The sequence below is a fragment of the Coffea arabica genome, chromosome 9e (genome assembly GCF_036785885.1).
Source record: "Coffea arabica cultivar ET-39 chromosome 9e, Coffea Arabica ET-39 HiFi, whole genome shotgun sequence".
Lineage (NCBI taxonomy): Eukaryota > Viridiplantae > Streptophyta > Magnoliopsida > Gentianales > Rubiaceae > Coffea > Coffea arabica.
The window spans coordinates 30,582,955-30,655,043 of record NC_092327.1 but is presented as its reverse complement, the minus strand read 5'-3'; the positions used below and the strand labels follow the sequence as shown (position 1 = coordinate 30,655,043).

General features: G+C 37.9%; 3 protein-coding genes, 1 long non-coding RNA gene and 1 other non-coding gene across 7 annotated transcripts; 3 read left to right on the top strand and 2 right to left on the bottom strand.

The window, feature by feature from the left end:
* Window positions 1-7,513: 7,513 nt before the first annotated feature.
* LOC113713133 (small nucleolar RNA R71) lies at window positions 7,514-7,620 on the top strand. The gene has a single exon (XR_003453461.2). It is a non-coding gene; the product is annotated as a small nucleolar RNA R71 (small nucleolar RNA).
* Window positions 7,621-30,337: 22,717 nt separating this feature from the next.
* LOC140014837 (uncharacterized) lies at window positions 30,338-34,722 on the top strand. The gene is made up of 4 exons (XR_011821542.1): window positions 30,338-30,642; window positions 32,217-32,305; window positions 32,440-32,759; window positions 33,789-34,722. It is a non-coding gene; the product is annotated as an uncharacterized lncRNA (long non-coding RNA).
* Window positions 34,723-44,776: 10,054 nt separating this feature from the next.
* LOC140014665 (uncharacterized) lies at window positions 44,777-49,157 on the bottom strand. The gene is made up of 8 exons (XM_072065749.1): window positions 48,751-49,157; window positions 48,605-48,671; window positions 48,225-48,335; window positions 47,858-48,053; window positions 46,435-46,520; window positions 46,141-46,336; window positions 45,821-45,981; window positions 44,777-45,065 (listed from the first exon to the last, which is right to left on the bottom strand). Exons 1-8 carry the CDS (start codon window positions 48,842-48,844, stop codon window positions 44,777-44,779), a joined length of 1,200 nt encoding a protein of 399 aa, XP_071921850.1. The 5' UTR covers window positions 48,845-49,157.
* A 1,731-nt stretch (window positions 49,158-50,888) lies between these two features.
* LOC113708845 (uncharacterized) lies at window positions 50,889-59,653 on the top strand. 2 transcript variants are annotated; one of them, XM_072066443.1, is made up of 14 exons: window positions 50,889-51,257; window positions 52,440-52,748; window positions 52,828-52,894; window positions 53,164-53,274; window positions 53,446-53,641; window positions 54,980-55,065; window positions 55,164-55,359; window positions 55,519-55,630; window positions 56,544-56,671; window positions 56,817-57,023; window positions 57,138-57,247; window positions 57,537-57,666; window positions 57,845-57,994; window positions 59,156-59,653. In XM_072066443.1, exons 2-14 carry the CDS (start codon window positions 52,655-52,657, stop codon window positions 59,372-59,374), a joined length of 1,806 nt encoding a protein of 601 aa, XP_071922544.1. In that variant the 5' UTR covers window positions 50,889-51,257; window positions 52,440-52,654; the 3' UTR covers window positions 59,375-59,653. The 2 variants fall into 2 exon arrangements, with proteins under 2 accessions (XP_071922544.1, XP_071922545.1); XM_072066444.1 differs by having other exon boundaries at window positions 52,431-52,748.
* An 82-nt stretch (window positions 59,654-59,735) lies between these two features.
* Window positions 59,736-63,599, bottom strand: LOC113720139 (uncharacterized). 2 transcript variants are annotated; one of them, XM_027245101.2, is made up of 3 exons: window positions 63,284-63,598; window positions 62,512-62,638; window positions 59,736-62,163 (listed from the first exon to the last, which is right to left on the bottom strand). In XM_027245101.2, the coding sequence occupies exon 3, from the start codon at window positions 62,118-62,120 to the stop codon at window positions 59,988-59,990; it is 2,133 nt and encodes a 710-aa protein (XP_027100902.2). In that variant the 5' UTR covers window positions 62,121-62,163; window positions 62,512-62,638; window positions 63,284-63,598; the 3' UTR covers window positions 59,736-59,987. The 2 variants fall into 2 exon arrangements, with proteins under 2 accessions (XP_027100902.2, XP_027100905.2); XM_027245104.2 differs by lacking the exon at window positions 62,512-62,638 and having other exon boundaries at window positions 63,284-63,599.
* Window positions 63,600-72,089: the final 8,490 nt, after the last annotated feature.

Sequence of the window (72,089 nt, the reverse complement as noted above, 5' to 3'; positions counted from 1 at the left end):
AGAGGACGGCCCGGGGGCATCCGTGGAAGGACCAGCAGCCTCCGGGGCAGTGGATTTGGAAGCGCTGCGCTTCGGAGGAACAGATATTGGCCCCGGGGGAGCAAACTGGAAAGCGCCATTCACCTGTCGCACAAGATCCATTTTCTCCAAACAAACCAAATCGAGGGGTTCCATAGTACAAGCGCGATGCAAATTATGATTATTCAAGTCCAAAACCCCAAGATTTACAGCCAATTGAATGATAAATGAGCCTAAAATTAATGGCTTATTTTTCTTACTTAGCACAGTGCGGAGGTGGAGGGCAAACCAACTACCTAAATTGACCTTAGTCCGAGTAACCATGCACCAAATGAAAAAGAACTCGGGTTTGGTCAAAGTACCCGAACTATCCTTCCTACCTGAGAAATTGTAGGCCATAAATCTATGTAAATAACGGTAGGCGGCGCTCTTAAGATAAGATGCCTTAGATTGGCTGGGGTCATAGTTGTGTCGGTCAACCGACAAATCTCTCCAATAACCAATGTAATGAGAGAAAAATGGCTCCGAGTACTCGCACACACTGTGCATATATTCCTCACTCTGGGAGTAGGGAATATCAATAAACCCAAGAGCCAAATTAAACTCAGTGATAGATTGGTTGAACTCTCCACCCATTAATCGAAATCTCACTACCCCAGGAGTGGTAACGGAGAATTCATCGGGAATATTAAATTCAAAAGTAGCATAGAGTTCCCACGTGAGTTCAGTAAAAGCAGGTAGATTGATAGAAGCATAGCGAGTCCAGCCTACGTTAGTCAAGTGCTGCGCGACCTCATCCCTCAGGTTTAGCATATCAAGTGTAGGGCCATGGATGTATTTACAAGGAATTATCTTTCTTGTACAAGTTGAGACATACCGCTCCTTGTCGGCAGCCCGGGTGAAGGTCAAATTACCGCCAAAGTGGGCGGGAGAGGAGATATGAACCTCCCTATTCCGTCCAAGGCGGGTACGAGGCCCTCCCGGACCAATCGATGGGGCAGGTCCACTCAAGGGGACTGTAGGCTGTGAGGTGGATGTGGATGGCTTGTTCTTGCCTTTAGTTTTTGGTTTGGTCATTTGGTCTATTGGATAGGGCAGAGGCAAGGCAAATGTGCACAAAAGAAGTCAACAGGCAGCTGATTCAGTAAAGGGTCCCAATCACAGCTTCCAATCACAGACAAGTGCACAACCAAACAATAAAATTACCCCAAAAGCTAAGTAGTACTGTGAGCAACAAAATTTCCCAAACACTACCAATTTGACCCAAAAAGTAATTAATCAAATAAACAGAGCAAAAACCCCCTCAAAAACTAAATAAACAGGCAACTAGAGCAAAATTTTCTCCAAATATCACTGGTTGAGCACAAAATTTACCAAACAATCAACAATCCATCACAGATATATCACAGCACCCAAACAAGCACAAAATATCTGTCCTCAGCTAGCAAATCAAAAATCTGGCCTCAGCTACGAAACATCAACTAATAAAGAAGTAATAATCTGGCCTCAGCTAATTAATGGTAGTAAATTAAAGAGAAATATCATTGGAGAAAAATTTCCAGGGTGAGGAGGAACGCGCACTGTGGGCGCTGCTGCGGCTGAGTTGCTGCTCTCTGTTGCTATTCTGGGCTGCAAGCGAGGCGCGCGGATGGATCGCGCCTAGGATTTCTTGCGCGCTGCTAGCGCACGCCGTGGAGGATAGGGCGTCACGCACTGGTGGATGACTGCGCGCCGTGCGTAGCTACTGTTGGACTGCTGCGGCTGAGTGCGAGCTTCTAGCTCGCGCGAGGAGGATCGCCTCCGGGCTTGACCACGCGGAGAAGGAGGCCGCGCCTGGTGGGTGCTGGAGCCCTGGTCGCACGCAAGGGTGCGCGCGAGGAGGGTCACGCCTGAGGTCGGGCGTCGGGCGCTGGTCGCACGTCTGACGTGGCGCGGTGCGAGCTGCCTCGAGCTCGCGCTGCCTTCTGGTCTTGCGCGGAGGAGGCGCACTGCGAGAGGAGGCGTGCCTGGCTGCTGCTGAGTTGAAACGCGCGAGGGATCGCTGCTGCCGCGTGGAGAAGGCGTGCGCGAAGACTCGCGCGCGGTGGGCTCGAAAAAAAACGCTCGGCTGCCGCTGGTTGCGGCTGGGCTTTCGCGAGCAGGAGCTGGTGGTCTGCGCGGCTGTGAGCTCAGCTGGGGGTGCGCAGGCTGGCGGCGTGCAAAGTGACGGCGGCGGATAAGGAGAAAGGAAGGAAGAAAAAGGAGAAAAAGAAAGAAAAGGAAGAGGAAAGAAAAGAAAGAAGAAAAAAAAGAGAGAAAGAGGGGAAGTAGGGCTACGGGTCCTTGAAAATTCTTTCCTTTCTTCCTTTTGTCGTTCAGGGGCAATTTGGTCTTTTCAAAAAAAAAAAAATTTTCCAAAGAATCTCTAGCTTAGGCGTGGGCATGCCTAACCGCTTCCTAGTCTTTTGACCATCCGGCGAAAATTCTCGATCCGTTAGCGTAACCACCTAGCGTGGGCACGTCTAACTGCTATAGAGTCCGCAGATCCTGAACGAAAATTTCTTTCCCTTAAGCGTGACCACCTGGCGTGGGCACGTCTAACTACTAATTTCCTGTCACCAAACATCAAACTATTAATTGACACTAACACTTAACTAAAACTTCAAAAATACATGAAAACTGAAACAATAGTCTTGGGTTGCCTCCCAAGTAGCGCCTTTCTTTAATGTCTTTGGCTAGACATGGCCAAAACCCTCAAGCATGGTAAAGTGGATCTTGGAGGTGTTCAACTTCTACTTCTTCAACAGAGAACCCCTCATAATAAGGTTTGAGACGATGGCCATTCACCACGAACTTTTTCTCTGTTTTTAAACTTTGGATCTCCACTGCACCATAATGAAACACATTAGAAACGACAAATGGACCAATCCAACGAGAACGCAACTTACCGGGAAAAAGTTTAAGCCTCGAGTGATACAAGAGGACTTTTGTCCCCACTACAAAAAATTTTCTGGAAACCTATTGATCATGAAAGATTTTACTCTTTTCCTTATAGATCGTGGCATTTTCATACGCTTCATTTCTTATCTCCTCTAACTCTTGTAGCTGCAATTTCCTTTGGACCCCTGCTTCGTCTAATCCCATGTTACACTGCTTCACTGCCCAAAACGCATTGTGTTCGAACTCCACGGGAAGGTGGCAAGCCTTACCGAAGACAAGTATATCCCGAGACATCCCAATCGGCGTCTTATACGCGGTTCTGTACGCCCATAATGCGTCTTCTAGTTTTAAACTCCAATCCTTCCTATCCGGACGCACCATCTTCTCCAAGATCGACTTGATTTCCCTGTTTGACACTTCGGCTTGACCGTTTGCCTGAGGGTGATACGGTGTGGATACCTTGTGGAGCACGCCATATTTTCGGAACAGGGCAGTGATAGTCTTATTACAAAAATGTGTCCCCCTATCACTTACCACAGCTCTTGGCATTCCAAAGCGGACAAAAATATTAGACTTTAAAAACTCTGTAACCACTCTAGAATCATTAGTACGGGTGGCCTTGGCCTCCACCCATTTAGAAACATAATCAACCGCAAGTAAAATGTATAGGAAACCAAAAGATGAGGGGAAAGGACCCATAAAATCTATCCTCCAAACATAAAAAATTTCAACAAACAACATGGGAGTTTGAAGCATTTGGTCCCTACGAAAAGTATTTCCTACTCTTTGACACCTATCACAGGATTTGCAAAATAAATAAGCATCTTTGAAAAGGGTGGGCCAGTAAAAACCACTCTCCAAAACCTTGCGAGCTGTTCGTTTGGGCCCAAAATGCCCTCCTCATGCAAACGAATGACAGAAATTTAAAATGGAGTGAAATTCACCTGCACTTACACACCTCCTGAGCACTTGATCCGAACATTGTCCCCAAAGGTACGGGTCGTCCCAAATGTAATATTTATCATCACTCTTCAACTTGTCTCTCTTAGCCTTTGGCCACCCTGCAGGCAGTTGATTAGTCACTAAGAAATTTACTAAATCGGCATACCAGGGTACAGACGAGTTAATAGCAAGTAGTTGTTCCTCTGGAAATGCCTCCCTCAATGGTGGCTCCTCCTTATGAGCAAGCAGGCGGCTCAAGTGATCAGCGACTAAGTTTTCTGCCCCATTTTTATCCTTAATCTCCAAGTTGAACTCTTGAAGAAGCAGGATCCATCTGATGAGCCTTGGTTTAGCATCTTTTTTTGTCATCAAATATCTCAAAGCTGCATGATCAGAAAAAACTATTACTTTTGCACCTAACAAGTAAGGTCTAAATTTTTCTAGTGCAAAAACAACAGCTAGCAATTCTTTCTCTGTTGTAGAGTAGTTGAGTTGAGTTCCATTCAACGCTTTAGATGCATAGTAGATTGCATGAGCAGCTCTGCCAATCCGTTGCCCCAACACCGCCCCCACTGCATAGTCACTCGCGTCACACATTATCTCAAACGGGATGCTCCAGTCTGGAGGTTGGATAACAAGTGGTGATGTCAATGACTCCCTCAATCTGTCAAATGCCACCTTGCACTCCTCGGTGAAGTCATATGCTACATCTTTTTGCAACAGTTTGAACAGGGGCGCTCCAATTTTGGAGAAATCTTTGATGAATCTCCAGTAGAACCCTGCATGACCCAAAAAGGAGCGCACCTCCCGCACACTTGCGAGGTAAGGTAAAGCAGAAATAATATCGACTTTTGCCTTGTCTACCTCTATACTTCTGGCCGACACTACATGCCCTAAAACAATGCCATGATCCACCATAAAATGACACTTTTCCCAATTTAAAACTAAATTTGCCTCAATGCACCTCTTCAAAATTAAAGCTAAATTATCCAGGCATTCATCAAAACTATCTCCATAAACACTAAAATCATCCATAAACACCTCAATAATCTTTTCTACATACTCAGAAAATATACTTACCATACACCTCTGAAAAGTAGCTGGAGCATTGTAGAGGCCGAAAGGCATCCTCCGATAGGCAAAAGTACCAAAGGGGCAGGTGAATGTAGTTTTCTCCTGGTCCTCTGGTGCTATCGCGATCTGGAAATAACCTGAGAAACCATCAAGAAAACAGTAGTAGACACGACTAACTAACCTCTCTATCATCTGATCAATAAAAGGTAGAGGGAAGTGGTCCTTCTTCGTCACAGCATTCAGACGCCGATAGTCAATGCACTGGCGCCATCCTGTGGGTTTCCTCACCGGGACCATCTTACCCTCTTGGTTCTCTTCAACTGTTACTCCCGCCTTTTTCGGGACTACTTGCACTGGGCTCACCCAAGGACTATCTGAGATGGCGAAGATGATCCCCACTTCTAGGAGTTTAAGTATCTCCTTCTTCACCACTTCCATCATCAGTGGGTTCAATCTCCGTTGCGCTTGCCACACTGGTTTTGCATCCTCCTCAAGTCGGATCCGATACATGCATAAAGAGGGGCTAATTCCCTTGATATCTGCTACGCTCCACCCAATCGCTTCCTTATGGTCTCGAAGAAGACGAATAAGGTCATCTTCTTGTCTTGGTGACAGGTGAGCAGATATGATGACTGGTAACGTCTCATTATCTCCGAGAAATGCATACTTCAAGTGCTTCGGGAGAGGCTTGAGCTCCAACTCAGGTGCCTGCACAATAGAAGGCAACAATTTTGGCTGAGTTTCTGATACAAAGAGAGAAGTAAACTCATACCTTGGGGAGAGTGGTGGGAGCGAATGCAGTGCTTCAATTGCACGGTATAGCTCATCACTTATTTCTACATCAAGAGTTGCTTCCAACTCGAGATGTTTGGCCAATGCCACTTCCAGTGCATCGCCCCTATTCAATTCAAATGTGTCCTGTACAAGAGGTTCAATAATGCACAAAGCAAAAACAGAGTTAGCCTCATCCGGGTATTTCATCGCATCAAAGATATTGAAATTTACAATTTCACCATCAAACTCCATCGACAAAATACCCTCATTCACATCTATTTTCGTCCTAACAGTGCTTAAAAATGGTCTACCTAGCAAAATAGGTGACGGATTTAATGCTTTTTCATCTCCCATATCTAAGACATAGAAGTCTGCAGGAAAAACTAACTCATTGACCTATAACAAAACATCTTCAACTAACCGCTCTGGATAAGCATTGGTACGGTCTGCAAGTTGGATTATAATGCCTGTGCCTTTTAATGGGCCAAGATTAAGAGAAGCATAGATTGTCTTAGGCATAACATTAATTGACGCCCCCAAATCTAACATTGTTTTCCTAATTGGGGTACCTCCTATCTTGCAGGGGATGGTGAACATACCTGGGTCTCCACATTTTGGTGGGAGTTTCCTTTGAAGTATAGCTGATACGTTCTCTCCCACCGCCACTCGTTCTTCTCCCCTTAGCTTCCTCTTGTGGGTGCACAAGTCCTTCAAAAATTTAGCATATTTCGGTATCTGCTTGATTGCATCCAACAGGGGAATGTTGATCTCCACTTTCCGAAACACATCCAAGAGCTCTTTTTCCTTCTCTACCTTCTTTGTCTTTTCCAACCTGCAAGGAAAAGGGGGTAAGTTAGAGTTAGTAGTGAGTGGAGAGGTGGAGGTTATCTTAGGATCCTCACGAACACGTCCTTCCTCCTCAATTTCCTTTTCTATCTCCTCCTCACTTTTGCTTTTTGAGTTTCCCACTTTAGGCCCTTCCAGTTCCTTGCCACTCCTCAGCGTCATGGCACTTACATTCCTGAGATTTACCTCAGGTTGCGATGGCAGTTTTCCATAAACGTGGGACTCCAAACGGTTAATGGCAGTTGCCAGTTGGCTTATTCGAGCTTCTTGGTCTTTCTTGTCCGCTTTGGTGTCCTGCTGGAGCTGCGCGGTATTTGCTGCCAAGGATCTGATCTCCTGATGAAACTGAGTAGTAGTCGTGGCCAGGCTTTTGACTAGGTCCTCCAAGGAGCTTCCTGAATTGGAGGATGAGGGTTGAGATTTTGATTGCCAAGGCTGGTGGAATCCTGGTGGACGATTCGGGAATGAACTTTGTTGCATGTTCCCATAACTGAGATTGGGATGGTCTCTCCAACCGGGGTTGTATGTGTTGGAGTACGGGTCATACTGCCTGCGGGGTGCGGGCACGCCTCCGGCCATATTTACCTGTTCCGCCCAGTCCTCTTGCAGAATGGGGCACGTATCCGTACAGTGGTCCATACTCGTGCAGATTCCACATACTTTCGCTTGCGGCGTGTCTCTCATGGCCAATTGCCTGACAACAGACGTCAATTCTGACAGCTGCTGCTGGATGAATGACGTCTCTACCTCATTGACTCTACGGGTAGGATTGCTCTCACGGAAGTCGAACTGCTGAGAGTTCTCTGCCATGGCTTCAATGAGCTCCCACGCTTCCCTCAGTGTCTTGTTTGCCAGGGCTCCTCCACTCGCAGCGTCAATAATACTCCTGTCAGTTGACTGGAGCCCTTCATAGAAGTACTGGATCAACAGTTGTTCACTAATCTGATGCTGTGGGCATCCGTTGCACAACTTGTTGAACCTTTCCCAATAATCGTACAATGATTCTCCAGAGTACTGCTTGATGCTACATATTTCCTTTCTCAAACTCGTAGCCCGGGATACGGGGAAGAATTTTTCCAGAAATTTCTTTTTCAATTGTGCCCACGTGGTGATACTACCTGCAGGTAGGTAGTATAGCCAATCCTTCGCTGCATCCTTGAGAGAGAAGGGGAAAGCTCTAAGTCTTATTTGCTCCTCAGTGACCCCAGGAGATTTCATGCTAGAGCAAGCTATTTCGAATTCCTTGACATGTTTGTGGGGTTCTTCACCAAAAATACCATGGAACGAGGGTAGGAGGTGAATCAACCCCGATTTCAGCTCGAAGGAGGTATTCTCAGCCAGAGTTGGGAACGTGATGCACAAGGGCTGATGAGTCAGCTCTGGGGTAGCCAGCTCCTTTAATGTCTGGGTGTTGGTCATGCTAAATTCGTCTTCTACTGACTCGTTTGCAAAAGATAAATGCCCTTCTTTTCGTCTTTTGATTTCTTGCCTTCGCCTACGCGCTGCCGTCTCAACCTCAGGATTGTATACCAATTCACCTGTGCGAGAAGAACGGGGCATAAACTAGCAAAAGTACCAAGAAAAATAAAATAAAACAAAATAAAAACTAAATTAAAAAAGAAACAAATAAATCAGATGCCAGTCCCCGGCAACGGTGCCAAAAATTGACAGGTGCCGAACCTGTGCAATAATAATAAATAAAACCTAACTACCACTTAAAGCAGTCAATAATCAATTCGAGTACTGGAGCAGGGACTCAAGGTGTGCAATGGGTTACTTGATTCACCCTGTTCCCGAAGAGTTTGCTTAATCCGATATATCTGAATTAATTATTTAACTGAGTTCCCTAACTAGTAGACAGTGGTAAGTAGGGTCGTCTCCTCAGGGACTAGCAAGATATTTTGTTTCTTTTCAAATCAAGATTAATGGGGGGGTTTTGGTATCAAATGCCAACTAGACAAATTAAATGCAGAAAATAATTAATTTAAAGAAATAATTGGAGAAACTCTAGCCAAGGGTACACTTCAGAAATGGTTCATGCAACTGATCATTGATTCAGAGATAATTCCAACATTTATTAATAGAGTGGTTATAGTTGTCATGCACGCGATAAACAACCAACCCTTCCTTAATTTATCGATAGCTAAGGTACGACCGTTAGCTATTTCCCTAACCCAAGAACAACCCTAGGTACGACCGTAGGATTTAATTTCTAGATTGCTTTATTAATTAGAAAGGCCCAGTCCTAACTAACAAACACGCTAAGAGGGTTTGTTTAAGTTAGATCGTATGTTTCTCTGACATAAACCCAATTACGCCAGTTGCTACTGAGATAGAGATAACGAACAATTACGGATTCAATTACCCCTATTTAGCAAAATAACCTATATGAATAATTAATTATTGCGCACTAATCAATCATACACAAGAGTTATAACAATTAAAAGTAGGAAACATATAAATACCAATAAATGAGAAAAATAATTAAAAGCGGTTTAGATATCACAGTAATTGCCGAACCAATTCATCAGTTGTCCCCTTGACTAGAATTAAGAGGCTAGTTCCCCATTAATGGAGAACCAACCTATTCGAAGCTTACAATTGCCGTCTCCCAAATTCCGTCCCAGGAAAAAGTAAAAAAAAAACCAGAATAAAAACCAAAGCAATTCTCCTTTTCAAAGTCGGCCAAAGGAGACAAAAGTGGAGACCAAGTCTAGTGCCCTCACGTCTCTTATTGTTTCCTCCTTGAAGTCAAACAGGAGCCCTGGCCAAGTAGCAATCCCGCGGGATCCGGCTTTCTTTTTTTTTTTATTTGCTTTGTTTCCTATCAAGTACTAATACCTTGGCCTCCACTAACCAAAGGCTCGCAAAAGAATAGAACTCCAATTCTAATTGAAAAAGGGAAACCTTCTAAAACATAATACTAATTATTCCCTAATAAAACATCTAATAAAAGGTGGCAGTTTCCTAATTTTCAACCAATGCTCCACGTAGACTCCATCTTGAATTGGAACACTTGCGCTTGACAATCAACTCCAAGAAAATTACCTCTTTTTAGCACTTTTTACTCCAATGCCCTGCAATTAATATAAAACACCAAATATAAGTAGAATCCGACAATTAAAGTAATATTTGGCTAAAATCAAGGGAAAAATAATTATAAATTTATTAACAAATTATGACCTATCAATTTCCCCCACACCTAAACTATGCTTGCCCTCAAGCATAATTAACTCAAAAGCGCAATCAAGATATTAAGCAATTCATAGCAGTTCATACCAAGAATGGCATTCCAAATTTCCCAATAACCTCACCGAAATCAGAATATACCAAATCAACAATGCTCACAGTTCAAAGTGCACTCCTTCACTCCAAAGTGTATAGGGTATGTATATAAGATGGCTCTCAAATCAACACAATAGAATGACACTACCATAAGCTTGCTCATATATCATATCTCCACCACTTACTTATGAATTTAAGTGCAACAATCAAGGGACTTTGCAAGGTTGTAACGGGGCTAGGGTGAGAAGGTAGGATAAAAGGAATCAAAAGGGTGTAAAAGTGTAAAGAAAGTGCTCAGAAATTCATTACACAGATGCTTTGCACATTTGAATCTTCAAGGCATCTCAACCATCATATAAGTGAAGTGAATTGGCACTTGCCACGACCTTCGACCTTCTTTCTCCCCTTTTTTTTTTTTTGATTGGAAAAATCAATTCTGCACAACATAAAATCAACTTTACTTGCTGATTTCCTGCACTTTGTCTCCTTTTTCACATTTCCCTCTTTTTCTTTTTTCTTTCTTTTTTTTTGTTTTTCTCTTTTTTCTCATAGATAGGTGTAATACCTCTCAAATAATACTCCAAAATTCTGTATAATGAAATCAAAGCACTTCTTCAGACGAGGTTCAAAAAGAAAGTCTAAAAAGAGGTTTTTCGGCTAAAAACTAGGATCTCAAGTGAAGAATAGGAGTTAAGGCTCAACTTGGCTCCCTAATGGTAAATAATCCAAGGGTTGGTTTTAAGAAAGTCCAAAAATGGCTCATTCCTAGGTGCCCTATCATTTCGATGCATTAAACTCATTTAAATGCAGCCTTGACATGCATAACCGAGCAAGTTCTAGAAAGACAAACCATGTGCAATAACCACTCAAACAAACGAAAAATTAGGCCCAAAAATCACACAAGTGGTCAAATTTATGTCAAGTTCAGCATATTCATCAATCAATTCGTCATCGAGGAAAATAGAACACCCCATGGCATGAACTTGCTTCGTCTACTCATATCTCAATTTCATTCATCACAGTTTAAAGAAAGACAACTACTAAGGCAAGGAAAAATTTAATCAGGCAACTGAAAACACAACCAAAGCATAGTTAACCCTCCCCCACACCTAAACCTTACATTGCCCTCAATGCAAGCAAAGAAAGACCAAATCAGAGGTATTGGGGCAACGACACTTCCCTTAAAACGGAGGAGGGCAGAAATGAATCACGGCTGCGGAGGGAAAGGCGGGCAGAAACCCACGTGGTGGAGATACGCGCAATAATTAATTATTCATATAGGTTATTTTGCTAAATAGGGGTAATTGAATCCGTAATTGTTCGTTATCTCTATTTCAGTAGCAACTGGCGTAATTGGGTTTATGTCAGAGAAACATACGATCTAACTTAAACAAACCCTTTTAGCGTGTTTGTTAGTTAGGACTGGGCCTTTCTAATTAATAAAGCAATCTAGAAATTAAATCCTACGGTCGTACCTAGGGTTGTTCTTGGGTTAGGGAAATAGCTAACGGTCGTACCTTAGCTATCGATAAATTAAGGAAGGGTTGGTTGTTTATCGCGTGCATGACAACTATAACCACTCTATTAATAAATGTTGGAATTATCTCTGAATCAATGATCAGTTGCATGAACCATTTCTGAAGTGTACCCTTGGCTAGAGTTTCTCCAATTATTTCTTTAAATTAATTATTTTCTGCATTTAATTTGTCTAGTTGGCATTTGATACCAAAACCCCCCCATTAATCTTGATTTGAAAAGAAACAAAATATCTTGCTAGTTCCTGAGGAGACGACCCTGCTTACCACTGTCTACTAGTTAGGGAACTCAGTTAAATAATTAATTCAGGTATATCGGATACTTTGACCAAACCCGAGTTCTTTTTCATTTGGTGTATGGTTACTCGGACTAAGGTCAATTTAGGTAGCTGGTTTGCCCTCCACCTCCGCACTGTGCTAAGTAAGAAAAATAAGCCATTAATTTTAGGCTCATTTATCACTCAATTAGCTGTAAATCTTGGGGTTTTGGACTTGAATAATCATAATTTGCATCGCGCTTGTACTATGGAACCCCTCGATTTGGTTTGTTTGGAGAAAATGGGTCTTGTGCGACAGGTGAATGGCGCTTTCCAGTTTGCTCCCCCGGGGCCAATCTCTGTTCCTCCGAAGCGCAGCGCTTCCAAATTCACTGCCCCGGAGGCTGCTGGTCCTTCCACGGATGCCCCCGGGCCGTCCTCTTCGGCGCCTCCACCATCTTCCTCCGCTGATAGCCAGCTTGCAGCCCTTCGGTTCCAGATGCAAAGCAATTCTCCTTTTCAAAGTCGGCCAAAGGAGACAAAAGTGGAGACCAAGTCTAGTGCCCTCACGTCTCTTATTGTTTCCTCCTTGAAGTCAAACAGGAGCCCTGGCCAAGTAGCAATCCCGCGGGATCTGGCTTTCTTTTTTTTTTATTTGCTTTGTTTCCTATCAAGTACTAATACCTTTTGCCTCCACTAACTAAAGGCTCGCAAAAGAATAGAACTCCAATTCTAATTGAAAAAGGGAAACCTTCTAAAACATAATACTAATTATTCCCTAATAAAACATCTAATAAAAGGTGGCAGTTTCCTAATTTTCAACCAATGCTCCACGTAGACTCCATCTTGAATTGGAACACTTGCGCTTGACAATCAACTCCAAGAAAATTACCTCTTTTTAGCACTTTTTACTCCAATGCCCTGCAATTAATATAAAACACCAAATATAAGTAGAATCCGACAATTAAAGTAATATTTGGCTAAAATCAAGGAAAAAATAATTATAAATTTATTAACAAATTATGACCTATCATGCAGGATAGGACATTCGCTCTTGATAAGATGCCCTCCCCTTTTGACTTGAAAATTGAAAGAGGAGGGAATCGATCATTATCCTTTCTAAAGGTAAATGATGTTTGCAGTACTTAAAAAAAAGCCCCCCCATTCCTTTTTTGAGAGAAATTGGTGCCCTTTTGTAGTAAAAAACTAGAGGTGGCAAAATGGGCGGGATGGGCGGGATTTGCTTGGGTTTGAGATGGAACCGAATCATATGGGTTTGGGCCCAACCTTACCCATATGTGTTTTGGGACTAACTTGGGCGGGATCACTTTGGGATGGGTTTAGATTGATCCCGCCCAATACCCAAATCTATTTTCTACATGTTTTTTTTCCCTTTAATTCATTTTTTATTTTTTATATAATTTTAATATTTTTGATTTATTAAATTTCTTTTAGTTTTATTAAATAAACATGTAAGTGCTTTATACTCAGGATTCCCACCAAAAATTGGATTAACAAATAAAGGAAAAGATAGATATGCAGCTATATTCCAACATATATCAAGATGGCCAAGGTACTTAGGGTGTTGAATATTTATCCTTATCATTGTCCAAAGATGACGGTCTAAATTGATTGAAATGTTGAAAATTCTTGTGGATAATGATTAGGAAGACTACTAGATTATATTCGCTGGTATGACAATAAAATTTGTTAAAGATAATTTTTGAATCTAAGACTCCGTTTGGATTGGCTATTTTTTCAAAAAATAAGTTTTTCAAATACAATGTTACAGTAATATATAATAACTCAAAAAACATCCCATCCATATTAGTATATCAAATATTTCAAAAAAATTTTATAGTAAAAATTTTTTATATATACTGCTACAATAAAATATTTCAAAAACACCCTCAAAAAATAGCTAATCCAAACGGAGCCCTTGCTATTTGAACCCAATGGGTACCCAAGTATTTCCCAAAATTTCCCATCAATTAATGGGTACAATTGGGATTTGTCCCATTTTAAACCCAATACTAAATTTCAGTACCCATCCCGCCCAAAGTCCCCATGGGCATGGGTAGCCCATTGGGACTTGGGACAAATTGCCACCTCTATAAAAAACTCATCCATCTCCTATTTCTCTCAAACCATAACCAGTAATGGGTTTGAATCTTTGATGGTTTCTATGTTTGAGTCAGTAGTCATGGCACCATGACAGGTTGTCGGCCTATGCAATAATAAAACATGCTCAAACTAAAAGTAATTTCTGTAGATAGCGGTGAGCAGGGTCGAATTCACAGGGATTAGGAGTAATTATTCCTTTTCAAATTCATAGTGACAAGGGGGTGTTTTTATAGCAGGGATGACAATTTAAGCAATTCAACTAAAAGGTAAAATAATTAAAATAAAATAGCCAACTAAAAATTAAATAACAATTTACTAAAATCAAATGAGTGATAATTAAGGATCTAGCCAAGGAATAACTTCAGCAATGGTTAACCTAATTGATCATCGATGCACTAGCAATTCCAATTAATTATTGATAAATAGGTTATAACTGTCAAACAAGCGATGACAGTCAACCCCTCCTTACTGTATCGGTGATTAAGGTACGCCCGTTAATCACTACTCTAATTGAGAAATAATCCTAGGTGCACCCATAAGATTTAATTCCCCAATTGCCTTACATATTAGAGGAGCCCTATTCTAATACAATAACGCATTACCAGGGTTATTTCATGTTAGCCCGCGTATCCCCCTGATACAAATCTAATCATGCCAGTTGTCACTAATTCAAGACAATTAAACAATTACGGATTTAATGCCCTAATTGACAATAGATTATCAAGTTAACTAATTATCCGGATTCAAGACAATCAATTAATTAAATAATCATAAGTACTGCAATCGAGGAATATGCGAATACTAACAAATAAAAGGAAAAGATAAAATTAAATAGATCTCACAATTTTTAGGCGAACCAGAGCCTCCGTTGTCCTTTGACTAGAATGGAAAAATTAGTTCATATTTAATGAACAAAACCCACCGGAAATTGGAGAGAAAACCGCAGCCATCAATTGAAAAATGGGTAAACTTAATTCGATGGAATACCGAATAAAAGAAAAGCTACAGATAGTACTTGATTGTTTTTGCTTCTCCTAACATACGGAAGAAAAGAAACTACTCAAAGCTCCAAGGAAAGAAAAGTCAAAGTTCTAAGCTAAACTAGAAAAACGGAAAACTAAGAAGAAAGCAAGACAGTGCTTCACCTCTGCAATCACCATTTTTTTGTCTAAGTACTAACTCAGAGCCTCCTTTGTGCGGCGGCTCACACTTTTTGAGAGTAAGACTTCGGCCAAATGACCAAAAAGGGCTCGTGTCTCTTTTTCCAAAGTTGCCCCTGCATGTCTTCTATTTGAGTTCTTTTCCGATGACTGTCAAATTAACATTGGTTGTGGTATTTTCGATCTACTCCCTGAAATAACTGCAAATTATGAAACATGAATAGAATCTAATAATAAATCCACATCAGGTCAAGTAATAGGGGAAATTAATAATAAAATAAATGATAAGATCGCACCCTATCACACCAAGGCGCAAATAACAGGCATCGAGTGTTCATTATATTGTTTTAGAGCTAACTTAAACTGAGAAGGACCCAAATATTTTAGGATGCATCTAACATCATAGTATTACAAAATCATAGTTAATTTTTTTTCCTTACCCTCCCACCCTTCTCATCTCTACCTGTTAGTTGCAGAATTTGAATTATAAATTTCACGGTTAAGTTGTCATGCTGGCCTTTTCTTGGTACGAAAAAAGTTTGTGTGAGTTCGATTTTGATCATCTCCACGGGTTCCAACATGTTCTCATAACCATAAGTCGTTTACAGAGTTTTTATAAATCGTCTACCAATATAGTCTTCACATTAATAGCGAGATTCAAACATATAATTTTTGTTAAAAATGTGATCTGACCTTACCAATTGAGCCGATTTGTATTAACCCATGCTGTCCTTGTTAAGTCTTTTTTTCTGTGTCCCTATTCAAGTTAGTCATATTAGACGGGATACAACTTATTTTTACAGTTCCCGTACAACCAAAATGTTCAAGTCAAGTAGGAGATAATGCTGAAAGTATTTTTAGATACTCATCGTATTGATAAAGGATATACAAAAATTACTCATGATACAAATGAGGATATTATTTTGTCATACTTTTTGTGGTTCCTTGTCTATTATGCACAAATAAAGTGTAGTGTATATAAAAGATAATCAACACAAAAAGGCACCAAGGCAACCAACTATCCAACCAGACAACTTGTTGCAAGTTCTACAATGGTATCTTTGTTCATTTGATAAAAGTTATAAAAACATGTAGTTAGCGCTAAAGATTAATTAAGGTCGTGAGGGATGGACCGGAATCGAAGCTATGAGCAATGCTGTGAACATGAAGAATCAAAGAATATTTTCCTTTTTTGAGTGCTCTGAGTTGGAATATGTCGTTGTGTTAGAATATATAGTTGCCTACATGACTACATGTTATATTTATCTACGAAAAACAACAAAAAATCACGTTATTTTTAAATAATAGATACAAAAATAAGAATTTCTAAAATTAAGGAGGTGTGTCATATTTGAGTTTGTTTATATCCTTAATAGATTTTAACCCGTGCATTTGCACGGTTGACATAATCTATAGCGATTATGAAAATATTTAATACTTATCTAGTATAAGGTGTTTAAAACTTTTAATAAATTGAAAATATATAGAATTATTAAATAGGATTAAAAGAAGGAGTAGTGAAATATAAATTGGGTAATACTCCATTTGGAAACAATATTCCAATATATATATATATACACACACACATATATATGTATATATGAGTCAACTAATTTCTGAAAACATACATCTTGCTTCTCTCAAAAAAATACATCTTGCTTAGCATGCAAATCCATCTTGCTTCCATTGCCATGCCATAATCAATTAACTAAAACAGAATTAAAAAATAAATAAATAAATAAGACAGAGCAAAGAACGAACTAATTAATTGAACTAATATAAATTAGAAGAACTTGCACATGCATTGTACATTCCCATGATTGAAAGGTTAGATGTTCAAATGCTATCTTCTTGGTGCAAAATTAAACCTATTAAAAAAAGGATCCGATAAATAAAGCAATTAAGAGGTACAAAAAAAGTAGGAACTTACCATACATTCATATAGTCAACAAAAACATTGCGCAAAAGCATTGTGTTCTTAAAAATCATCTTATATACCTGAAAAACCTAAAAAGGTGGGCAAATATTTTTAAAACATATAGTACTTTCGAAGTTATAAACTTAATGTATCAAAAGAACTACTACTAAATCATCATAAATTTTCTCAAATTAGATGAACCAAATAGTTGTTGAAATGATTGAAATCATCACTAACTAATACATTTTATAAGTATGGTATAGAATTTCAAATTTGAGGTTAATCTGAAATGAGAATAAGATTTTCAATTTTGGTAATAAGGATTATTTTATATCTGAATGAATTTTGACAATAGAAAATAGGTTTATCTATTCATAATCAAAAGAAGTGGATACTGTTTGAGTGAAAAAAGGTAAATTCTCTTATAGAATAAGATAAATTCTATCTAATTACAGAAGAAGATAAAAGTTGAAGATTTTGAAGAAAAAAATTTAAAAGATGAGGTGATTTTTTTTAAGACGTATGATTTTGAAAGATATGTGATTAAGTGGATAAAATATGTGTATTTTTGAAAGATATATGATTAAGTGGATAAAATATGTCTATTTTAAAAGTTTGGAAAGAAACAATATTATTAACACTAACCAATTAATTGGGTCAACCCAAAAGAAAACTTGACCCCTCAATAGTGCTCAATTGAGCATGCCAAATAGGAGTGAAAAAGAGTCTAATTAAAATATCTACTTTCATATATATATATATGTATATATATATATATATATATCATATGTTGGGCTTAGTATAGGATTTTCCTACTTTTAATATGCTGAATTGAAGTTTCTCTCATTAATAAAACATAAAACCACATGTCACATTTCAATATTCTGAACTAAAATCCTTTAGCTAATAGAAACATAGAGGACCATATAGCATAAATAGGAATTATGGAACTAAAATAAGATAATTGTTGAGCCGGAGAAAAAGAGTATAATATGATGACAAATTTTGATATTTAAAATCGATTAGATAATTTATGTATTCATTTCTAAGTCAAGAAACTTATAACAATGGGAAATTATCATAATAGAAATAAAATAGCCTATTGGTCCTTCTCTCTATCTCCGTTTTATACATATACCCATCAGACAATACAAACACATTGCTTTATCTAAGACCATAGGATACAAACATTAGACATAGTATGGGGAAAGATTAAGGTATACCATTTGATCATCTGGATAGGTGTTTGGGGGCGAGTCAATGTGGTCTTGTATTTCAATTCGTAAATTTATCATATAAAGTCTACAATAAGTGTAGTTGCCACAACTTTTACGACTATGAGCTTTGTTGTCGAATTTTGAATGAATAAAATTGTTGAGTATTTGTTTGTGAGTTTATGTATTTTCTTCTTCACACACACACACACATATATATATATTTGTATATAGTACAAAAGATTCTATCTGCGTGTATTTTTTGTCCCAACAACATTTCACAGAAATCTTTCCATCCAATAATATACGTATATAGATCAACTCAAAACACACTGCCTTTATTCATTTATTACAATAATTATTGGTGCATTGTGTAGGAAATCAGTGCACCTTGACCTCAGAGCTCTTCCTCAGTAGAGTACATTTTATCATATCCTCTCAGCCCATAGAACTCTTCCTCAGTAAAGCAGAAGAAGGCATTAATCTGATTTGACGCGATTACCATATTGGGGTGAAAGATTTGAGCTCTATATCCCCAATCAGAGATTGGAAAAGCAGTGCATCATAGAGACGGGGAGCCTTCCCGTCCATAGCGACAATAGTGAGCCCGTAGTTCGTACCGGCCACAATTTGGCTCTTGGCATCTAGCACAGCTACGAGCACCAGCTTTTTGGGTGAGTGTTGGTTGTGTATTTTAACAGCTAATTTTCCAAGCTCTATGATGCGATGACTTGCATGTCCGAAGTATGCCATCCACCCAGTAATTTGTTCTAAAAAGCGTTAAAAATTTGTATAATTGAGAAATTATACCAAACAAAGAATCGAGTGTCATACGTTATTGGTCTTTTTCATCTTGAAAGCTAGCTCAAGAGGTGAGACTTTTCCTCACACTTAATCAACTGATACTCAACCCGTTCCATAACTGATATGGGATAAAAATAACAGCAAGAACGTATCCAAGTAGAGGGAAATAGTTAACCAAACAACTTAAGAGACCAGCCACAGTAGACAAATTAGAGTTTGTTATAATAGTTTAACAAATAATTTTAAAATTAGTGCCTTAATTTGCACAGCAATTTTTTCCTCTCTCTCTTGGGTAAGTATTTAAGGAGTTCAATTGTTTATACATTGATTTGGTTGGAATTGGCTAACTTGCTTGCTGAATTTGAAAGGAAGAAGAATACAGACTTCTCTGTTTACAGGGGATTTTTGGACGCAAGTGACCTTTATGCCACATGTGGGAAATTGGGAATCAATTGTTTTTCGCGGGGAGATTTTTTTTTCGTGGGAATCAAATGTTTTACAATTTGAATTAGGAGTTTTACTATAGTGTGTTAAATTCAGCAATGCAGAAAATCAATCGTCATTACCAAGTGAGCATTTGTCATTACAGAATACCAATTTTACACTTTTGGATATTCATTCATTGAATTTTGATACTAGTCTCCTTGGCTTTTGTGCCAAAAAACCCTTTTGAGATTTAAGAATTTGCATTGAATTAGAATGTTTTTGCTTTTATCTGATGACTCAGAATGATCGAGTATAGTGTGAGAAGTCAGATATGACCTCTTTACTTATAAACAACTATAGTAATTAGACCAAAATTAATTAGACTTATACCTCTTTACTTTTTTATAATCATTAATTTGCGTAATATATATATATATGTTCACTATGACAGTGAAAAATAATATATTTTTCCCTTTGCCCAAATCATGATACCAAGTTTTGTGAAACAAAGAATAAGATGGGAGGAGAATAAGGTGGGCAAAGATTAGTATCATTTTGATTAAAATGGAATGGAGATGCTTAAATTCTTAGTTATGCACCCAATTCTCAACTAACGAATTTAAACAAAGACAGGCAATCAGGTAATCCAAACTTTTAAAAAATGAAAAGACTGGCAGGGAAATGCTTACATGTTTTTGTGGAATGCCAAAATCATCATTCTATTGTTTTGTGTGTGGACATGCATCCTCAATGTAATAGTATGATTTTCGTTTACGTATTATTCTCTCTATACTACGTGTTAATATTTCTCAATCAAACAATAGCACGGGATGCCTGAAAAAATGTATTCTGAATACTATTGAATAACCCTTTAGCCAAAAAGAATTCAGTCTCGAATATCACAGTGTAAAAACTAGTAATACTAGATCCATGTCTTATCCCGTGTCTTGCAAGAAATATATATACATATATATATGCAAACATATATATGTATATATATGTATGTATGTATGCATGTATAAAACTAGATCATAACTTAGGTTAAGTAAACACTCCCACTTAGGTTACTCACAAGATTTATACAAAAATTATTTAAATTGTAAATATATTGTATCCATAAGTATTTCATTATTTTCTTAAGACACACCATTTAGATATAACCAATTAAGTATTACTAGATCTTAACCAATGCATATATTGCATCGTATAATATTTTAATGGATGGGCATGATATTAATTTAGTTGCATTTACGATGTCGATGCATTTTAAAAGTTATTTAATTTGAAATAATAGCGATGTCAAGTTTTAATATTTATGTCTTAAAGGAGAAATTTTCTTACAAAATTAACAAAACGTGGAAATTTAGTGAATATTAATTATTATCTACCATTATATAAATTTATTATGGGTCTGTCTAACAAGTGCGCTTGTAATATTGTTAGAGCGATAATCTTCTTACCAAAGCATTTTTTATCCAGATGCCAACATTACTCTCAGTTAGCCAACCTAAAATTATTATGGTGCAATGGCTACTTAGTGGCAACCTCATGTTCTCAAGAGAAGAAGGGGTCGTTAGGCTACAGTTAGTCCTCCATACTAGAGTCTTTTTTCACATATTATAAAATTAGAATCTCCTCTCCAGGGTCTACTATATATATATATATATATATATATATATATATATATATATATATATATATATTTAATTCTTATATTTCATATTAGAGAGGATTGAAAAACTGTGTAATTGCTATTGTGAGGTCATTGGAACTTAATTCTATGGTATGTGCAACATGTTTCATTCCTTTAATTACTTCTTTATTGTGCCCATGTGCAATTGATCTCCTTACAAACTTTACAATATTTTTCACTTTTCTACTTATTATATAAAATTTGACTTCATCACATGTCCAGATTTTCTAATTAATATCTAGGTTAAAGTAATTTTAATCGACATTTTTTTAAGAAAAAGAGTATTGAAGGAAAAGTGGGTCTACATCTTGACTTCAACACGTGAATATTGGAGAAAAAGTGCATCTACATTTTTCGGATTATTTTCAATTAGATTGTTAGTTGTTTAAATTAAATCACATTATTGTGTTTGCAAAAAATAATTTTAAATACAATGTTGAAAATAAAAGTAAGAGCTCTTTAAAGCAAAAGAATTACAATATAAGATAAGATTATGGTAAAAAAGTCATAACGAAATCAGTGCATTATGAAAATAATAGATAAATAAATTAAAGAGAGAGAAGAGAGAAGGAAACTGATCAATTAATTAGAGAGAGAAGAAAAAGAATAATTAGTGGGTAATAGGTCCAACAAAATCAATGAGCATATATGAATTTGACTGGTTGAGGGTAATATTCGTATTTGAATAAAAATTGTTCTAGCAGGAAGATTATCGCTCTAAATAGTCTAAGTGCCTATTAAGATGGAATTCAGGTGTTCATAATTCGAAAAGGTACGATATTAATTATTAGTGTGTGAATTCATATGATAGGTGCACCTATTGGACGCCCATTAGCAAAACTTATTTATTATAAACATCAACACTCAATTACTCAATATATATCTATCAAATTAAGTGCATTTATATTGCTAGAGTGGAAATAATTCAAACTGAGGGATAAAAGTAGTTTGAAGAGAGAGAGTGATTTCCAAATTGGTTAGTTGGAAGAAAACTTGTCTGCTAAATGGGTCGACCCAATTAACTAATTGATCCATGAATTGACTACACACAGCAATCAAATCTTGCCATACCAGCTAAACGTCTGTTAATCTCTATCTTGTTAATTCCTTTTTCCACGCCCTAGGACTCTAGCACCATTTTGGCTCTTGAGAACATTCAGTTTTTTTTTTCATCATTTTTTTTCCTTTTTCTGTTTCTCCACGTGATGCTCCTTGTTTCCTTTTTTTTTCTCCAGATCTTTATATTCTTTTTTTTTTCCTTTTTATAAACCTTTAAGACAACACAATGGATTTTTTTTATGTTATTATGACATATGGATATCCAAATCTTGTGTTTGATTAGTTATAGGCTCATCTTGTGTTTCGTAGGAAATGGGATGAGATGGGTAATTTATAAACCAAAATACCTAGACCTACAAAGGCATACCAATCGGACTTTATATGTCGGGCTTGACAAAGCCCAAGATCGGTTCAAACAAAGCAGAACCTTGGGCAGAGTTTCAGGTTAACTCTATGAGCTCTATGAGTTCCCATACTCGGGTTACAGATATATTGGGTTTTTGGGTATTGTTCTGGCTCAAACGATACCCGCAATCAATTAATGTTATATATTATAAATAATTATATATAAATTTAAAAATTATTTATAAGTATACCCATTGTAATATACAATATACATACAGGCACGTGCACACACACACACATATATACCTCAATATTTTGCCAAGTAGGATTTGACAGTATATATACGTAACATGTATATAATGTAGAGTTGTTAAATCTAGAATAGTCTAATTTCAAGCCAAATTCGACATTATTAATAAACAAATTGAGATTGCTCCTAACTTATATGAGCTTTGTGCGGTCCGAACTTGAATTAACATGTAAAGTTTCTTTTTTGTTTTTTGGGCCGGGTTTGAGCATAGAACCCCATTCATAAGTCTCAATTGACATCCCTAACCTTTTGTCAATTAAAATTGACGAAGAAAAAAAAAACAAATTTGACTGAAAAAACATGGTTGTATAATTAACTAGTTGGAGCAAATTAGTTCAACATTTTGATTCTACTAGGTGTGAATAAGTCCAAAATGTATTCATATTATTAATAAGGACAAATTAGTCAAAAATTTTAGTTTTGCTATTACTTAGGACAACTTAAACTAAAATCTTTTGTCTTATTAGTAGAGGCAAATTATTCAGAATTTTAAATTATATTATAGTGAGATTAGTGTTATATAGCTGTCAGAATATGGTATGGATATTATGTTATTAGTAGAATCCAAAATGTTGTTATTGCACCTCCTCATCTATGGGTGACTAATATCACTTGGATTATTTTTTCTCCCCGGATTAATTCAGTTTGATAGAATGTCTAATCCCATGCATCAAAAGCAATCAAATATGGAATGACCATAGGATTAGTAACCCAATCCTGTATAATCTCATGTACCAAACAACTCCTTAAATTTTATGAAGGTCAAGGAATTTGAGACAGTATAATATAAAACTTTTTGCATGAATATGATTTCTCTCCTAGGACTTGCTAGTCGAGCGATGGTCGTTGTCAGGGAAGAGTAAAAAATTGATGGTAACATGTGTGTGTGTGTGTGTGTGTGTGAGAGAGAGAGAGAGAGAGAGAGAGGAGTACTTGAAGAAAATATTTTTTTGAAAAATGAAAAAAAAGATATTTTAGAGTAATTAGTTGATTTTTTGGCTCATGTCATATCTTTCGGTTTGATTTGCTACACAAATCATTAATATATGAGCAAATTATCTGGTTGGCCATTAAACTTTTGCGATCATCGAGTTTTGGTCACCCAACTTTTAAAGATCTGGTTTTGGCCACTAAATTATATAAAGGTAGGAAATGAGACCATTCTGTTACATTTGACCGTTAAGTTCTTTGATCTGTCCGTTAGCGCGATTTTCAAGACAAAAGGCAGGGTCTTTTTAGGAAGTTCAAAATAGCATTCAATGCTTCTCTCAAAAATTGTTGCTCTTCTTCCTCCCCCTCCTCAAATCTTCGTCAGGCCCTTTTCATCCACCGCAGACATCACTCCTCCAACGCCACCAGTAGATTTCCGAGTGTCAAATTCTTCGTTGTACCTGCAAATGCCAAGACTGCCATCCAGGCCGTGGCTATAAGCTCCAGGAGGTCAAGTTCGATGGCTAATTTGAGTACCATAGGAAGTACGGATGCACTAGCCAGGTGCATGGCGAATAAGCAAGCTTCCTCCTCTGCCATTATTTGATTTCCCTTTTTTTTTTTGGTTTGTATTCCAACTTCAGCTTCAGAAATCAGAAATGTCCTTGTGGGAGGTTTGTTTGGCTGGATAGGAATCAAAGTTGACGGAAAAGCTTCCGGGACGAATGAAAATGTGAGATTGGAATATGAACGCACCTGGCAGAGCAGAGGGGACTAGTTTATATAACTTCAAAAATCCGCGGTCTCTATGTGTGTTTTTGTTTTTTTGTTTTTTTTTACCGGAGAGCTTTTCTTCTCTCAGACCCTTGCTCGATCTCACCATCTGGTGGATGGTAGAAGTCACCATCGGACCCTACCACTGATTGCACACCCACTGCCTTGATCTGGTGTAATCTAATCGCTGCGATTTAGCGTTTTTTAGTGCGAAACCCTAAGCCCGGTTGGAATTAAACACATGATGTATCCAGGAGGGAACTCCAGGAGGGTGGGGAACGACGAAAGTAGCGGCGAGATCGCTCTGCTACTCTGACTGAACCAAGGACAGCAAGTTCCTGCAGGAAGACGACAAGGAAGACAAGGAGGGGGAAGATACAGAGGGTGACAAGTGACACGGCGAAGACGAAGGAGCAGCGACGGACGAAATCGAGATGTGAGGAATGAATTCGGGAGCACGGGCGTTGAGCTTACTCAAGGAGGCGGATTTATAGAGGCATGGATCGGAGGGAAATGAGGATAAGAAAGAAGATTTGAAGCGATAGAATGGATAGTCGTGATCGAGGAGAGAGGATGAATAGGACTTGCTTAAGGTTTCGGGAAGATAATCAGATCCAGACATCGTTCACCTTCAATGCTATTTTGAAGGCAGGGTCTTGAATCCAGCTGATGATGACGATGATGTCTTTGATCTAGAGAAGTAGTCCCTATAGCAGATGCGAACAAGTTCATGGGCCTTGAGCCCCAAATGTTATACTGCATTATGTCGATCGCCGGAGTTCCGCTCTCCAAGCTTCCATTTCCTTCTCTCTTGTGGTTTCTCGGGTGAATCTGTCTTGTTTAGGTTTATGCAAGAAGAAGAAGAAGAAGTGTTATTTTGAACTTCCTAAAAAGACCCTGCCTTTTGTTTTGAAAACCGCGCTAACGGACAAATCAAAGAACTTAACGGTTAAATGTAACAGAATGGTCTCATTTCCTACCTTTATATAATTTAGTGGCCAAAACCAGATCTTTAAAAGTTGAGTGACCAAAACTCGATGATCGCAAAAGTTTAATGGCCAACCGGATAATTTGCTCTTAATATATTAAAAACGCGAATTTGCTTGCTACAGTGCACACGGACCGGTGATCCAATAATTATGCGCAACTTTGGTGGCTTTTCTAATGAGCTTCAGGCGTGTGCTTGTTTTTGCGAGAAAAAAATCATGGACGTTAGGCTAGCTTGTGGTGAGCCGTCGGATTGTGAAATTTTATTACATTCAAATTGAGATCGTCGATGATGTTGTTTGTAATTATCATTCCTTTAGCTCCAGCACCAAGTGGGCAGTATGTGGGAACCGCATGTCTAATATTTGCTTCTGATATGACTTGTTGAGTAGATTCGCTAGGCAAGAAAGTTAGTGAAAAAGGAACTGATCGAACGATGACAATCAGGAGGTAGGCTTGAAAGCAGCTATCCTTTGAAGACAGTGTAATAGCAAGCACTAGTCTAGCTCCGTGGCACCGAAAATGTATTAGGGCTCGAGTGATTCACTGAAGTGACGAGACGTGAAGGTTGCTTTTTCAAGTGTCTGTAGCAGAACATTCTGTCAACCAGGGAAGGTTTTTGGTGACAAGACCTAGAGATATCAGAAGATTAATTCATTAGGAAAACTAGCTACATGAAGTGTGTGCTTGAGAAAATTTCAATTTATCCTATTGTGAGCATCGTTCAAAGTCGCGGTTACAGTCCGGACCACTCTACATCGGTCTCGACATATCGGTTATGGTTTCGGTGAGACACAAATTTTGAAGTATTTAATATTCTAAAAATTGTGAATAATATAAAAAATATGCTAAACAAAATAATAAAAAATTAGCAAAAGAAACAAAATATGCTAAACTCAGGATGGCTCGGGCGATTCGGTATAACTCGACCATTTCTATTTGTATCAGAGACTCCTCGACCGAGTTCTCAGTGATCCATGTATCTAGAAGTCATGTCATTCCGGTATCAGAACGGAGAGCTCCGTTCCGGCCGAGTCTTTAAATCATGATCGTAAGCCTTTTCCACGTCCACCTTCACAACCATAATCCCCTTTCTCTCTTTCAGCCTCTTAGTTATATGAATAATCTCTTGAAGAATAACAATGAGCTTGTTTGGATAGCCCTTTTTTTTTCAAATATGTATCTAGAACAAGTTTTGGAGATTTGGCTTTTGCCAACTCCTTTATAGCTCGAACCAATGCAAATTTAAATACTGCTTTGCACATGAAGTTGTACACTCAACAAAAAGCTGGCACCCATTGTTGAATCCACCGAAGTGGGTCCCCCAGTGAACACAGCTGTTACCACCAAGGACAAATGGTAAATGCTTTCAGGATTTGCCAGAAGTTTGGATGCAACACGTGTATTATTCTTGTCATGTTATAAGAAGGAAAATATAAACATAGCTAAATTTGGGATGAAACAAATTTCGGATTTATTTTTTCTGCCCACAAACTTATGCGGTCAAGAAATTTTAATTAATTTATCACCCCACAAGCTTAAATAAGAACCAACAAAATCATGAACGTACACAATAGCACGTAATTTGGCTAGCGTAGCTGGTAGGCCTTTAAAGGAGTTTCGCATAATTTGTGAGGCACACACCAATGACCACTTAAAGCCAACTTGAGAGGTGAGGTAGAGTGCAGCCAATTCATTAAGGAGTGTGCGTATTTTTGTACACAGCGAACATATTCTTGGCCATTGTATCCCTCATGGCAATCCAGTGGTCAACAATTTCGAGCCGACAATGTAGCGGTTGTATCTCTGGATAGGGGGGAATTCTACCACTCTCATTTGGATCTCCCTCCTCTAGGTTCGCAAAATACATATTGTTTGGTAGCTGATCTCTTATGAAATTGTGAACGGCATAACAAGTAATAACTATATTAATCTACGTTGTCATCAGGTAGTTTGACACGACTCCCCGTAAGATAGCAAACCTCCTTTTGAGCACACCAAATATTCTTTCGACAACGTTACATAACGCCGAATGCCTATAGTTAAAGAGTTCCTTTGCATTGGCAAATCTTCCACGCCTACGATCACTTAAATCCACTTGCTGTCCTTTATAAAAGGTAAAAATCTAGGCATATTGCAGTACGCATGGTCCACCAAATAGTACTTACCTACTGCAATAAGGGGATTCATAATTAGGTGTTAGGCATTGAACAAGTGCCCTTCAGGGATGCAATCGAAATAATACTTGAGGGCGGTATAGAAAAATGGTTTGGGCCAGTTAGATCCCTATTTAGAACCCTGGCATCACGAGCACTTCTCTCCCATCTAGCATATACATACACAAATCGCATATTGTGATTGCACATGGCAAACTCATTTTGTAATTGAACCCCATGTCTATTGGTGTACACCACTTGTTGCTCGGTTGGTGTAGAAGTTGGTATTTATGACCCGTCAATTGCTCCAACAACATCCTATTCACTTTCAATTAGGCAATTACAGAACCTCTAGTTAAAGTGTTATATCACAAGTATTATTGGAGGCAAATTAATACTTATGAAAAATGATATTTAATTGGGAGGTCGTGTTACACATTAAAAAAATAAACAAATTAAAATTTTACTTCGTATTCTTGCAACTCCCAATAATTATGTTCAATATCCTATTTATTATAATAGATCAAACCATACTACAAACCACGGATAATATCAGGTATTGCCAAGAATTTTTGAATGGACTTCTTCCTGCCTTCTTGGAGTTATGACACATTGGGTGAAGGTACACAATCCCTAGATGATCTTGTGAATATTTCAGTGCACAATTTTCGTTGAATGGTTGAATCTGTTAGCAATCATTCGCATCCGTATGTTGTCGCTCATCATCACCAAAGTTATCGCTAGTGTCTCCGCTATTGTTACCTTTTTTTGGTGATTTTGTTGGATGAATCCACATTCCGATAGGACGTGACATAACTTCATGAATGAATCCACATTTAATGTAGTAGCATCCATAATTCGTGTGTGGTGGCTGGACATCAATTCTTCCATCCAATGCCGGTCAGTTAAAGTCGAAGTTCTACAGGGTACCTTCTAAATAGGTTCCCCGTATAATTTGGCATGCGGCCCGAACAACAAGACTGCCCTTGCTACTAAGATGTAGTCTTCCTCGTTGAATGAAGAGCTATCCCCTGATCATGGTAGAAGCTATCTGACAGGTTGTCGATACTTGTGTAATAATAATAATAATAGTCCTAGTTGCCTACAAAAGCAGTTTCACGTCAATTTCAGTACTGGAGTAGGGACTCTAGATATGCAATAGATTACTAGATTCACCGTGGTTCCGAAGAGTTTGCTAAATTCGATATACCAGAATTTACTCGCGAGAACTTGTTGATTTGTATACAGAGCAAGTATGGTCGAATTCACAGGGATTAGGAGTAATTCGTTTCTACTAAAGTTCAAGTTATGGGGGATTTTTAGGGAAATTAACAATGAGTTATACTAATCAAATATTGTAGTTAAATAAGAATTAAATAACAATAAGATAAAAATTCAGACAGTATTGGACAGCTCTAGTCAAGAAGCAACTTCAGAAATGGTTCTTCTAATTGATCATCGATGCAAGAATAATTTCATGTATAAACTGATAAATAAGTTATAATTGTCAAACAAGCGATGACAATCAATTTCTCCGTAATTATTGATACCTAAGGTACGACCGTTAACTATTGCCCTAATTGCAAAACAATCCTAAGTATGACCATAGAACTAAAATTCACAATTGTTTTAAGATTTAGAGTAATCCTATTCTAACCAAACAACACGCTACGGGGATTGTTTACAAATTACCCCGCATATTTTCCTAACATAATCTGCCACTAATTTAGAACAATCAAACAATTATGGATTTAATTATTCTAATTGGCTTCAGGTTAATGAATTACTCTACCATCCGGGCCTGGGATAATTGAATAATACAACAATCATAAGATAATAAAGTAGGAAATATACGAATACCAGAAAATAATAGAAAAGTTAAAATCAGTTAGATCTCACAATTTAAGTCGAACCAAATCTTCTGTTGTTCCTTGACTAGAAGTACAGCCTTTGTTCATCTCTGGGATAACAATCTCAAGCAAATTTGTAGAAACAGTTGCGGCGTACATTTTCCTCAATCGGGAAGGAAGAAATGATAAAATAAGAATGATAATCATAAAAAGAACTACAAAGTCAAAAAAGTAACTAATTCTCTCTTGGTCTTGGCATACGAAGGAAGAAAAACCACAAAAGACGAAAAAGTCAATCCCCCAAAAAAAAGGAGTCAAGAATGACGGCTATTTTTCCTATCTAATTCCCTCTTGCTAATTGTCTGCCCACTATACGGCTAATGGGAAAGAAAAGGGAAAAGAGTCCTAGTACTTCTTGACTTCTTTCCTCTTTGGAAGCTACTACCAGAAGAAAACGGAAGTGCCCTCATTTCCCTCCAAGTCCGCCGCATCTTTTTGACTGGATAAGGAAACAGAGTTGAATTAATCTCCACCTTGTTGACTGCTACTCAAACTCTTTTGTTGACTATCGACAAATTGGTATCTTTTTATGGTATTTTGTTCCACTCCCTGCGATAATTACAAATTTTTAAAAGTGAGTAAAATCTGACAATTAATCCATATTTGGTAAGGCAATAGGGGTAATTAAATATAAAATAAATGGCAAAATTGCATCCTATCACTATCCATTTCTAGAAGGGTATGAGGCTTGATAACAAAAATATAGGGACTGTTTGGACTGTAGATTTAGTTTGCAACTTAACCTTTTAGAAAATAATTGTTTGGACTGGATAAAATAATCATTCCCCAATTTGACCCACATTGGATTCCTGCATGTCAGCAGCTTTTTGTACAAAATACTTACTACACAACAAATAATACGACCTGGCTGGCTTTTTCCAAATGTGAAGTAAAAGTAACCGTTGGTGGCAGGAGTAAAGCCATTTACTCCTCAAAGAACTGACAGGCTTCACGTGTTCCCTTCCTCTCCCATATTTTGCCCATTTTCATCTAGCTCGGAACGGTCATCAAACTTCGACCACATCCAGCCAGGTCGCATTGTCGGTGAACATTAACTTCCCAATTTGAATTGCTTGCGTTTAAGAAGGTGATGGGCTTTCATTCAGCTTCTTAATTGCAACACTCCAGCTGCGATTTGTACTTGCCACACTCCAGCGGTGATTCCGGCATGCTCTCTGGCAGGTATGTTCTTTCGATTTTCTGCCAACTATTTCTGATTAATTGTCATGCCTCAAACAGAAAAAGTGCCAAAATACTCTGCGTGGGAGTGATATGAATGTTTAACAACTTAACTTTTAAATTAAGGCTAAAGATTAGAGACTCAAAAAATAAATATTGGGCATAAATGCCATGGGTAAAATAAATATTTAGATTGGGGTATAACTCTATTAACCACCGGATTAAAGGAAGGAGGTCAGGTTTCTCGTAATTTAAGGATGTCCATGAAATAGATTTAGTACTATGAAATAGATTTAGATATCCTCAACAAGCGTGAGGCCGTGAAACTATCCTGATTGTTTTCAACTGCAGGCTTCACCAAATTTCATCTCTTCTTGTTAAAAGAGCATTAGGAGATTTATTCTGCTAATACAGTTTAGTCCAACCCCGGTGTATAATGTACAAAACCTTTTCTTACTACAATCTGGAAGCAATTCTTAGTGATATGTCGTTCATGTATGATCCAATCAGGCATTAAAGTTTATACAGCAGCAGCTGCAGCAGAAAGCTTGCGATCGTAGGAGTCCCAGACTAATAGATAAATGTATAGTCTCTTCACAAAATTTGATTACACAAGTCACTCCATTGTGTTTCTGGCCACCAAGTCATTTGGTTGAGCGTTTTGTTAAAGCATCAGCACAGTAATGACACCTGTGAACAAAAGGACAGAGATGCAGCAATTTGAGGAAAACAGAATGCATGCAAAGAACTAGATCCTTCTGAAATGAATAAGGCGACAAGTGAACTATAGATTGACAAAAGAGTAGAAAATACTGAACTTACAAAACAAAAATATAGAGAAAACAACTACAACACACATAGCATAAACAAAAATTTGAAGGAAAAAAAGATCCACCGGTAAAATACTAAATACGGAGACTTCTGAAGCACAAACTTATTGTAATTGTTGATTATAATATGAAGCATGTCAATCACTAATTCTTCAAGAGGAAGCAGTGACATATCTGGGAAAGTTCAATCTGCCAAAATATCAAGACAATCTCAAGATATCATATGAGTTAGCAGGATTCTAACTATCTATTAATGCAACTTAATGTTAACTTTATAATGGAACTTTTGTAAAGCCTCACAACATTCTATATGCATTGGAAGCTAATTGTAACCTATACAATGTCTAGGTAATCGGAGAAACAGGCAAACAGAACAAAAAACATTTAAATACAAGAATTATTATCCTTAAGAGAGATTATCTCAGCAAGTAGCTCAGGGTCTGAAAAACAAGCAGGTGTTTATCTTAAAAAGGTTCCAATCATTAATGTTTTGGCAGTCATTGTAAATCTGAACAACAACGAAAATTGTAAACTATTGACTTTGTGTATCTGATGAATAATAATTTATATGTCCACCTACTGCCACCTTATTTGTGTGTGCCGTTGTTAGCTCTTTGGTTATGACCGCTGACAAGAGGAAGAAGCCTTTTTGCGATTAAATGTCCTTCTTCCATGTCCATATGTATGGTCGAATAAATTTCGCTCTTAATTGATTTAGTCTTACCAGTTATGTATCCCATTTTGTAGCCTCACCTGTTAGCTGTACTTCCGATTGCTCCTTTCGTTCGTCAACTGCTTCCAACAACTACATCGACTGCCTGTCCACCTACGTTGAGGCAAGTCAATTCGCACTATCCCTGCTTGACCTGATTTATCCCACCTATTATTTGTCGCTTTATTTTTTCCAAAGCACTTTAAAGTATTGTAGACATATCCATTTCTGAAATACATTTTTTCCCACGCTTTTCAGCAAATGGCCTCTAGGATTCAATGGACCGATGCAATGGATGAAACTTTCCTCATAGCCTATGTTAGTTTTAGGAAAAATAACTGGTGGGACAACAGGAAATTGCTAGAGACAAACTACGACCAGTTGGCAACACATTTGGTGAGTAATGGAAGCTTGTCACTGGCCAACAGCTGCAGACTAGATTCTATCACATCAAGAAGAAATGGGACATGTTCTGCAATCTGCGTGGGATATCATCAAAAGCAGAGACCGGGGTTGGGTAGAGTGCGGACACCTACTGCTTTACTACTGATGATGAACATTGGGAAAACTTGGTGCAGGTATGGACTTTTAATCCTTTATTTGTTAATTTACTTCCTTACGATGCACATTGAATGCTTAGTGCTGCAATAGAGGAATTCCCATTTCTGGAATTTTGTTAATAGTTGCACTGTTTCGAATTCCTATTGCTGCCACTGCTGCTATTTATTATTTTACTTTTGGCGGATAGTCTTGGTGAGGATAGTTTTTGCTATTAGCTGATTCGATGCTTAAGTAGATGTGTCTTGGTGATATTGGCTTGTTAAAGTTTGGATTTCTGTTTGACTGTCTCCTTTGAAGCACTAGAACTGCATGAACTTGAGAGACAGATGGGGCATAACTGAAAAGTGGGAAAACTATATGCTATAAGAACTAGGCTCACCAAGTAGTTGGTCTTAACTGTGATAAAATCAAGCTATCATACACTACTGTAGGTGGTGGCTGCTACTACTTGCATAAGAATTTCCATACGTGACTACTTGGGATTTGTTCGCTACTGCTATCTACTTCAACCAGATTCATCCACATTACTTCTATGGCTACAGCTCATTTTTTTCAAGTTAAAAATTGTAGATTGCAGCAGCCATTGATATATAACCCCCAAATATTAAATAATATTAATGACTTCCATCATGTGAATATGTTTTTGTACGCAAAGGGCCTGTTTTCGGTAGGGGTCATATAAGAAATGACATGCACAGTTATTGTTTTGAAACCACTACCTTTGACTGAATATTGCTATCCATTCTTCCAGCATTTGTGGCTTGAAATATGCGTTTACCAATTGTATGAATGGTTCAGTAGCCATATTGTCCATATGTGTTCACTTTGCTGCCTTACAATTAGTTTTAGTCTTTATTATCTTGTGACAACAGTACATAATGGATACTAGTAGGGGCTTTAATCAACACATTTTCTGGTTCAATTTTGCCGACTCGTATATTAACTGAAATGCATCTCTATTGCATATACGAACTATCTATTTCAGTAGTTAAGTAGTATTGCACATATCTTTCCTTCGTGCTGACTACAGATTTGCATTTCATTAGTCTAATGCGGCGTATACTGAATTCAAAAAGGAGAACTCCTGCTACTGGTATGATCGGCTGACACCATTACTGCTTGGAAGACAAGCCACAGACAGCCGTGCCCAATTTGCAAGTGAGGTAGTACCATCGGAACCGCCTCGCTGTGAAAGGGCCAACACTTCTGCTAGGAGTCGGAAGGAAAAAAGTAAAGCCTCTATCTCGAGGGCCCCTGATCCAGCGAACATGGGCGACCAAGGGGATGAAGATGACGTGTACTATGTGTCGCCAGTTCCAGGGGCAGTTGGAGGTAAAAGGTCAGCGTTAAACCTAGGGACCAATGGTGAACCGGAGGGAACTAGAAGGTCAAAATCTATGAGGTCATCTACTGGTCTTGAGGATGCTATTAGCAAAATTGAAAATTACTCCGAAGTTGTACTTGAGGACAGACGGAGTAGGATGGAGTTCGAGTCCCTCTATAACGTAATCCAGTGCCAGGATATGATCAATACAACGGAGATTCCGTCGGAATGGAGAATACACGCTAATTATCATTATGCGAATAATGAAAAAAAGTGTGAGCGCGTTATATTCCTTCGAGCTTCTGCAACTAACCGATACGGCTATATTGTTAAGTTGATGCAAGAGAAAGGTTTGGCTTGAGTTGTGGCTGCTGAAAACTAACGTATTTTGAGAACTATTATTATTGTATATGTTGTTACTGAGACTTTGGAGTCAGTTACTCTTTACTCTTTACTTGTTGGAGTCAGTTACTCTTTACTCTTTGGTGTGTATAAGCCTACCCCACGTTGGCTTTGAGAGTAGGCTTTCTGAGGACATAGAAAATAAAACATATGTATTGTCTTTAAGAGTCATGATAGGGATTTGTTTCGTGGTTACAATTTCAGATTATTTTTACCGCTATGTATAAGTAAACCGCATTTGGTTATATTTTATGTCAGATGTTTGTTGTGTTTCCTCTGGCTTTTGGTTTAATATATTCTAGGGTGCAGAACAGGACAGAAGCTCTTCATTCATCTCATTTTTTTTTTGTTTCAGTACCTTCATAACAAATGAAGTGCTAGTTGGAATGCCTGCAAAATTAAGCACTAAGGCTACTGCCGCCAGTCCAGTACCTATCTTCTTTGAGCAGCAGTGCAGACTAGAATTGCAAACGAGTCGGGTCGAGTCGAGATTTGGGCTAATCGAGTCGAGTCTCGACTAAATTTTACCAAACTCGAACTCGAGTTCGATCTCGACGAGCCGGCAATTTAAAGCTTGAGCTCGACTCGAATCAATTCGAACCGAGCTCGAGCTCGAAAAAAATAAAAATAATTATTTTATTTTTTTAAAAAATAAATAAAATAATTTTTTTCTTAATAAATAATAAAATTTTAAGGATATATATGTAATTTTACTATTAAAATAAGAAAATAAAAAAATATATATATACTTAAAATAAAAAAAATACATATACTTAAAATAAAAAAAATAAAAAATATTATATATATATATATACTCGAACTCTCGAGTTGGCTCGCGAGCTAACGAGTTAAATATTTTGAACTTGAGTTTGAGCTCGATTTTGATTCGAGCCAGCTCGAACTCGATTTCGATTCGAGTCGCTCGCAAGCGGATCGATTCGTTTGCAGCCCTAGTGTAGACTGTGTGGGATGGTTCTATTTGTAATCAATAAAATAATGAATTGAATATAAAAACTAAAAAGTTGTTTACGGGAGTTTTGGAATGCAAATTTGATGAATTAAATAAAACATGAAGGATTAATTAGTTAATTCATCAAATAATAAGCACAACTTTTTGGATTAATTTCCTTTGTAAAATGATTGCTCTACAAGTACACAAGTCATATTTTTTCAACTTTATAGACCTTAAATGGCTAACTTAATAAGAAAAACATAAAGATAATTGTTCATTTTAACTATTTATGGTTATTTGTTTCCCCGATTTAGTTAAATCGATTGCAAATTTTAGCATTTTCGAGTTGTTGGCCTTCTAATGCACAAATCTTAAAGTTCGTAATCTAGCTAGACGACTAGTTTATTGGGGAATTGCTGGCCTAAATTTTTCTTTCGTCTTATCAATTTTTTATGTTGTATTTCAAGTATCGTTATTTGGGGGGGGGGAAATTAAAACTTATATCAAATATGCCAACATGTATAAATGCATCAAGAAGAAGATGAGACTTTTATTTGATAAGATTCAAAAAGTTGGAGCCACCACATGGATTTTAGGCCTAACCATCACCCAAGTGGATTAGGGCCTAAAGCAGTTATGAAAGATAATTGTTTCCTAATAAATAAGCTTAACATGTCATGGAAAGGTTTTACACCATAAACTTATAATTGTAAATCTTTAAACAAAAAATACGAATTTTGGCACAATATATATTTACAAATCATATATTATTGGCTGCTACATATCAATTTTCTTTGATTTTGCATATCTCTACATATCTCAATTCGGATATAAAAGTACTTGATACTACTAAAAATTTATTGGTCACTGCACTTTTTGGTTTGAAACCGAAATATGAGAAACTTGATCCAAAACGATAACAAAAAAATGGACCACGCCAGGAGGTCATTTGCTTCGCTCTCAAGCATAACTCTTTTGGCTAGTTTTTCTAATTCATCATAACTCACAACAGTCACTTTGACAGGGGACTTCAAAGAACAAAGCAAAAATTAGATCTTGCAAATGCACTTTCATATTTTGTGGGCCTTCAAAATGTTTAGATGCTTTTCAAATTCAAGCAAGTGCTAAAGCAATGGTACAACGAGGTGACCACTAAGGAGCAACTTCCACTAATGCTTCTGCTTTGTTGCTGTGCCTATTTCCCTACGCCACTAATGCCTACTGCCCTTCGCAGTTTTTATACCCATAGGGAGGCTGTTCAAGTGTAAAATGTATGCTTGAGCGTGGCTGAAATAATTCGGACCTTGGGGCCAGGCTGAAATAATTAGTTCTATGGGGCCAGACTCCCTACCAAGCATAGTGGAGATAGGTTTTATACGTTAGTGATTTTTGCTTTTGCTGGTCTACAGAAGTCTGAAAAGTAGAAGTGTGATGAACTTGTATGTTTCCACTTGCAAATATTCAGGGACTTGTCATGTCTGCAGGTATGCACTAGCACTTATACATGTGTACTACAGGGGTCACAAATTGTGGAAATGCATGTGCTAATCTGCATCCCAAGACCTGTAGACCAAACATATCATACCACCATAAAGTGAAAATTGCGGTGGAAGTTTTTATGGTAGTACGATAACCCAAATGCATCGCAATGCAGATCAGCCATTCACCCCAATAAATATATCATACTACCTTAAGAACTTGCAGAGCACCTCGCTACTCCAAAAATCATAAGAACGAAAAGTTCGAGGCACCTTACCAAGACGAATAGTCAGCCATTTCTCCTCCCAAAGTAGCGTTACAGTTGATTGTGTACGTGCTTCTCTGTGTGGACAGATAGTGTGGCAAACTGTTCTGTACGTGGTGTGCCAGTGGAAGCGAGGTAAGTAGTAGCGGTCTCTTTATAATAGTGCAATCTAAATTCATTTCTGTGGTTATTTAGTTCATGTATAGGAATCGTTTATACTCTCATTTAATGCATTGTACATGTATCGTGTAAAAGTGATTCATATTTTCATGTTCAAAGTGATATCAAAACAAAGTGGCAGTTATTTGAGGTATTACGATTCAAAGTAGCAGTTATAAGTTATAGCTATGGCTGGATAATGAGATAGATCTTTTTGTGGTAGTACGAATCCAACTTTTAATTTATAAGTCTTTTTTTAGGTGGTACTTGCAGAGCACTACTACGTTTGTACCCACTTGGTTAGGAAATGAAGAAGCATGATATAGCATTTGACTAGAAATCTTTTAAGAACTAACTAGATCTTATCAATTTGAAGATGAACTGATGTCATCACGGGCTCCGTATTGCTTACGTGCTGAATTAGAGTACTATCTTATGCATGTGAAATTTAACGAACTGACTTGAAATAACTCATCCCCCGCCCCCTCCTAACATATAAATTTTATAAAATTCTCTAGTCTCTATTGTCCCGTGCACAAGTTAATACAATTATAGAGCTGTTTTAAACTAATTTTGGACGTACCTAAAATTAGTTACGAGACTATTTCAAGAACAAATTCTTCTTAAATTAGTTTCTAAACTTATTTTAGCAAGAAAGAGCCTTCCGCGCATAGATTATTTGAGTAATTATATTGAAAATTACCGTGGCTCACTTTTTGAACTTGAATATTATTTCAAATTTATTTGAAAGAATTTCACTTCAAATGTTAATCAGAATATGACCTTCTTGAAAGCTAATTAATAATCTTAGAAGAAGAAAAATTTTCCGTTGGTGAGGTTGGTAGGAAAGGATTGTCACATTACTAAATTATTAACAATAGTGATATGAAAGTCATATTGCTAACGTATGTTGAATTCCATAAAGCTACTCTTGCTTTCATTTAATTGGTGTGAAACAAATTCATAGACTCTGATGGGACGTTTATGTACAATTTCATACTTTAAGTTAAAGACATTTTATGTCTAGTATATACATTTTAAATATGTATACGAACACATATATAAACAAATTTATGAAATTAGATATACACACATGAACACACATATGTAAAAATATATACAGATATATACTCAGATATCATGGCCTGGAACAATTGCCGTGGTGCTAGGGGACGCAATTCGGATCGCATGAGACAAGACAAGGAAGATGAGGCCTTACTTCTTATGAGTGCCTCGTTAATGTTAATGCATTCGTCTCTTGCACATGTAACAAACAATCAACCATTTCCGCAATATGATGACTCATTCACCGATAGACAGTGGATGGAGCGATCACTCTACGGTCATCATAGACGATCAATAGGCAACATGTGTATCACGGTTGATAATTTCTTGCAACTGTCTGATATCCTTGTCTGGAAACAGTACGTTCCACACAACTACCAACAGCGTGTGCCCATACAGGAGGCGCTAGCTATGACTTTAATGTTGGTCAGCCACAAGCATACGCACCGTGTGTTGGGAACTATTTTGATCGATCCATCGAAACGATTAACCGAAATATAAAAAAAGTGCTCCGAGGCCTGTGTCTATTTGCAGTTGAAATAATATGACCGGATGACCAGACTGTAGTTCATCCACGAATTGCAAACTCAACTAATTTTTATCCATGGTTCAAGATAATGTGAGAAAGAAGAGTATTTCTTGGCTCGATATAGTAAGTTAATTCAAAACAGATGATTATATATTTTGCATGAATATTAGGATGCCGTAGGAGCGATGGATGACACCCACATCCATGCTTGTCCTTCGATAGGCAAGCAAATGGCATATACAAACCGGCACGGGTTTCAATCATAAAATGTTCTGGCAGTGTGTGACCATGACATGCGCTCCATCTATGTGTATGCTGGATAGGAGGGAAGTGCACATGATGTGCGAGTATTAGAGTCTACATTAGCATATCCGTCCAATTTTCCACTGCTGCAACCGGGTAATTAATGGTCCCAATTTTTCAAGTCAATAAATGCCATGCTTTATTTGCTAAACTCCTGCTTTTATCACGTTTATTAACTGTACCAACTTTTTTAATTAGGCCAATACTACTTAGTTGATGCGGCATATAGGAATGTTCCTAGTTTCATACCCCCGTATAAGAACATGGGCCCCGAATCTCCGACAAAAACCTTGTTCAATACTCGACATTCGCAGCTTCACAATGTCATTGAGCGCACATTTGGTGTGCTGAAGAAAAGATTCAAATTTTTAAAGGGTCTGATAGATAATTTCTACATGAGCACTCAAATAACTATAGTCATTGCTTGTTGTGCGTTGCACAACTTTTTAAGGATACACCAACCGAAAGATACCCATTTTCAACGATTCGAATCAGAAGACGTGTACTCGACTGAAGAGCCAGAAGTAGTAGGGCCAGTACCTCAGCCGTTCGCATTAAACGTATCTCCTGCAGAGCTGGCGGAATGGAAGGCTGCACGAGACTACATAGCGACTCAAATATACGCAGCACGGGAGCGATGATGCCGTTAGGTGTTCATCGAATTAATCGATTTGTAATTGTTTGTAAAAGTACAATCCATGTTTGGGGTGTACTTAAAATGGCCTTTTGTTCCCACAGCTAAATTAATTTGTACCGTCTATATTAAGTATGCATTGGTTTAACCTAAATCAACCACAAAGTTAAAACTTTTAAAGTCAAAGTCAAAATTTTCGAAGTCAAAGTCAACTGAATACATTCAATAATGAGCACCTGTCCAAACGCTAATTTACATGATTTATTTACTATCCAAACGCCTATTTCAAATTTACGCAATCTTAAATAGTAAGCTAAAAATAATTTCAAATAATCTACTGTCCAAAAAACCTTAGTTTAGCTACACTTACTTATCAGAAAAGTGACGGGTGCACTGAGCACACCACATACATCGCCTTTTAAAGGGGATGCAATCTGTCTCATATAGTAGAATTAAAGCACCACATACATTGCTTGCTAAGGCATCTCACGCAACTGCAACTGTTTGAAAAGACAAGACGATCAAATTCAAATTTCCGAATGAAAGCTCACATTAGCTTTGTTGAATTTGTACAACCAACTGAGAAAACTGAAACGAAAAGATGAGTCTAGCATCAATGCACGCCATATCAAATCGCCAGTTTGTGTTCGCCAGGGAAGTCATTTCATGGTCTCTAATTGTAAATATATTAGCATGTGTTTGGGTTTGGATTTGTTAGATGTTTTCAGTGTTACCAGTGTCCACTTGCGTTCTCTATGATTCCAAGTGATGGAATAAGGCTGCCACACTGAGGCAGGACCGTGTCTCTCCTTTACATTGTCCAAATTTAATAATGCAGACTTCTTACCATATTCACAAACGATTCGGGAGATAAGCAAATTGTTGGAACTACCTGCAATGGGGCAACAACATGGGAGCCTATACTTTTATTTATTCCGTTGCATGATTATTGCCGTTAAAATGCACCACATAAAAGCATTAGGTAAACAAGTATAATGATAGAGATGTACCATTGGGCAATCAAATAACCAATTGCATGTCCCAGGACCAATTCTCCCAGGACTAATTACTTTATACTTGAAGTTTCGTAACAAACATGCAGCAATCATTCATTAACTAACTTGTGCATTTCATCCATATTGTCCATGATTATTGGTCGTTAATTAGATTTATACTTTTCAGATAGTGACATTACAACAAATAGACTTGTTAGAGTTGAAGTATCCAGCCATCACTTCAACCTAAATTTAATCTTGATGGGTTGGGTAGTACGGGGGAGGGAGTGTAAGTGAGAGGTCTCGGATTCAAGTCCTCCTGTTAACACTAAAAAAAAAAATAATTTAGTTTTTATTTTTGATACGATGGTAGCCAAGAATGAAAGGCCGAATCTTTTATTAAAAAAATAAGAGGTAAATGTACATAGGTGAACCAAATGATCAAGTGCCACATTTTTGGTAAGATAGTACAAATGCGATTGACTCAAATGTTCTCACACACCACACATGAAAAAACCCGTTCAGTCAGTGCACATGCGACAAGCCATTAGACAGTGAAAAAAAGGTAAATGAAGGACATGCATTGGTTTTGATCTAATGTTCTCCAGTATCATTCTAGGGGGTAATGTCCAATGAATTCAACCAGTATTCCTGAAGCTGTCGATTAAGGCATAGAAACGTCTTTCTCATCTTGTCGTCCTCAAGATTCAGCACATCAGTTACCTTTCTCCCAGGGTGTGCACCTTCAAAAGATTCAATGACTTGAGCTCCCATGCTAACGACGAATTTTTCAAATTCACATTCCCGGCAATCTTTAATCTTGAGTTTAGCTGAGGCTAAGTTGGTCAGCGATGTTGCACACTTGAAGAACGGATTATTATCTTAGCTCCTATTGGACTTGCTTTCTCGGGATCCTTGCATTGAGCTTGTACCCCCTTGACTGCTAGCTGGTTGCTTGCCAGCCAATTTGGAATCGTGGTGCATGTGTGCGTCCGACTCAAGGACATACGTGTCATCGTCTAGATTTGAGAAAGACCGGCCTACAACAAATAGAGCTTGGTGTTGCCTTATGATTTGGGATGGCGGAACTGTAGAAGAATGCGCTTGGCTCCCAATGGTGGTTTTTCCTTCCAAGACCTCTGACATAGCATATTTGTCAACGCACTGACAATATCTAAAGTTCTTATAATTCTGATTTTCCTGTATATAAGTTGGAAACAAATTATGGAAGTTTAAGGCTCAAATACCATCCAAATATATATCATATTTGGCGTAGTACCATTACTACTGTGACTACAATAATAGAAAACAACAAACAAGAAATAAGACTTAGTTGTGGACTAAAATAAGACAGAGCAAAGCCGCCAGTGGAGTGAAAGAAATAAAAGCGAAACAACAACTTATCCATGGAAAATGGTAAAAAAAATGTTCATGGGAGGTGGGTTGCTTGGTATACTTGGACCCTCAAGTGCTAACATGCAAATGCCATGCTAGATAGTTGCACATTAATGTGAATTCTGGGCATACTCTAGTGCTGCACTTTGTTGTACAAGTGTTCCACTTAATAGATATTTATTGAAGGCAGCACGATGCGGTGTATATAGCTACAAAAAGGCAGCAGACTTTGGGTGAATGAAGACAAATTTTCCAGCTTCTTAGAGTTGAGGCAATGTAGTAGCTAATCACCCATACCTCTGATTATTGGTGTAGCAAAAAGTACAATTACTAAGACAGGCATGAAATGTAGGAATTTATTTTGTTACTACATAATAGGTGGCAATATATAGGTGGAAGCAATAAGTCACATGAATGTATATTAACACCAGAATAAAGAAATACATGCCTACTTTAAAAGTAGCCACTAGGTCATGTTCCCCCCAACTATTTCACCTTTTTTATTTTAGGGAGATGTGACCACCTATAACCAAACATTGGAAAGTACTGGACCAAATATATCAACATATCCAAAGAATAACAGTCGCATGTACCCATGAAGTAACGTAGCAACAAAAGGAAGATATACCAAATTGTAGATTAGGCAGATGAACAAAAGTAACAATTATCAATACTTGTTTGGTTAAGAAGAAACAGCAACATAATTATCATTTGCAAATTATTCCATTGCGAATCATCCAAGAAGCACCTCCTGTTCGCATCCTATCCAATGCGAGTTTCAGATGATAAACGTAAACCCTTTAACTTGGCATATACATGCCAAATTCTTTTCAATTGAGTGAACTTTGAATGGTAAACACTCCAGCCATACAGCTGGCTCCAGGTTGCATTAAGGTGTGCAGCCAATTTCATCCAATTCACTTCGAATGCCATGTTTGAGTACTACTCCCCACTCTTTCTCCACTCAACGTAGGTCATGCAGAGCAAAATCTCCATATTTTCATCCCAGTAAGCTTTTGGAATGCTGTGGTCTCGAAGCATTTGTTTTGCATGACGAAGTTGGCAGCAGTCCAAAGAATGAGGTAATGATTAGTGGGAAACATGGGAAGCATTGAGGCAGAGCAAGGCATATGGAGAGAAGTGGTTAATACAACAAAATCATTTGGGGTATAAGTTACAAATGGAAAAAAAAAATTTGTACTAGCATCGATCCATATCACAAAAATGGCATGGAATTTGGGTTCCATTTTCAGGGGTGGGATTGGAAGTAAAAAACGGGGGGCTTGCCAGAATAATGAACTTACTCTGAAATAGTTCACTAGACACTCGATATAGTCATTGGAGTCCATAACAGAGTTGACAAAAGAAATCTCAGAACTTCTAGCAAGAGTGGTTGGTCTAGGCAATGACTTCCGGTGTTTGTTGGGCATTTATCGAATATTCAAGAACCAACAGTAGCTCATAGTATGGAACACCTGAACAAGCACACTACAAATGCATGGATAATATGGGGAAGCAAGAAATGATTGCTAAGCTAATTGGCCGAGCAATTAGCTTTGGTAATACATAGGGCGTACAATAAAATTGGTGGTGCTACTATAGTCTCACCATAACAGGGGAAGAAATGAGTTATAAGGCGTTAAGAGTTCTAGAAATTTATTGTCAGCTATAGTGCAGCCAAACACCTAATTGACCAAAGGAATCGGAAAATAGGACAAACAACCACAATTCATGAACACGGTTGTAGGATAGGGAGGAAAATTCTAACCTTAGCAGCAGCTCGACAACATGCAAATCCTTGGCAACCAAACCAACCTTGTTGGAGTTTCACTAAATTTGTTTTGTTTGCCGCTATAAAAGTTGAAGATAAGATGCGGAGGCCGAACAAATTCAGGCAATCTTGGCCGAGAATCTATGACTACAATTGCTTCAAGCAAATATATATATATATATATATATACCAATCCACAATCGAATACTTGAAATCTTCAGTCCCCCTGCGCGCAGCTTCTCACAAAAGGGGCTCAATGTAGATTAATCTGGAAATGCTCAGAGGGGATAAGAAATTTGGAGGAGATTTTAGATGAACAGCAAGAAAGGAATTGAGATGGGAATGTGCACGGGACACGATGCCTTTTTTCACGACCTTTTAGAATGGCTCTTTTTTCACGACCCTTCAGAATGTTTGGTATGGGTAGATATATTCTCTCTCTTCTTGAGAGCTCCTCTCTCTAAAAATTAGAGCCTTTCCTCTTCACTTGAGAGTTCTGGCTCCTCTTTCAGTAGGAGAGTCATATAATAGTTTTAGCCATTGTCCCGATCTTGCCCATCTGTTCACTGTCTTCCTCAACTTTTAGTTGCCCATGTTTTCTAGAGCTGTTTGTTCGGTCCTTGAAGTTTTAAGCTTTCGCTGGTCTTATTTTTAAAAATATTTAAAAAAATTTCTGTTGATAAGCGGTTGTCCTTTTTCTGAACACATCTGGTTCTTATCTACTGTTTTTCTAACTCTTAACTTCCTCTTCTTGTACAGAACTAGAATACTGGAGTCATCTGGGTCTTGTTCTGGAATGCCCTTAAAGTGACTTCGGCCATGGCAGATGAACTTGCTTTCGTGTTGGAAAAATTTGAGCTATCAAACAAGGAATATGAGGGAGTGGAACTGGACAGTGAAGACGCAGAGGATGGAAGGGAAGATTGCAGGAAGTGTTTAGTTGGGAAAGTTATGGGAGAAAGATCTGCCAACTTTACGGGGATTAAGAACTTTGTGAACCACATGTGGGGCTTTCCCAGGAACATGATTGCAACGGAGGTAGGCTTTAATCTGTATCAATTTTCCTTCTCAGAAGAAAAAGATATTGACAGAGTCCTGGCGGGAAGACCTTATGTTATGGACAACCAACTTCTCAATATAAAGCAGTGGGAAGAAGATATTGACCACAACCCTGATGCCTTTAACCTCTCACATATGTGGATACAAATTTGGAATATGCCGATTCACTGGCTAACCAAGGAAATTGGAAGGGTCTTTAATAGAGTCGACGACGTGATCATCTCGAGGGGAGGTAGCAAGGAGGGAAGACATCCCAAAATCAAGGCTGTGGTAGATGTCACAGTTCCATTACTAAGGGGAACTGCAGCAAAAATGAATGGGGTGTCAAGATGGGTTGAGTTTAGGTATGAAAAATGTTCGGATTTTGGACTATAGATGAGATTATGTAAAATATAATTTGACAAATTTACCATTAAAAAATGATCATGTGCCTTGCACATGATGGATTCCGGCCAAAAAATGATCGAAAACCTAGTTAGGGACTAAATTTGTCCGATGTTAATATGTAAGGGATATAAAATTACACTTTTAAAAGTGAGGGACGAAAAAAGTTATTTTACAAAATGTAAGGGACGTTTTGGACGATTTTCCCTAAATAAAATGAAGAAACTAGTTGTGGATACTAAATTCATATAAATGATGGACGAAATTAGTAAGCTATGATAAATTTAACAATGACCCCTAGGCTTTAAGTCTGTTGTCCACGTACCCATAAACAATTTGAATTACACATTAGACTCCAGTACTTGTCATAATCCATTAAACAGTAGACAACGCAGAGGAGACTACTACAAAAAATGAGGAATCCATTAAATGTTTTTGCGTTTGATATTGGAAATCGGTGCCCAAGCCAATGGAATTCTGTCATTGATGCAGCCTGCTGGGACCTAGCCTCAGACATAACAGCCTTTTGATCCAAGAAAATGCAGTTATAATTAGATACTAAGCTGAGAAATTCATGTTTCCAAGTTGTCATGACAAAAGTTGTGGAATATGATTCTACCAATAGTATAGCCACACACCTCATTAATCACCTAACTCCTGAATTCTATTATTTAATACTCACCTCCAACTTTGCTCTAAACAGGTCCAAAGCAGGTCCTTCCATTTCACCTATGCGTAACAATTCAGAAGTTTGTAAATTTGACTCGCCAATTTTGTGTAAGCAGTATCTTATGCTAGGTTCTAATTCCTCAACCCGCTCACGGCACAAAACTTGGTTCTCAAGGTCTCCATATTTCCCAAGTTCCTCATAAACAGCCCTAAAGAAAGTAACTAAGTTAGCCAACAAGGGAACTGTACACTTCAAGCAACATCTTGGATATTTAAAGGAGAAACAACCATACTAAACATTTAGTACCTGGCACTTTTGAAACTCTTCAGTGCAACTTCCCAATTCTGATCTTGTTCAAATAACAAATTTCCCCTCATATAAGCTGCATAGGCCTGCAGTTTAAGAATTGATAGTTTCTCAGTACAGAGAATATTACTTGCATGCAAAAGTTACAAGCAACAGTGTGAAGAAATTGCCAAGTCAACAACATTGACAGGCTGAAACTCCACCACTAAGCAAATGGAAACAGAAAATGGCAACAAAATCTTCAAAATGTCCATCTGAGAAAAGAGTTGAAGAGCACATCGATTGCTAAGTGAGAATTGTTTTTACAGCTTGCATGTACGTCTAGAACTAGTTAATAGTTCATCTGATGCTTTTAATGAAAACGACTAAAAAAGGAAAGGAAAGACAGTAAGAAACAACTGAATTGTCGGCATTGATTGCATAAGCCAACTTCCACTAAGTATGACTGTATTGTAAACTATATCGTTGGTTTTAATTGCAGTGATTGGAGATGAATCCAAACCATCCATAGAAATTAACTTTATCTTAACATAAATAGTTGCTTAGAGATCATAAAGTGATAGATTCTCCACCATATCATCTAAACTAATCCAAGCACTAAATCTGAATTATTCGTAAATACCTAGTTTGATATGTGCTGGCTACAGTTATCGAATGTAAACTTCTACCTAAACCACTTGTAACAAGAAAAGAACGGTCAAAGGAAGAAAATTAGTAGCAGACTATGAAGTTTACTTATTAAAAGCATCTAAGCAGGTTATCTCTCATGATTCTAGCAACACCACAACTAGGGATGGCAACAGGAGCAGCTTCCCGAGGGGAGTGAAGCAAGGGTGGAGGGGATTTTTCTCCCCCTGTTTTAAATGGGGCAGGTGATGGGGGAGGACCTCCACCACTAAATAAATTTTGAAAAAATGTAAGTATCTATAGCTAATTTTATACATATATAACATACACATTACAACCACACATCAATAATATATGCAAATATATTATAATTTGAGAACTAAAAATATCATAATGTCAATAAAATAAATTTTAAAATATCAATAATATCTAAAAGAATGATTTATGAGGTTGTTATTGATGTTATATACGTGGACAAATAATGTCCAAATAAAAATTATAATTAGCCAACCACTATGGAGTGGGGTGGGGCATGGCAAGGGTAAGGGAAGCGGGGGACGGGGCAGGAGTGGGGGGAGATTTTAGAACACGGGGCTGGGGAAGGGGGAGGGATCCCACGCCTTCCCCCCCCTTCCTCCAAAAACCACGGGCCCTATTGCCATCCTTGCCCACAAGTGAAAGGAAATATAGTGAACCGAATAAAACAAAAAATTCCTGAAAGAGTCTGTTAGAAATAATTAGATTATTTGTATACAGGGCACAGCAGCAGTGCAAAATGATGAATTAATCAGCACACCTCTGCTTCCAAAGATGTCATAGAATCTCCCTTAATGGAACACAAGTCTTGAAACAAAGTAGCCCATTTGACTGCTTTTCGCAGCCTACCAATCAGATAGCCACGCTGACGTGCATTTGGACCATCTGGCAGCGTTTTCTTTTCCATAGCATGGCTCCAAGCTCTTTCTGCTGTATAAAGAACCACATGAAGATACCTACAGTGTCCCCAACCACCACGCAGAATCAGGATAGATTAACGACCATTAAGAAATTATTAATGAGAGACAAAACAGCATATTTGTTCTTCAAATAGCAAAAGCGAAATTAAAACATTTACCAACTGTAATGTCAATCAAATTCAACCATTGGTCTTGGCAATCTATTACCTCACTTCAGTGACCATAGAAGCTGTAATCGCCCTTTTACTATATTTACCACGGCCATGCGTGAATTTCAACGACTTGTACAATCTCCTGAGCCGAGCAGTACAGTACCTCCTAAAAAATTTGCAAAAACTGGTCAATTTCACATTCCCTCAATAGTACAACTCTATCACACCACATTTTTCACAAATTTAACCCTGCCACCTCTAATGATCAATGTCATAAATTCCCTCATAAACCTATATAGAGCACACTTACGCTTATATACTGGTAAAAACAATATCAAACGGCATTTCTTACAAAAATTAAACCTACTTCCCGGAACTTCATCGTACCAAATTACTCATAAACATATACCATAAGTGTACAAGCGTAGGTTATACCGGTAACGAGCGTAATCGCCAAACCGCAATCCATGCTGCATCTGAGCCGATTTCAAGAGCTGCAAAACTGTAAATTCACCAAAAAAAAAAAACTAAATTATCACCTCAAAATTAGCTGTCTAGAGCTTTATGGGAGAGTAAATTACCATTGATAGAGAACCTAGGGCTATTAATCTGATCAACGGATTCCGAATTCTGGTTGTCCACATCCATAGCGGAGGAGTTGTTCTCTTTGGCCATATCGTTAATGTGAAATCTCCGTCAGATCTTAAATTTGGCGTCGTCTTTATCGGAATTAGCCCGACGGCTTGAATGTAGGTGGCTTGAAAGATTCTGAAGATGTCCCAAATGCCCCTGGCTCGTGGCACACTGCCGGCGGCGGGATTTTCTGGTTTAGTCGCTGAGTGAACGTAAATGAAGCCTGCTTGGTCTCGACATAAAAATCCTAGTCTCCCCTGCGTTGTCTACTGTTTAATGTCATAAGGATGTAATCGAGCCGAGTCGAGCTCGAGTATCGCTATACTCGAGCTCGACTCGACTCATATACACAGAAACTCGAGCTCGATCGAGTCTAAAAAATGGATACTCGAAGCTCGACTCGAAAAATTTCCTTTAGGCTCGAGACTCGACTCGATAAGGCTCGACCTTTAGTCAAGCCTTATCGAGTCGAGTCTTATCAAGCTTTTTGACTCGATTTGACCAAAAAATGAGATCAAAGGTGGCTTTTTGGGAAGATTCAAAGGCAAGCTGGATTGCTTGACATGAAACTTTCAAATTCAGCAATTACCCACCAACTAGGGGTGAGCAGATTCGGTTCGTACCGAATTCATAACCGATTTCAAATTCAATTCGGTAATTTGAAATCGGGTATTTGGTAATTCGGTACCAATTCGGTGCATACCGAATTCACCGAATTCTAATATGGTATAAAATAGGTAATGAGATTATGAATTTGGTAATAACCGATTTCGAATTCAAAATTCGGTAATTGAAATCGGGTACCGCATTACCGCATTCGAATACCAAATTGATATATAAAATTATATAATATATAGACAAATGCTATTTAGTATTAGTATATACTACTAATACTTTATTATATTATATAGGTAAATGCTATTAATAATAATTAGTATATGGTATTATCATCATATCATGTACTTATAATACTAATAATATATAATAATGTACAATATATTTATATTATTTTAGTATTTATTAACTGTTATATGACTACAATAATGCATAGTAATACATTACAATATAAGATAACTATAATAGTTATTATTTTATACATGAGTAACATACTAACATGACTAGAATTAGATAATAATTAATACATATATGTATAATACTAAATATTAAACAATAAACATAATTAGTAATTAGAATTTAGATATTGGTAATTTGATACATCATTCATGTTTGAATTATTGAATATTTGAATGCGTAATCTATAACTTGCAAGTATTAGTGTACTCTAAATTTACATTACATATTCACTAATCTTAAGGTTTTAAGTATAGATAAGACAACTAAGCAGTGTAAGTGAATGTATATGAATTGCAAATCAATGTATTAGTGTATTGACTTTCACAATAACATATGTAAGTAAATAAGTTTAATTTTGATTTGAAATAAATTATAAGTTTGTAACTAACATAACTTATCACTAATCATTGTAATTTGTAAGTTTGTAACTAATATTACTTATTATTAATCATTGTAAATTATAAATTCATAAATTATTACTAATCATTGTACAGTCTAAGGTTTATTCTAGTTTAAATTAATCACTTTTTATGTGTTCCTTAAATCATAGACTAAGGATTGTAGGTATAAGTGATCAAATAAGTTAAAATTCATATTATCTATTTACTAATCTTAAGGCTTTAAGTATAGACAAAATAACTAAGCTGTGTAAGTGAATGCATGTGAGTTGCAAATCAAGTAAATAAGTTTTATTTTGATTTGAAATAAATTATAAGTTTGTAACTAATGTAACTTATCACTAATCATTGATTCATTGTAATTTATAAGTTTGTAACTAATATTACTTATTATTAATCATTGTAAATTATAAATTCATTGTAACTACTAACTAAATTAGTTTAAATTAATCACTTTTTATGTGTTTCTTAAATCATAGACCAAGGATTTTAGGTATAAGTGATCAAATAAATGCCAATTAAACCACAAAATGATTTGAACATAAGTAATGTGTTCAATTATGAATAAATTTGGGGATCAAATCAGTAATAATTTTTAAATCATCGAGGAGCATAATGAATGTATTATAATTTAGGAGCCCCAATTTATAAATTAAAAATTACAAAATCACTTCATTTGGGAAGAGTCGGATTTCATCTTCAGCTGATGACAAGTGAGAAAACAACCATTGCAAATTTGCAATATTGCATGGTGCCGTGACTGCCGTCACCTAGGGCTTTCACAGCACTAACACTCCCAAGTCCCAATTCCCAAATCGAAGCTGCTCTCCGCCTCTCCGGCCTCCGCCAGTCCGCCGCGCTCTACGCCTCCTGTCGGCTGTGTCCTGCCGTGCTGGTTCATCGCTGCCGAGTGTCGAAGACGAAGCACCAAGATCTCACTGGTTCATCGCTGGTTCATCACTGCTCATCTCTGGCTCGCTTAGGTAAGTGCTCCTCTGTTTTTGGCTCTGTGTATCTGGCATTAAAATGGGCCAAGATCGACTAGGAAATTTGTTATCCTGAATTGATAAGGGGACGAAATCTGAGTTTCGAATTGCAAACTCTAACTGTTGTAGTAGTTTAGATTAGGTGTGATATAACATAAGCTTTGTATTTTATACACAAGAAAGCTCTCTCCAGTTGTGCAGCCTTTAAAAGTTAAGGCCTTGGGGAAAAATTCCACCTTTTACCCGTTAGAAAAATTAAAAAGGAAAAAACTTGCTAAAATGAAAATTTTACCTCCTTGTCCGTGGAGATTCTCAATCTCTGGTGCACATCTAGTGAAAGTACGGCTCCAGAAGTTGTACCTAGGATTCTGGATATGAATTTTCTGCAATGTGTAAAAGAAGAAACATCTATGTATAAATAAGCAGAAAGGTCACCTTAATAAGCTCAATAAAAGTAATCAGCTCCTGAATAAGTAATGGAAAGCATTGGAGCAAGTCTAGAACATATCGAAGAGAGCAATTTAGCTTTTATAACTACAAACCAGTAGAAGGCCTACATATGTCTAGCTTCTTTACATATTTTCAGTCTAATATTTGTAGCTTTCTCATGGCTTGCGGGGGTTGGTAGTTGCTGAACTATAAAGATTGGTTTTATATATTCTCTTAATTTGCTTCAGGGTTATTTTGTAACTACTTGAACTCATTAATTTGTAGTAGCTTCTAGTTATTTTACAAATTACAACTACGCAGTATAGATTTTATTACCCTACTGTGGCTTAGGAACTATGCTATGAGGAATTAGAATCATCCATTTTTTGCTGCTCTTGTGGGCACCACTAGTTGGTGGGTAATTGCTGAATTTGAAAGTTTCATGTCAAGCAATCCAGCTTGCCTTTGAATCTTCCCAAAAAGCCACCTTTGATCTCATTTTTTGGTCAAATCGAGTCAAAAAGCTTGATAAGACTCGACTCGATAAGGCTTGACTAAAGGTCGAGCCTTATCGAGTCGAGTCTCGAGCCTAAAGGAAATTCTTCGAGTCGAGCTTCGAGTATCCATTTTTTAGACTCGATCGAGCTCGAGTTTCTGTGTATATGAGTCGAGTCGAGCTCGAGTATAGCGATACTCGAGCTCGACTCGGCTCGATTACATCCTTATGACATTAAACAGTAGACAACGCAGGGGAGACTAGGATTTTTATGTCGAGACCAAGCAGGCTTCATTTACGTTCACTCAGCGACTAAACCAGAAAACCCCGCCGCCGGCAGTGTGCCACGAGCCAGGGGCATTTGGGACATCTTCAGAATCTTTCAAGCCACCTACATTCAAGCCGTCGGGCTAATTCCGATAAAGACGACGCCAAATTTAAGATCTGACAGAGATTTCACATTAACGATATGGCCAAAGAGAACAACTCCTCCGCTATGGATGTGGACAACCAGAATTCGGAATCCGTTGATCAGATTAATAGCCCTAGGTTCTCTATCAATGGTAATTTACTCTCCCATAAAGCTCTAGACAGCTAATTTTGAGGTGATAATTTAGTTTTTTTTTTTTGGTGAATTTACAGTTTTGCAGCTCTTGAAATCGGCTCAGATGCAGCATGGATTGCGGTTTGGCGATTACGCTCGTTACCGGTATAACCTACGCTTGTACACTTATGGTATATGTTTATGAGTAATTTGGTACGATGAAGTTCCGGGAAGTAGGTTTAATTTTTGTAAGAAATGCCGTTTGATATTGTTTTTACCAGTATATAAGCGTAAGTGTGCTCTATATAGGTTTATGAGGGAATTTATGACATTGATCATTAGAGGTGGCAGGGTTAAATTTGTGAAAAATGTGGTGTGATAGAGTTGTACTATTGAGGGAATGTGAAATTGACCAGTTTTTGCAAATTTTTTAGGAGGTACTGTACTGCTCGGCTCAGGAGATTGTACAAGTCGTTGAAATTCACGCATGGCCGTGGTAAATATAGTAAAAGGGCGATTACAGCTTCTATGGTCACTGAAGTGAGGTAATAGATTGCCAAGACCAATGGTTGAATTTGATTGACATTACAGTTGGTAAATGTTTTAATTTCGCTTTTGCTATTTGAAGAACAAATATGCTGTTTTGTCTCTCATTAATAATTTCTTAATGGTCGTTAATCTATCCTGATTCTGCGTGGTGGTTGGGGACACTGTAGGTATCTTCATGTGGTTCTTTATACAGCAGAAAGAGCTTGGAGCCATGCTATGGAAAAGAAAACGCTGCCAGATGGTCCAAATGCACGTCAGCGTGGCTATCTGATTGGTAGGCTGCGAAAAGCAGTCAAATGGGCTACTTTGTTTCAAGACTTGTGTTCCATTAAGGGAGATTCTAGGACATCTTTGGAAGCAGAGGTGTGCTGATTAATTCATCATTTTGCACTGCTGCTGTGCCCTGTATACAAATAATCTAATTATTTCTAACAGACTCTTTCAGGAATTTTTTGTTTTATTCGGTTCACTGTATTTCCTTTCACTTGTGGGCAAGGATGGCAATAGGGCCCGTGGTTTTTGGAGGAAGGGGGGGGGAAGGCGGGGGATCCCTCCCCCTTCCCCAGCCCCGTGTTCTAAAATCTCCCCCCACTCCTGCCCCGTCCCCCGCTTCCCTTACCCTTGCCATGCCCCACCCCACTCCATAGTGGTTGGCTAATTATAATTTTTATTTGGACATTATTTGTCCACGTATATAACATCAATAACAACCTCATAAATCATTCTTTTAGATATTATTGATATTTTAAAATTTATTTTATTGACATTATGATATTTTTAGTTCTCAAATTATAATATATTTGCATATATTATTGATGTGTGGTTGTAATGTGTATGTTATATATGTATAAAATTAGCTATAGATACTTACATTTTTTCAAAATTTATTTAGTGGTGGAGGTCCTCCCCCATCACCTGCCCCATTTAAAACAGGGGGAGAAAAATCCCCTCCACCCTTGCTTCACTCCCCTCGGGAAGCCGCTCCTGTTGCCATCCCTAGTTGTGGTGTTGCTAGAATCATGAGAGATAACCTGCTTAGATGCTTTTAATAAGTAAACTTCATAGTCTGCTACTAATTTTCTTCCTTTGACCGTTCTTTTCTTGTTACAAGTGGTTTAGGTAGAAGTTTACATTCGATAACTGTAGCCAGCACATATCAAACTAGGTATTTACGAATAATTCAGATTTAGTGCTTGGATTAGTTTAGATGATATGGTGGAGAATCTATCACTTTATGATCTCTAAGCAACTATTTATGTTAAGATAAAGTTAATTTCTATGGATGGTTTGGATTCATCTCCAATCACTGCAATTAAAACCAACGATATAGTTTACAATACAGTCATACTTAGTGGAAGTTGGCTTATGCAATCAATGCCGACAATTCAGTTGTTTCTTACTGTCTTTCCTTTCCTTTTTTAGTCGTTTTCATTAAAAGCATCAGATGAACTATTAACTAGTTCTAGACGTACATGCAAGCTGTAAAAACAATTCTCACTTAGCAATCGATGTGCTCTTCAACTCTTTTCTCAGATGGACATTTTGAAGATTTTGTTGCCATTTTCTGTTTCCATTTGCTTAGTGGTGGAGTTTCAGCCTGTCAATGTTGTTGACTTGGCAATTTCTTCACACTGTTGCTTGTAACTTTTGCATGCAAGTAATATTCTCTGTACTGAGAAACTATCAATTCTTAAACTGCAGGCCTATGCAGCTTATATGAGGGGAAATTTGTTATTTGAACAAGATCAGAATTGGGAAGTTGCACTGAAGAGTTTCAAAAGTGCCAGGTACTAAATGTTTAGTATGGTTGTTTCTCCTTTAAATATCCAAGATGTTGCTTGAAGTGTACAGTTCCCTTGTTGGCTAACTTAGTTACTTTCTTTAGGGCTGTTTATGAGGAACTTGGGAAATATGGAGACCTTGAGAACCAAGTTTTGTGCCGTGAGCGGGTTGAGGAATTAGAACCTAGCATAAGATACTGCTTACACAAAATTGGCGAGTCAAATTTACAAACTTCTGAATTGTTACGCATAGGTGAAATGGAAGGACCTGCTTTGGACCTGTTTAGAGCAAAGTTGGAGGTGAGTCTTAAATAATAGAATTCAGGAGTTAGGTGATTAATGAGGTGTGTGGCTATACTATTGGTAGAATCATATTCCACAACTTTTGTCATGACAACTTGGAAACATGAATTTCTCAGCTTAGTATCTAATTATAACTGCATTTTCTTGGATCAAAAGGCTGTTATGTCTGAGGCTAGGTCCCAGCAGGCTGCATCAATGACAGAATTCCATTGGCTTGGGCACCGATTTCCAATATCAAACGCAAAAACAAGGGTGTCCATACTGAAAGGTTAGTAATGAATCATGACATAATTAAGTCATAGTGGTTTCTGAGCAAAATGGATACTTAAGTTTTTCTTCCTTGTATCTGCTTTTTGCAACTGCATTGCCACTTTTTGGGTTGACTCTAGAAGCTGGAATTGTTTGCTTGACAGCTTTTTTAGTTTAGCTGGAAATTCAAATTTAGACAGCATGTTCTCTGTTGTATTTTTCCAAGAATAGTTTTGGGACAGTTATTTTTATTTGGAAATCACCATTTAAATAACATTTAAAAAGTTTAATGGTTTTAATGTGTAATCAGAATATTAGCATTGCAGAAGTTGCTCATTTAAGGTTTGCTGCTTATATAAGTTGTGCTTCTGAAGTAAGTTCATCAGGTCATACAGAGGAACGTGTTAAAGACTGGCATTTGGCCTTTCTAGGTTGAACTTTGTAATGAATTGTGTAATGCCCTCACTGCATTGGTGTAATTAGATAGACATGTTTCTATCTCTAATGCTACATCATAAACTCATTCACAGAAAATTTTCTGCTATTGACTGATTTCTTTCTGGGTTAAGTACCTTGATTTCAATCAGAACGCCAACATAGAGGATGCTGCCTAGAAATCAAAATAAATTCTGGGAGTCCCTTCCATGTACTTTGTGGCTTGATTGCTCCAAAATAAGTTATTCTTAAGTGAATCTCAATTCTAAATTGGATTCTCGATGTTTCTGAAAGCTTTTCTGCTCCTTTCATTTTGTATTGCCAACATTAAACAGATTGATAAAAACCAACAGGATGTTGATTTCCTATGTAATCTGATATCACCTTATGCATCCGCTTTCTTAGCCATTTTATGTTCATTGAGTTGATTAGTACTTTCTATAGCTTTATCATCCAGTCTGAAGGTTTTTCCTTTCTTATGATGCGAACTTGATCAGCTCAGGAACTGGAGAAGGACATTCATGGCCCAAAAGCAGACTCTCTTCCGGCAGATAAAAGACTTGCCACATTTGACAAAATATTTGCTGCATATAATGAAGCCAGAAGCTGCATTCGCAATGATTTGGTGAGAAGCATGAGATTCCCATTTTTTTTTATTCTGTGTAATCAAGTACTTTGTCATCTTAGTGCACTTTTTGCTATTAGGAACAATGATATGTTTTTTTCCTTCCTTCCGGATTTACTGATTTTCACATTATGCTCTCTTTTAGGCTAGTGCAGGAAATTCTGAAAGCATGAAAGATGATCTTAGTGGCCTTGATAAAGCTATTGGTGCTGTTTTAGGACAGCGAACCATCGAAAGGAACCAGTTATTGGTTAGCATTGCTATAAGCAAACTCAATAAGGTCCGTGATGATAAGAATGAAAAAGTTACCAAGCCTGAAGAGCTTGTCCGACTATATGACCTTTTGTTACAGGTGATTACCCATAATTCATATAGCTAGCTTTTTGCAATCTTTTTGTGCATGTAGCAATAGTAGTAGGCATACTTGTAAGTGTCAAAATTTAGTAACTGCTCTTCCAACTGGCAGAATGCTGCTGATCTTTCTGATTTAGTTAGCTCTGGAAGAGATAGAAAGCCAGAAGAGTTGGCTTTTGCTGAAGAGTGTGAGCTCAAAAGTTTGGTTTTCAGAGCTGAAAGGTTCGGTTTATGTCACTGTATTTTCTTTTTTTTGGCTGTTTGTTTCTTTTGTCTCTTACAGGCTTTCACTTCACTCTTTTCTTGTGAATGTATAAGTTGGCTGTAGGTTTATTTTATTGTCTAAAAGTCTTGTCTTCTCTTAACTTATCCTGTCAAATAAATGTATATTCTTAAGTTTGCTTTTTTTATTCTACTTTTCTATTGTTACCATGAAAATTGGTTCAAGGTGTTAGGATTGAGAATGTTTTGATTGTTCAACATGATGACCTTGCTCTCAATTTGTTGGCAGGTGTTTCTATTTAGCCAAATCCTATAGTTTGGCTGGAAAGAGAACAGAAGCCTATGCTTTGTACTGCAAAGTTCGCTTTCTAGCTGATACAGCCCTTAAAGAGCTTCAAAATTTGAAGACAGCTGATCAGGTGTGCATACTTTCCTCTATGGCTGATTTGGTTAATTTAAACATAGTCATAACCAAAGGGCCATCTTTTATTTTTCTTTTATGAAATTTCAGGTTTATGGCAGCTTGTTCTTCCATGTCTACTCACGTGTTGACTGCTTTGTTTGTCTCTTTATTTTTGTCCATTTTCTTTGTATCAGGCTGTGATAAAGGAGTTGCAGACACTGCAAAAAGAAAGTAGATCAAACAGCTGTATAGAGCATGCATTAGCCATCATGGAGGAAGAGCAGGCTCCAGAAAAGCTATCACAAAAGATTTCAACTATATCATTGACTGGAAAGGATAAGAAGGTTTGTGCCCCATTTAACTTTAGGTCCTGGACTTGTTCATCTAGAAGGAAATTAAATGCATCAATCATAGTTGGAGCATGTAAAGTATGATGCTATTATTAATTTCCCCATTATGCTGATGTGGCTTCATTAGATTTCACTTTCTTTTAAGCTGGCCATGTGTTAATGGTTTTTGAATATCTCAAATTATGCATTTTTTTAGCCCTTCAAGTTAATGGTTTTCTTCTAGATATTGATGTTAAAAATTTGCACATTTGTTTACATTGCTTTATACACTTTACGTATATGTTTCTTAGCTACATAATAGGTGAAGGCATTCAGATTTGCTTACATGTTACTTACACTCTATTCCTCGAGTTTTTTTGGTATATAATTAATTCATGCAACTAAAAGCATGGTTTTATTTTGAGATTTGTGGATAAACTGTTGCATGGACCCTCTGTAGTCATAGTACTTTGCGTGGTCCTAGAGATCAGCTTTATGCATGTTCACCATTCACACTTTGAAAGTCATCTTATAGTGCTGATCCACAAGGATTCTCTGAATAAACTGGCCATAGAATTTGTGGATCAAAAACCATGCATTAATTTCTTCTGCTGGAATATTTCCTAGTACTGAAATTTTCGTGCTTCCAGTAGAATATGATAAACGACACCACTGTGATGCTTTGCCTATATGTGCCATCTGTGATGGAACTTCTTTTAGGTCAAGTCCTTATTTACAATGCTTAGTTGGTGGAACATACTTTGTTGGACCATGAATACATGTGCATTGTTATCTTTTACTTTTTTCTCAAAGCCGGTCCTCCTTTTGGATTTTCTTTATGTAGCCATGTATTCAACACAGTTTATCCTTCCTTTGTGATTATTTGAAGAACACAGGCTATTTTGCTCCTCATCTTGTGTGCATAATTTTTTGTTTTCCCTTTGTTTACTTCTCTTCCTTTCCAAAGTTGCTTCTGTTTTAGGCACAAGTTGGTAATATTTTAACGCATTTTGAGCTGGGATTTGTCTCTGTTTTTAATGTTTAAAATGGTTGCAAATTAGTCTAGTTTAACTTTTTAAATGCATAGCTGAAGCGCACTTCTTTAAGCACGTCTCAATCACGCTTCTGTAGTATTATGGCTTAACCTTTTACTGGATGTTGATTCTGTTGTTTCAGTTGGAGAAATTTCTTATGGACAACCTGGATGTGTATGAATCAGCAGTGGATGCCAGTGTCAAGTCAATGTCACGTATTGAGCGCTTCCCACCTTCATTCCAGGCAGCTGCTCGGAGTCCAATAGTTCTTGACCTGGCATATAATCTAATAGAATGCCCATCACTGGAGAACAGGACAAAGAAGGACAAGAAAAGCTTTTTAGGTAGACTTTGGAGATGAGTAGGTTTATTGCGGAGTATTTTTTTGTTTTGCGAGTTTTTATATCCATCCAGTGAGTGATACTCGTGAAAGATTGACCATTCAGCGACGATGAGTTGTGGCAACTTTTGTGGCACTCGGAAAAGATTCAAATCGCCATCAAAATTTTGGCTCTCTAGATTCTGTAAAACAATAGATGGTACTTCGAATTGAATTACAATAATAATTTGCGAATTTTGTAATTTAATTGGTTACGTGGCAAATCAAGGAAAATGACCGAGTGAGATTTGGAGACTTTAATTTGCAAATGTGTCTTGATCTCAAATTGCACGTTTTTTTGGTTTTCTGCATTCTAGAACAGTATTGAAACAAGATTATGCCGTCACCTGAAACCTTGGATAAAAAACACAAATCAAGATTTCAATAGCAGTTTGGCACACAAAGCTTGAAAGAAAAAAAAGGAAAGCGTTTTCTCCATCAGGAACAACGAATGCAAAGATTATGCGGTAGTTGAGTTCTGAATCTTAACACCAAGTTTTCACTGCAAAATGGCAATCAACTTCGTTTTCAGAAGCCTTCAAACTATTCAACCTGGCCCTTTCACACTTCACCTCTCCATCCAGCAAATTAATTTTCATGCCAGCTTTCTCCGTTTTGGAGGCAAACAGTTGGGTTCTAAATGTAAAGAACTCTCTGAAATGCCATAATCTCCAACACCAGGGACTTTACAAAAAGGAATCCTGTGGGAAAAACTATGGACCTCACCTCTCGAAATTTCACAAATCATTTCAAAGCCGTCCAGCTGCAGCCGCTGAAAAAAAGTGAAGCAGCCCTTCACTTCACCCAGCCTAGCTACCACAATCTTCTCTCTTTCTGAGAAGTCTGATAGAACTTCAACAATCCAATACTCACAACTTTCTAGATCAGAAAGCTTCCACTCACAGTTCCACCTTTGGTACATAGCCCAAATCTCGCCTTTCGCAGGATAAATCACGTAGCCAGGCATAGTTTTCCCAACCTTGACTACATGTGATAACTGCGAAATTTTCATACCCATGATTACGTCTCCAACGCTAAATGCTCCACATGCGATAGGTAAACTCTTCTGCCACCAATTATTATCCAAGTCAGGTTCAGGTTCAGGTTCCAAAAATTTAACAAGTACTTGGGTTCTTGAGAACACGTTGTGTATAACCACATACTGCCGAGGCATTTTATCTCTTCCACAGTAGACAGCCCAAACCTGACCTGTCAAACTAGAAAGATTTGGGCTTTTTCTCTCCGACATTATTGCATCATCTGCTTTACCACCTGACTCCTCCATCTTCCACATATCTGCCTCGTCTGGTTTTCCTCTCATATTATTTGGCAATGCTAACTGGTCAACCTCCAACATCCCACTGACTACTCCATCAATCTCTTCTCCAGTTAACCTATATGCCAGAACCTTGTGGGATAGGGCGTATAACATGCGTGGAAGGACGCGAATAGTGATGGAAAAGCCTCCTCCTGTTTCCCTCTGAAAAATGCTCCTGAAACCTGGAACCTTCACCAAATACGTGCAGTCAAATCCAGTATATGTTGAAAAATCTGAGAGAATTTCAACCAATCTATAGTTGCAACTATTTGTAACTTCAGGATTGTAGGACCATTCTTCGAGGTTCCAATCCTCATAAACCGCCCAAACCTCACCTTTCTGTGGATACATGTCAAACTGTTGTGCTGCCACTTCAGTAGTCAGAGAGCATTTGTAGGAGAACTGCAAAGGTGCAATTACATGTTCCCCCGACTCCAAGTCCAGTCGAAAATATCCACATCCAACAGGTAGCCCGGCCTCACACCATCTTCTCTCTGCATTAGTAACTGGAATTGGTTTCAGCCACATCACAGTAACTGTAGACATAGACCTGGCGATAATTTGAGCATATCGGCGATTTTGATGTTCATTTGATTGATGGTGTGTCGCCCATATTTGGCCTATTGCCATATTATCTACTTCTCTGTCATCATCGAAGTTGTAGATATCCTGATAAAGCACTTCATGGGCCATATTTCTGGAAGAGGATGGATGATCCCTTGAAACAGCATGGTTCTGTTCTGATAGAGTGTTCACGTCAAGCATAACTTCTGCCATATCTCCTTCGGAAGTATTACTGGTAGAATTTGACCAAGCTCCTCCATTTCTCATTAGATGCATGCCCGTTGTCAAACAATCCTGACTCCTTGTCCCCAGGTTTTCTAAAGATACATTTTGACAATCACCAGAGGCTAGAGCAGACATTCCTCCCTTCATTTCAGACAATTCAGAGGAAATTGTTGCTTCTAGAGGAGGTGATTCATAATTTTCCCAGGCAGTGCTACGTTGCAAATTGAATTCAGAACGCTTTTGATTGTCAGAAAGCACAAAGAAAGCATCCTCTATGAGTTTAAGAGCCACATCTGTACCTGGGAAGTTATGCTTCAAAGGTTGCAGCATGTTTCTAAGTTTCTGATACTGATGCTTTATGTCAAATGTCTTGGCTGATGGCACAAGTTGAAGGACCCAGTAGTAGTCAATCTCACAACCTGGAAAGTTGATATTGGCAGCTGATAGGATTTCACATACAGTCTGCTTAGGAACAATTTCACCAAGCGGAAAAAGATTACGGGCTCTTTGCAAAGTATCCCTTGCACCAGCATAGTCTTCATTATGAATCATGTTCTCCACTTTCTCCTTTACACGAAGAGCCTCCAATTCTCTGTTATACTCCTCTATCCTGCTCATCATGTTTCATGTTCCCAGAGTCATGAAATTTCTCGAATTGATGCTCCTAATGTGCCAAGAAGCACGATTGATTATCACTTAGAGATGCAGATTAAGTGAAGCTAATTCAAAAGGAGGCAAGGAATGACGGAACTAAGGAAGTATTCACAGTTTAACACACATAAATGTTCAAAGAGATGAACTCCACAATGACATTAGCAGTGACAAATGCACTGTAGTTAGGCAGCAATTTCTTTGAAAGTTATTTTATGCTTGGAAGGATAAGAGTGGCTTTTCAACCAAACTCACATGTAAAGTCTAACAAATGAGATACATATTGCATGGAACTCAGACAAAAATTTACAGAAATTCGAGATTTGAAAGTCTTTCTATGGTAAAATAAGGACTAAAGTACCTAAATATCACATCCAAATTCAGCAGATCACAATCCCTCACTAGTAAGCCTTTGACAATATGTTACCAGTTAAATTTATGAGCCAGCTTTCTGAAGTTTTGCATTCCCTACGTAACCTCCATAGCCTCTGAGAATGAAATGGAAATCCCATGAGGTTTTAACGACACGAAAAGAAAGATCTAAATAGAAAAGTAATGAATTTATAAAAAATGCAAAGCAACCAATGAATGCCGCCAAAGAACCAAAGGCCAAGGTGATAAAGCCATCCAATTTGACAATTCCCCAGCATGGTAAAATCCATCAAACATCCTGACTAAAGGCCCTCTCATAATAACAATTACTAGTATATAATAATACTCAAATTCCTTTAACTGGGCAAGCATGCATTTTTTTTTCTGCAAAATTTTCCTTTTTTACAATAAATCAACCCCGTTAAAGAACATGGAGAAATAACGTCAGTATTCATCTTCAATCAGTAAAATAAAGCAAGCACCTTTTTATGATCAAGAAACAGCAAAAGTTCAAATTTTTAAACCGAAGCAGAACGTTAGAACCACCAGAAAATACAAAAACAAGCATTGCCCTCACGTAAATCTTCTGGTTCTTCCAAAATAAAAGTTCGACACAAAAATCCCATTAGCATTACAACTAAAAGCTTGCAGCTTTAAGTTTTTCGTACAGCAAAATGCAAGAATGAGCATTTGCATGCATATATGCGACTGTGTTAAAAAGTAAAGATGAGGAAATGAAATTTATGTCTGAAAAGACTAACCTATCAGAAGAAGCTAAAGGTTACTGGATTGATATTTGAGATGAAAAGAAGATGTGAAAAAGCAGAGATTTTTGTTTTCTGGGGTCGGAAAGAATGAACGTCAATTGGCTTCTTGTACCTTTCTCATGAACCAGTCTACCATTACAGCATTCCCATTACTACACATACCACTTACCCCTGCCAGCTTTTTTTTTTAAAATTTTTTTTTCATGGTACGAAAGCAAAAAATCAATGAAAAACAGAAGAAGGAGATTTGCTTCCCAGAATAATCTAAAAAGTTTTCCATCGTTTATCCAACATCAAATAGTCCATTAGCTTATAAATAGTGCGTTATGAATGGTGCTGTGTACTTATGTACTAGATTGCATCTTTGGAAATTTTATATACGAGAATAGTCATAGACAATTAAAGCAAAGTTTAGTGAAAATAGTTTTGACTACTGGCGTAGTAGATTACCAGTAATTCTCCAATTTGCAGCTTTGGAATTTAAGATTAATATCAGTGCCTTTTGTATAGCAATTAGTGGGTATGTGGGTACTTCTTTTATAGCGCTTCCCATCCTATCCCATGTATGGTACTATGAAATTGTGAATTGTTGACGGATTGGATGATTTGCATTTTGCAAAATTTAAAAAAAAAAATTCATGATTGATTTCATTTTCTAGTCTATTTTGATACCACTTGCAAGTTGACAATCATTGAACGAATTGATGGATGGCTGCCATTGAATGCCTTGTCTGACCAGATTAAATTGAAAACGATGGAAATCTCGCAAATACATATTATTGTTGGTATCTAATCCGAATTTAAGGTTAACTTCGATCTTGGACATCAAAGCAAAAGCAAATTCTTTAAAAAGAACAGCATGAATTTCTCCAAATATCATATATTCTTTAAAGAATTGTATTGTGATTCATATCATGCTATGACATGCAAACAACAACTTCACAGGTCGTTTCATAAGATCTAATTCAATTATTGTTGTCATTGATAAAAGGATCTTGCCAAGAGATAAAATTGGAAGCTTCTTATGAATTTTACAGAAAAAAAAAAAAGGGGTTCCCTTAATCCCTTGTCCATGTCCACTGCTGCCTTTGCAAAAGCGCATTCTCTCTTTCTGTCTTTTCATTTTTTTCTTTTCCCTGTTACGATTTTCAAGAAAAGAGGAAAGAAAAGTGGCTATGCCAAAGTGGGTGGCCATTTAAACTTTGGAGTTGGCAAAGGATAGGGGAGGCATTTGGCGCGCACTAATGTGTCATGTTAGACAGTTAATCATTGCATCTCAAAATTAAATACATCAACCACTGGTACTAACTGTTTAGTCACTGCCCCAGGCACCTCACCTCTAGTGCTATAGCTGCTACAATAATCAAATAGTACTAATATTGGAAATCTGCTACTCTGGACTGGATTGGATTGGATTCATTTAACAAGTAATTAAACCCCACTGTCGAAATTATTAAGGAAAATTCAATTTAAAAAGCACCAAGATAGAAATGAGAATTGAAACATGAGCATCCCCACAACGGTATTTTTCCATTTTTTAGTGACAGCCATGAAATATCGCATAAATTGGTCCCCCTTTCCCACATTGTCTCCTCTATTTTCCCTCTGTTCTGACCTCTATCAACAATTTCCGACTCCCTTTTCATTTTTAGTCTCTCTTCTTTCTGCCCTTTACTTTTCTTGGCCTTCTTTTAACTTGAGGACAAGAATTTTCCAATTCAAGATTGTGTAGCATGATATTTTTAATGGGTTTTTTTTAAAAGAAAATTTTGAGGATTCTTTTTATAAAAGAATATTAATGGTTAGATTTGTCGGTGGGGATAGTGATCATGGTCATATGAAGTTGGGTTGGATTGCTAGTTGATGCTATATTGCAGAGGATCAGATGCAAGAGGAAAAGATGCAGTTCGCAAGGCTTGATGATTCACCGATGTTCCGGCAACAGGTTTTAGTTCAATTCTTTGTCCCCATTTATGTACTTCTGACTTTTATTTTTTTTTTCCGTGAATCAATTCTCACATAATGATAATACCGTGGAAATATTAATTTGCTTTCATTAGGCACGGTGTTAGTTTTTCTTTCTGCTGATCATTGCATTTGTTGGGTCAATGGCAACATTGACTTGTGTTGCAACAGAGACTTTGGTTATTCACCTGAGCAAGATTTATATGTGTTGGATCATAGTCAGATGCATTGGACCCTCAAGGTCCAATGCTCTTTTGAGTGCACCATGTGGCTTGACAAGAGCTCGAAACATCTGTGGAAAATGCTAATTTTAGACTACAAGTAGCACACTTTCAAGAAGTAAAAACAACCTACTAATGAGAAGTATTACGCCAGGAATTAGGAGTCATGTTACTTACTAGCTAATATATTTGTTACAGCTTGTTTCCTTTACTGTCTAGTCTGCTAGTGTTTTACAGACAGAATCTCAATTACTTGTCGGATTTTTCATTTGCCAAACTGAGATGCACAACCTTGACATAAGAGCATCACTTTGCTTGTTCATTCTAAAACTGTACTACTACAACTATATTCTTAAAACTTTACTTGTCAATCAGATCCAATGTTTGGAAGAGAGTGCTGAGAATTTAAGGGAAAGAAGTGTAAAGTTCTTTAAAGGATGCCGGAAGTACACGCAAGTCTGAACCTCCATTTTCTTTCAGTATCCTGCATACATGTTCCTTCTATGATTCCACTTCTTATCATGTATAGAATGGTTGCAATTAAGTGCAGTTAAGTATGATCATTACTCCGCTATAGCTACTGAACATTTGTTTATGTATTAGTTAAATTCTGCACTCTGCATTCATCTAATCAGGTCTTTTTTGATACATAACTTCGTATTCCAAGTTCTTCTATTTTAGTTTTATAGCATACTTTAAACGGTAGTCTTCTGATTTTGCTAGAAAGATAAAATCACAAGAAATAGGAAACTAGGTTCTGTTTCTTCCATGTCTAAATTCACATAATTAGATGAAATTTGTTGACATTGATATACTTTTTGAATCAAGGGCCTTTTGGCATAAGACAGGATAGGAACAAGAGCTATTTATGCTGACTTAAATTTCAAATGTAGCTGTAAAAATGGGGGTGTGGAGAGGGATACAACTGTCTTTCAAGCTTGTTTGGGTGTATTAACGAGGAGAAATACCTCCAAGATGATGTTGTGGATGGGTAATCACAACTGCAATGCACGGATTTTGTGCTTAACTAATTTTCTTTTAGAAAACCATCTAAGTTTAAAGAGAATCTTGGTCGATGAAATTGAGCTGATTGGAAATGAAATTTCTACCTGATGATGCTCTTTGACTTCTCTTGCCTTCTTCTTCTAATACAGTAATGTTGTTTTGCGTTGTTAAAGAATCCCTTCTCAGATTGTTTGATATGATTGAATTGTTAATTGCTCATTGCAGCAGATATCAGCCTCTGAAATATTGGTAAACTAGATACTGAGAGGATTCACTAATTTCTTTTTGGGCCATGAAACTGTCTATTAATTTCTGTTGCAAATATACTTGGATAACTCTTTATTGTTAAACTTGCTCATCATGAAGTATACACTTGATTTTGTTTGTTCAAATTTTCCAGAGAAGGTCTTGGAGAAGCATACGATAGGGACATTGCTTTTGCAAGTGCTCTTGAAACATTTGGAGGCGGTCACAATGATCCCATTTCTGTTGCATTTGGAGGTACTTTTTGTTTATTTTCTGTATGAGTTGTTTTCCAGCTTGGAAATTTTCAGACTTGTATGAATTGGTTTCCTCTTAATGCTCCAAAACTTGTGATTATCAAAATGTAGCTAGGAGTTCAAAAACACTTGGGCCCCATGTGCATGAAATCTGTCGCTATACCTGCTGAATCTCTGCATGTCATTTTCTGACAGATTATGTTGAGAACTTTATCTAGTGGTATAAAATTGGCAAAAGAAAGTAAAACTTGAAAAAGGCAGCACCCTTCTCAGCAGAACTTGATATACATGTCCTGAATATCAAGTCATGGGATTTCAGTCAAGTAAATCTAGTCATAATTGTTCAAAATGAAGTGAAGATTAACATACTGCTTTCTTCCAAGCAAGCAGGATGTATTTGTTTTGCCAGCGTATTTGTTTGTTCATCTTTCGGTCTCCTTTTTTTTTTTTGGGTCAATCATTCATCTTTTGCAGGTTTTAATGCTGATGGAGTTTAATATTGAATATGTTAGGCCCTGATATGGCTAAGTTTGCAATTGCTCTGAGAGAAATTGGAATGTACAAGGAAGTTCTTCGATCGCAGGTGATAAATCTTCTTTCAATTTTGAAAGAGCTCATTTTGTTCTTTTTGCTCTTTACTAAAAGTAGTTTCATAAGAATCTACTAAAAGTACTTTCAGTTTCCTTGGCTTCCTTTGATCTAATATTAATATATAGATACATTAACTTCTTCGGCACCATGGCATTTAACCTAGTCTTATATCTGTTTTAATTCCTCTCCTTACTTTCCAATTTTTCAGGTGGAGCACATACTAAATGATAGGCTACTGCACTTTGCTAATGTTGATCTTCAAGATGTCAAGGTACTAGCCATCACTTTGAGTTTAGGCTTTTGCTCTATAAAATGAAGGAGGTGCTCAGAATATAATCCTGTTTGGTCTTCAAGGAATGCATATTTCTCTCTTTGATGTCTCCCCCATAGTTTCTTGTTGTGTCCTTGTTCGCAAGTCACCCTGGTCTCCACGGTCTTAAACACTTTTTCTGGTGTTATAGGTAGGTTAATGTGCTTGCATGTGTTCTCAATAAATAAATGCATATTGAACTGGAATAAAGCAAATGAAATAAGTGGGAGATTAGAATTTCACCTCAGTTATGACTTATTTTATATTCTGAGATTGCACATTAGATGATGCTTAATAATAGGGTCACCTAATTGAGTTGGAATATCCTTGCACGACTACTAAAATGCTGCTTACAATTGAAGATGCAAATGTTCAAGCTCCAAACGGCGGGCTGAGCCGCAGTTAAGTACCCTCGCTGAGCCGTACGGGGGTCTCGCTGTCCGATCAGCGAGTCGGGGGTCCAAGGGGGCGACGCGCCCCTGGCTTGGGGGCCCGGGGGCGCAGCGAAGCCCCCGGTGGGGGTTCGGGGGCAACGCCACCGAAGCTTATGATCTATAGTTAGTTGGGCTAGCTTTCGGTCAAGTGAAGGCCCAAGGGGCTGGCCGAACTTTCCTTGTTATTTTTCCAGTTTATTAGGTCTTAGTCACGGCTATTAATAGCCTCAAGCCGCATGTTACATTCAGTTTTTGAGAGTATTGAATAAAATTTCCAGAATTTCGTCCATTCCTTGTGGGAAATTCCCTTAGCTTGTAAAAGCTAAGTTGAACATCCTAGAGTTGATCCTAGGCTGTTCTTGACTTATCAATCAAGCACACATACTTGATTGTGGCGTCCTCTACCGTTAAATCTGTTCTTGAGTGGTCCAAGTTCGGGTTCAACTCCGTCAAATCTTCATCGTGTTCCTCTAGATCCGAAGTAGCTTCCGCGTCTCGTATCAGCTGGCATCAGAGCTAGTTAGAGGTATCACGAATATCCTTTTTATCGTTTTTAGATCTATTTTAGTCTTCTAAATTCGTAGCTCAAGTGCTCGGGTTTGTCAAGTCCGAAATCTGTCTTTGTTGTTTCCTTGTCAGAAATCTGTCTTGGTTGTTTCCTTGTCAGAAATCTGTCTTTGTTGTTTAGTTGTTGTCCGAAATTTTCTGTCCAGTTTTGTCTTGTGTTTATGTTCTGTTTAAATCCAGAAAAAAAAAAAATCTCTTGTGTTGCATACCTTATTGTCATTCCCTTGAGTCGTTGCTGGAATTAATTGCTGGGTTGCCGAATCTGTTTGCACTTGTTTCTTGAACCTTTGTGTTGTTGCTTTGCAAAACTCGAACATCAAAACCTTATTGGGGAAGTCTTGAGCTTCTTGGATCAAAGAGGTTAATCTTGGCAGTCTTGAAACCTGAAATAAACCTTCAACCGTGTTCTTGTTTTCATGGAACTTTGATCTTGAAACCAAATCTGTCCAAGTTGTTTACGTTAATTGCTGTGAAATTGTGGTCTAAGCTAGCTGGCTATTGTGTGAAAACACCCCAACAGAAGTCAAAAAAAAATTTCAAGAAAGACGGCTCTAGTTTCCAATTCTTGACCAGCCTTCAAGTTTTACCAAATCTGATTCAAACTTGGACTTTCAAATCTGAACAGCCCTAGTCTTGGTCAGCATTCAAGCCACCAAATCTGATTCAAACTTGGACTTCCAAATCTGAACAACATCCAATTCTTGACAGCCTACAAGTTTACCAAATTTTGTGCAAAATCTGACTTCCAAATCTGACCAGCCCCAAAATTTCGAATTTGGACCACTTGGGACTCCCAAATCTGACCAAACTCCAAGGTTTCTAATCTTGGCAACCCCAAGTGTCCAAATCAGATCACGGACCAAAAAGACCACGGACCAGCAGCTCAACACATTCCAGAAATTTGGGTTTCGGGTAGAGTTTTCTAGGATTTTCAAAATTTCAGCATTCAAGTTAATTGTCTTACTTTCTTTTGAGTCGTTAGTTATTGTCCAGCTATATTCTGAGTCTTGAGTCGTGTCTAGGTCTTCAGTCATTCACCTCCACTTATTGCTACTAGCTTGTGTGTCACTTGTTGACTAGTCAAGAACGTACACTGCGGTGACGCCTCGTTTGTTCAACTCGAGCAACTAGCAAGCCAAGGAATTGCTTGGTAAGATTATTAGAGAGTGATACACTTGAGTGAAACACGAGTGTGAGTGACCTATACATCGTATTAAAAAAAAAAAAAAAAAAAAAAAAGAGAGGAAATCGTTTTTGTTTATTTGTTTTGCAGGTGAACTAAATATGTCTAGTGGAGTGGGTAGCCAAACCATGGACATCAAACTACAGTTGGAAGCCATGATGGGGGAGTTCAAACGATTGCTTAAGAATGAAATTGAACCATTGCATGATCGAATTGATCAGTTGGAGAACTCGAGACCTCCACCTACCCCGAGTAAGGGCAAAGAATCGGCATACTCAAACGATGAAGAGGAAGCGTTTGAGGGAAGGTACCAAAATGATCAAAGGTTCCAACGTCGAGGAGATGACACCATTAAAGGTGTCAAACTCAAGATTCCCTCATTCCAAGGCAAGTCGGACCCCGAGGCGTACTTGGAATGGGAACGAAAAATTGAGTTAGTCTATGAATGCCACACCTATACGGAGGAGCAAAAGGTGAAACTAGCAGCCGTAGAATTCACTGACTACGCCTCCATTTGGTGGGACCAACTTAGACTAAGCCGAAGGAGAAATCGTGAGAGACCTGTGGAAACTTGGGAGGAAATGAGGAGTCTGATGAGAAAAAGGTTTGTTCCGAGCTACTATAGTCGAGATCTACACCGTCGGCTACAAGCTCTCAACCAAGGGTCCATGTCAGTTGAGGATTATTACAAGGAGATGGAAATGGCCATCATGAAGGCGGATTTGCGTGAAGATGGAGAGGCCACTATGGCTCGTTTTCTACATGGATTGAGGCCCGAGATTGCCGAAGTAGTGGAACTCCAACACTACCTCGACATGAATGAAATGCTCGAGAAGGCGGTTACAATTGAACGACGCCTCAAGAGGAGGGGTACTGCGCGACAAAGCACTACTTATCCAGCTGGAAATTGGCGCACTTCTCAACCAAAAAGGGAGGAGAAAGCCGCAGCTCCTTCTTACCCTCCAAGGCCGAATGGCCTCCCTTCCAAGGCAACGCCCAAGCCTGACTTTAAGGCTAATAATGCAGCTACCAAACCGCGTGGTCGAGACACCAAGTGTTTTAAGTGTCAAGGATTTGGCCATATCGCTTCTCAATGCCCCAGCCAAAGGACCATGCTGATGTTGCCAAATGGGGAAATTGTATCAGATGAGGAAGAGGAGTACGAGGGGATACCGCCTCTAGAAGAGGAAGAGAATGAATCGAGTGAGGAGATACCTACGCATGAGGAGATTGGATGCCTAGTGGTTCGAAAGGTCCTCACTACCCGCGCCAAAGAGGAGGAACTGGAGGTACAACGGGACAACCTTTTCTACACAAGGTGTCATATCAAGGATAAGGTGTGTAGTGTTGTTATTGATAGTGAGAGTTGTGCCAATGTCGCTAGTCTACTCATGGTAGAAATGCTAGGGCTCCAAGTTATCAAACATCCAAGACCTTATCGCCTTCAATGGTTGAACAATGAAGGGGAAGTCCGCGTGTTTAGACAAGTAAAAGTGCCATTCCGAATTGGCAAGTATGAAGACGAGGTTACTTGTGATGTCGTGCCAATGCAAGCAAGTCACCTCATTCTTGGACGGCCTTGGCAATATGATCGCGATGTCGAATTCAAGGGAAGAGCTAATAAATATGTCTTTACTCATTGCAATAGAAAGGTGACACTTGTACCTCTCACCCCAAAACAAGTGTATGAAGATCAAATGAGGCTCCAAAGGGAGTATGAGCTAGAACTTGAGAGGAAAAAGCGAGAGAAAAGTGAGGAAGAAAAAGGAGAGAGTAGGGCCGAAACCCTAGGGAAGAAAAAGGCAACAAGTGGGTCGGCTATGAGAGAAGAAAATAAGGGGAAGCTAAGCTTGCTAGCAAAAGCCAAAGATGTAAGGCGAGCTTTGTCTTCCAACCAACTCTTACTTGTGCTTGTGTGCAAAGAAGAGTTGGTCACTTCATCCATACCCACTGACTCCTTGCCTTATACTATTTTACCTCTCTTGCAGGAATTTGAGGACATATTTCCTGAGGATGTACCTGAT

Excerpts from the sequence above, each read along its gene's own strand:
- LOC140014665 (XM_072065749.1), bottom strand. The coding sequence starts at position 48,844 with ATGGCCAAAGAGAACAACTCCTCCGCTATGGATGTGGACAACCAGAAT. Across the intron at positions 48,336-48,604 it reads GGCGATTACGCTCGTTACCG|GAGGTACTGTACTGCTCGGC; the intron begins GTATAACCTACG and ends CAAATTTTTTAG. Across the intron at positions 46,521-47,857 it reads TGACATCTTTGGAAGCAGAG|GCCTATGCAGCTTATATGAG; the intron begins GTGTGCTGATTA and ends CTTAAACTGCAG.
- LOC113708845 (XM_072066443.1), top strand. The coding sequence starts at position 52,655 with ATGGCCAAAGAGAACAACTCCTCCGCTATGGATGTGGACAACCAGAAT. Across the intron at positions 53,275-53,445 it reads TCTATGGTCACTGAAGTGAG|GTATCTTCATGTGGTTCTTT; the intron begins GTAATAGATTGC and ends GGGACACTGTAG. Across the intron at positions 53,642-54,979 it reads GGACATCTTTGGAAGCAGAG|GCCTATGCAGCTTATATGAG; the intron begins GTGTGCTGATTA and ends CTTAAACTGCAG.
- LOC113720139 (XM_027245104.2), bottom strand. The coding sequence starts at position 62,120 with ATGATGAGCAGGATAGAGGAGTATAACAGAGAATTGGAGGCTCTTCGT.